Below are 72,089 nucleotides of genomic sequence, written 5' to 3'. Positions count from 1 at the left end.
AAATACCTAAATACCTAGTATTGATTTCCAGAAAAGTGCCCCCAAATAGCCTCTTTGGAATAAAAGAATATTCTTTCAAGTTGTCAGGCCACAGGGTAAAAAGAAATCAGAATGCTTTTTTCTCTCTCTTTGATATGTACAATTGAAGGTATTTCTTACTGCAAACTAATATTCCATCCATCATGTGGCATTAAAGCATTTTTCATATTAGGCTTAGTAATAAAGGGTCACACTCCATAGCCTTAGGCATTTCAGAGGAAAAAAAAAACTTAAAGTGTTGAGCATTGTAGAAAATGTCTGAATATTCAGAATGTTTGATTTTAAGAATTCAGGTTTATTTTCTATTAGCATGGAAATGACTTTGAGACATCTCTTCAGGATGCCATGTGTGGAAGTACCCATTTGGGAAGGCATGGAGCAGAGACATTTTCTTCAGAAAGTGTGTGACGAGAACCATGTCTTATTGGTCTCTGTATCTCTGTGCTTGACAAAGAACACATGCTTCTTTAAGGGTTGCTGAGTGGCTTAACAGTCTTTGTTCTATGGCTTACCTCTGTCTAAAGTGCCCTCTTTCCGGGATAATCCCGCAGATTCAACCAGGGGCCTTGTTCTTAGGGGCTGACTGGGTCTGGTGTCCGTCCAGGGATGACTGAATCAGAAAGAGCAAGAGGGCAGCTCCAGCCGGGATGGCCTCTCGCTTGTCATTTTATACTTCCGGGTTGTAAGACCGGTTGGCTAGAATCATAGTGATGAAAATTTAGAGGAATCATAATATTATTGAAAGTGAGAATTATAGAATCATAGCACATTTTCTAAGGTTAGCATCAGTTATCCCAATTCCCTCATCCCATGGATGGGGAATTGGAGCCTAGAGAGGGCATGTGGTTTATCCAGATGACCAGAGAGAACACAAGATGCAGGGCCTGGAGAACTGGAATCTCGGTCCTCCCTCACAGTGTAGCACAAGTTATTTGGCTTGTCTGAGCCTCGATTCCCTGACTTGTCAGTGGGAATGGTAAATGGTGCCCACCTCCTGGGTTTGCTGTGCGTCTTGTATCTCTGCTGGGCATCTTACCTCTGCGCATCCAGATCCACTCTCTGCCCTTCTCGACCCCCTCTCTATCTTGGGAGGCGGTGTCCTGTGGATTGTATCAAGGGGCCCCCAGGACCTCCATTGGGTTTGGCGGCTGGGGAGCCCTAAGGAGAGTTGGGGGGAGGAGAGTGGGGGTGGGGTGCTTCATCTCCCGGCTCCCTCCCTGCTAGTCATCGAGGACTGGCTCAGTCTCTTGGTAGAGGTCACCGCTCTTCCCAAGATGGCCTTGTCCTCATGATAAGTGATCTTTCCAGGTTTGGGTGGCCACTCCCTCTTCCCGTGTCTTTAGGTCTGAGGTGACAGCGGCTGGGCTGCTGCGAGCTCTGCGCTACCGCCCTCTCCCTGACGGTCTCCCTGTGCCCAGCTCCTTGTCTCTCTGGGCGTCCGGTTTCCTGCGCTCCGACTGGTCCTGGATGCTTGGACAGAGCCTGTACGTGGTCGGGTCTGGGTGTAGGAATCTGCTCCTAGCAGTAGGCGTGTTAAGTGGAAGGGAGCTTGCGGTGGAGGTGAAGGCTCTGGTATTGTCCAAAGCCACGTGGCGAATCCTGGCAAAGTGTGTGGGAAGTACCCCTCCCATCGTCCTCACACAGCTCTTTCCTGTCTTTTGTGCTTGGACTCGAGAATGGATGGCTGACCCCTAACACCTGCCCTTTGTGGCCAGAGTGAAGCAGACGCTCAAGCAGATTCCATCCTGTGTCTGGTGCCCTGTGGAGTGTTTAAACCTGCCTTCTATAGTTAAAACATACAAGACGGTGAAGGAAATCATTGCAAAAGTAGTTGAGGGTTATTATTATAATGACACGAGTGTCACTTTATATCACCACTTGTACAGTGGCCCGGAAAACAAGAACTGAAGAAGGAAGTAGGCGCCCCTGGTTGTGGGCTTGGATGTGTCTCTGACGTGCAGTGTGACATGGGAGAGTCACCTTGAGTGTGCTCCTCAGCCTGGCAGGAGGAAGAATATTCTTGAAAACTGAACATGTCGGAAATGGAAAATTTCAGTAAAAACGAACTCAGTGCACGCTGAGGACCTTTAACTTTTTCTCATTCATTTTGGTGGAAAATGTAAAAGAGAATCACTAAAGATATCGATGAGAGTTGCTTTATAAAGTCAATTGCAACATTTTAATACAAAATATGCACTGAATGTGTTCCTAATACTTTGATAAATTTGCATTGAGTAGCAGCAGACCCTTCAAGACATTTTTGGTAAACAAATACATTTATTTATTTATTTGTTTATTTAATTGAAGTATAATTGCTGTATAAGATTATATAAGTTACAGGTGTACAGTATAGTGATTCACAATTTTTAAAGGTTATACTCCATTTATAGTTATTATAAAATATTGGCTATGTTCCCTGTGGTGTGCAACATATCCTTGTAGCTTATTTTATACGTAATAGTTAGTACCTCTTTCTCGCCTACCCCTATATTGCCCCTCCCCCCTTCTGTCTCCCCACTGGTAACCACTAGTTTGTCCTCTGTATTTGTGAGTCTGCTTCTTTTTTCTTATATTTACAAGTTTGTTGTATTTTTTAGATTTCACATATAAGTGATATCATGCAGTATTTGTCTTTCTCTGTCTGACTTATTTCACTTAGCATAATGCCCTCCAGGTCCATCCATGTGGCCACAAATGGCAAAATTTCATTTTTTTTTTTATGGCTGAGTGATATTCCATTGTGTGTTTGTGTGTGTGTGTGTGTGTGTCTGTATATATATATATATATATATATATACACACACACACACCACATCTTCTTCATCCATTCATCTGTTGATGGACACTTAGGTTGCTTTCATATCTTGGCAATTGTAAGTAATGCTGCTATGAACATTAGGTGCATGTATCTTTTCAAATTAGTGTTTTTGTTTTTTTCAGATATATACCCAGGAGTGGAATTGCTGGGTCATATGGTAGTTCTATTTTTAGTTTTATATGAAACCTCCACACTGTTTTCCACAGTGGCTGCACAAATTTACATTCCTACCAACAGTGTACCGGGGTTCCCTTTTCTCCACATCCTCACCAGCATTTGTTATTTGTGTTCTTTTTGATGATAGCCATTCTGGCAGGTGTGAGGTTAAGATATCAGGAAGAAATAGAAAATACGAACAGACGAACTATTAGTAATGAAATTGAATCAGTAACTTAAAGACTCCCAACCAATAAAAGTCCAGGTAAACAAATTTAGAAAACAATCATATAAAGGAAGGGAAGTCTGCTATTTATAGCAATTTAAATCATTTTTTGACTTGTCCTATTTGATACAGTCTGCTGACTTTTTTTTCTAACATCATCACATGAAAGATATTCTCACTACTCATTGCAGACAGGAGTCCAAAAAAAAAAAAACTCCTAGAAATTAGCTCATGAGCATTTAATAAATGAAAGTAATGACCAAAAGACACCATCTGGGATTCACTAAGAAAAATGTAGGTATGCCTTAGTAACAGGATAAGCATACCTCAATAACAGCATTAGATGTACCTTTGTAACAGCATTAGGCAGACCTTAGTAACAACATTCTCTCTGTTTACGAGTGTTTAGACTGTGGTCATGGGAATGCTATAAATTTGTTGCATCTGGAAGTCAGCAGGGCATCGTGATAGGCCTTTCTTGATGTTCTGGTGTATGAGATGAAGATGTGTGAGCTGGACAAACGCTGAGCCAAGAATCAGGGCTCTAGTCTAGTTTTTGTCTCATTATTAAGTTGTGGGAATTCCTGTTGGAGGACTCTAGAGGCATACTGCTTCTACCCTTGTCTCCCTCCTTTCTTTTAATTTTTTAACTTTTATTTTGAAATAATTATAGATTCGAAAGAAATTTCAAGGTTATTTACAGGGGCATCCTGTGGACCTCAGGCCTACCACTGGCTGGTTAGCCAGACATTAGGGATAACGACTAGTTCAGGACTGAGCCCTGAAGATCAGTTTCCTTCCTTAACACTTTATCTCAGGGTCAAGGAGTGAAAGGACTTGGTATTTCTTGGAGGGTGCGTGGGGTGGGAGTGGGGTGAATGGAAGAGTTGTAATGTGTGTGTGGTGGCAATTACACACTCCCAACAAAAAGGCAACAGACACAACATAATTGCCTTCAGGCCACCTACCTCACAGTGGTGTGCGTTGTAACCCACCCTAGGCTATAAGCAACCGAAGCCCTGAAAAGGACCAAAAACTCATTCTACTCAAAGTAACCAACAGCACCCGCACACACTAAAATAATGTGTTTGGAAACCACAAGTTCAACACTGATTAGTGCACTTTCTTCTTAGCAGTGGCCTGACAAAGGTGGGGCAATGGAAGTGGTCTACCACGTCCCCCAAACCACAGGCAATAAACGGGAGCATTGTCTACAGAGAATTTTAATAAAAGAATAAAACCGAGTAAAAACTGGTCTTCATGTTATCACCTCCATGCTTCTGTATGTCTAAGCCAATCAGTGATTAAGTATTCTTCTCCTGGTAAAAAAATCTGTTTTTGTGTGTGGCAGGGGGGATGGTGGAGTAATTTCGACATCAAATCTAGAGGCTTGAGTTAATCACATTCCTAGAGTTAATTGTTCAGGGCCCTCTCCTGTTTATTTACTCATTTGTTCCTCTTCTTTCTACCCCCCAATCCCATTGGCCTTCTCATAGGCAATCATTCTAAAACATTTGATGCATATATACTTGTTTTTTCATGAGTGTTAATAAAATGTATATTATTGTTTGTGGGCATTTGTTTTCAATTTATGTATCTGTTGTTAATATTACACATCATTTCCTAATGTGTCACTGAGCCCCATTTTGAAGATCCATCTATGTTCCTTAGGCGTGTGTCTAGTCTGTTGTTCCCTTTAAATGGATATGTCAGATACATTATTTTTTATTTGTAAGTTTTAGAAAGGTATTTGCACTTTTAATATTTGTACCTACCCCTTGGTACATGTTTTGTTTGATTTATACCTCAAAGTTTCATTTTCTTTGAAGTGACAGTAAACAGTATCGTGTGTTTAATTTTGGTTTCCACATATTCTGTGTTAGTATATAGAAGTGTGATTGATTTTTAAAATTAAGCTTTTCATTTTGAGATAATTATTTAATATTGTGACCAGGAAATTGACATTAATGCAATCCATCTACCTTATTCAGATTTCACCAGTTTTGTACCTGCTCATTTGTGTGTGTGTGTAATTATGCAGTTTTATCACATGTGGGGATTCCTGTGAGGACCACCACAGTAAAGATATAGAAGAGTTCCATCAACAGAAGGATCTCTCCCATTGCCCTTTAATAGCCACACCCACTTCCCCCTAGAGGAAAGAAAGAAACCAAGGTGATGATAGAACTTGAAACTGTGTGATAGAACAAGTGATGAAGGATCTGTATCAGGCAGGGTCCTGATGGGAAACAGATTATACACTCAAACAGGATAATGAGCATTGATTGCGAAGGAATGGGAGAGTGTAGGGAAACCATAAGAAATAGTGACGTAACCTGGGGCTGGAAACAGGAGGGAAACCACTCCGAACCCTAAGCTGGACGGGGAGAAGGAGGAGATAGTTACTGGAACATGGAAAGAACTGTCAGAAAAAAATGTGATGATCTAGGTAAAAGAATAAAACAAGACCACACAAACCTTGCAAGGAGGGAGCCAGGTGAATGAGTACTCTGACTGCATTCTCATCCTTCCCTCCAATAATCTGGAGGGGCTTCCCACTGATCAAAAATAAACAAGAGAGCCCATGAATATAGTCCATGGTTCACACGAGTCAGAGCACAGGGTAGGGTGGAGAAGAGGGGAAAATGGGTCTGGTGATGCAGACGGACGATATACTAACATTGAACTCAGAGAAGCCAACACCTCAGGAGCGGTCACAGTATCTTTCTTTAGCTCTCTGATGTACGGTCATGTGGAAGCAGATTGGACTTGGACTTGTTGAGTGTCATAACTCTGATTAGTAGTATCACAGTAAGAAACTTACAGGAAAGTGACATAAACTCCATCAGGCAGTTGATCTGGTTGAGTTCACCCTGGAAAGCTATTTACAAAATGTTCCGTTGTCATTTAAGGACATTTTGCTCTTTCCTGTGGGCATGAATGTCTCACCATGCCTATCACTCTCTACATCAAAAAGTCCAACACTTGCAACTATATTTCCCCTGGCAAAAAAGCAGAAAGTTGTGGTTTTTTAAGCTTGATAGCACTTAAAAAAGAAAAGTGTTACTAAATGTAGAAATCTGAACAGTGGCAATGATGTGGGGTGGCCTGACCACTGATTCCCAGTAGGTCAGGACTCAGTCTTGTTTGCTGAGGCATCATCAGGACTTAAAATGGAGCCTGACACACAGTAGGCAACCAGTAGATATTTGCTGAATGATTGCACAGCCATGGGAAGTGAAGGGTAGCAGGGTAAAGGAGAAAAAGATAGTGACTCATGTTACATGTGGTTCTAGTCCCAGCTCTGGCTATAGCAAAATATATCATCTTTGGCTAGTTATATAAATGACCTTGAAGATGATTTCCAGATATCTAATTCTTTGAGTCTAGATTCAGTCATTACAAGTTTGAGTTTTCAGCTCCTTCTATGCAGCATATTGATCTGGGATCAGAAATATCCAAGATATCCAAGATAATGGATGAGTCTCTCCAGCTGAGGTTTCAATAGAATGCAGAGGCTGGTCTCTACCCAAAGAAAGGGTAGACAGTAGATATACTTATTTTAATTTATATTACTATTTTTGTATTAAACCAGCTTAATAGTAAAAAGACCCTGAATAATTATGTTGTTTTAGTAAACTGCAAACCAGTGCACATTAAAGCTAAGAATAATTCCTTTGGATTGAAATGCTTCTCTAACAGTGAATACCACTAATACCAATACTATCTAACATTTTAAAATAATTATGTCTGTATATCCAGCATTTACTTAGCACTTATTAAATATCAAGTACTTCACATGCATAATGTAATTTCCCTCTCACAACCAACTAATGAGCCTGATACTTTTACTATCACCATCCTTAGGGAATGAGAAACAGAGGCCACATAGGAAGTGATGAAGTGGGGATTCAAATTCAGGCAGCCTTACGTAAAGAGTATGAACTCTTATCTACTCATTTTAAAGGTTATCATCTCTTGACTTTTCATCAGAGCGATAAGGGCAAATATGCATATTTGCTGTAATATAAATTCAAAGATGTTATGATTGCATACTTAGTTTTACAGACTGCATTCTGGAATTTTCCCTTTTGGGGCACCGACACCTAAACACACTTGAGTTCCTGCATTTCAGGTATTGCTTAGAAAAATATATACGCATTTGGAAAATTTCTTTGCAGAATGCTGCAGCTGGGGTAATTGAGAACAATTACCGTGAACCAATGGAGATGACCTTAAACTACTTCAGCACCAGATCGCAGCTCTGTCAACTAACAATGTGCACCTGGGCGAATTGCAGCATGCTCTCTAATCTGTGACGTCCTACACGGTGCTTAATTCATTGCAGGGATTGTCTGTCTTCCAGTCTGTGTGTCCTCACACACGGGACTTATCTCCTCCTGATTGTTGCTCTGAAGAGGGGATTTTTCTTTCTTTAAGGAATCTCTTACTTTTCCCATGCATTTTGAAATTTTGGAGTTTTGGAGAACCCACTTTTAGTGAGGCCTTTGCTCTATTTCATATTATTTTGTTTTTGCTTTTCACAATCCTAGTAACCAGCTAGGCAAAGGAAAACAAAGTAGTGAATTCAGTCAGCACTCTTAAAACTTGAAGGATTAGCATTAAGTCAAATATTTCTTAATTTATAATAATAATAATGGTAGTAAATTTTCATGGTCTATTTTTAATGACCTGTGATAACATTTTAGGGCCCAAATGTATTACCTCTACATAAACTTAATAGAAAACACAAAGCAGACCAAATTAGACATAGGAGGCTGGCTATCTAGTCTTTGGATCTCAGACATATAGAGAGGAAAGGATACTGAAAAATCATAGAACATTTCCTTCTCAAAGTTTCTTTGGTCCTGCAATATTCCCTAGTAAGTAAAAATATTTTTTGCATAGTATATTACATATAGTATGGTACAATATATACTAAGTAAAATTTTGGAGCCTGACATACCTGGGGTCAAGACTTTGGGCAAATGATTTCGCCTCTATGAGACTTAGTGTTCTTTTCTATAAAATGGGGCTACTACATCTTATTATCCCCCTCCCACCTGCTGACCCTGAGAATTAAATGAGAAAATTCCTGTCAGTCTCTTAGATTAATGCCTGACAGTTGGTATGCCAGGGATGGCTAGAAGGGTCTTTCTTGCATGTCAGTTTTGCAAAGAGGAATCAAAGTTGTTTGGGGTCCAATTAAAAATTATTGTAAGCAAAGGACACTTTAGGGAATGGTAACTGAGGGAATCAGGGAATCACCTTCAGAGTAGCTGTATGACTGCTATAGATTTAAAGACCCCCAAATGACTCATGGTTAGAGAGGGGAGCTACCTCTCCCTAGTCAACTTTCCTGACATAATCAAGATTTTCATAGCAGTCAGAGTTACCCATCCACAAGACCAAAAGAGCAGGAAAAAATGGCCATAAAAATAGGCATTCCTTCCCCAGGGTAGGAAAGCCTAAACTGTAGTAGATGATTTGCTGGAGGCTCAGTGTGAACAAGTATGAGAGTAAAAAATGACTCCAGTGACACACAGTCTTGAGGGGGCCTCTCTACTGTGAGTTCTACCTCTAGGAGCTCCACCAGGTTCTCACAGTGAAGACTGGAGAAAAATCTCCTGCTTTGGTCAGGGAAGGGGAGAAGCAGCCATTCTGAAATATGCCCAGAGCATTCCGTTCTTAACAAGGCCTTCCCTCAAAAGAAATTATTTTACCTGAGTCTAACATACTTGAGTTTCATGAGAGCATAACTGACCTGGGGGATGGGAAATATACTTCTCCATTCCTCTCCAGTCTTTTTTGGTTTCCCCTAAAGGATGTGGGACTGAGAAGCATTTGTAAAGGTCACAGCCTATGGGTAGGCTTATTAAAAGACTGAGACCTAAGCATAGAAATATAGAATACTTGCTTCTCCCCATCAGTAAAAGTCTATTTGCCACAGGTCTTTTTACCCAATACATTATGTCCAGCTTTCACCGAAAAAAATTACAAGGCATACAAAAGGAAAATTAACAAAATACAGTTTGAAGGGACAGAGCAAGCATCAGAACCAGACTCATGGTGGCAATGCTAGAATTATTAGACCAGGAATTTAAAACTATGATTAATATGCTAAGAGCTCTAGTGGAAAAATAGACAACATGCAAGAATAGAGGGGTAATGTAATCAGGGAGATAGACATTCTAAGAAAGAATAAAGAAGAAATGCTAGGAATTAGAAACACTGTAACACAAATGGAGAAAGCCTTTGATGGACTCCTTAGTAGACTAGACATGTCTTGAGGAAAGAATCAGTGAGCTTGAGAATATATCAATAGAAACTTACAAAAGTGAAAAACAAAGAGAAAAAAGGATGCAAAAACACTAAATGGAATATCTAAGAACTGTGGGGCAACTACAAAAGGTGTGCCTTATGGATAATGGGAATGCCAGAAGCTGAAGAAAGAAAGGAACAGAAGAAATACTTGAAGTAATAATGACTGAGAATTTCCCCAAATTAATGTCAGACACACCAAACCGCACATCCAAGAAGCTCAAAGAACACCAAAAGATTCTAAAAAAGAGTGGATATATATAAGTGTGTGTGTGTGTGTGTGTATATATATATATATGTATAACTGATTCAGTTTGCTGTACACCTTTAACACAACATTGTAAATCAACTATACTCCAATGAAAATTTAAAAAAAAGAACACCAAAGAGGATACACACTTTAAAACAAGCAGACAGACAGACAAAAGCTACATTTAGCCGTATCAAATTAAAACTGCACAAAATCAAAGGTAAAGAAAAAATCTTGAAAGAAGCTAGAGAAAAAAACAGCTTACCTGTTTTTTAGAGGAGCAAAGATAAGAATTACATTTGACTTTTCTTCAGAAACCATATAAACAAGAAGAGAGTGAAGTGAAATATTTAGCATTGATCGAAAACCCCACTAGCCTAGACTCCTGTATCCATTGAAATTATCCTTCAAAAGTGAAGGAGAAAGACTTTCTTAGATAAACACAACTTGAGGGAATTTGCTGTTAATAGATCTACCTTGCAAGAAATGTTGAAAGAAGTTCTTCAGAGAGAAGGAAAATTATATAGGTCAGAAACTTGTACCCACATAAAGATAGGAAGAGCATTAGAAAAAGGAATAAGTGAAGATAAAATAACTTTTACTTGTATTATTCTTAATTGAGCTAACAGATAGCAGTTTGTTTAAAATAATAATAGCAACAGTAGATTCCATGGTTATAGTTTATGGGTAAGTGAAGTGAATGACGGCAATGATACAAGGGATGGGAAGGATGAATTAGGAATACTTTGTTTAAGGTAATTGCTCTACTCAGGAGGAAGTATAGTTATTTGAAAATGGGTTTGGATTGGGTTTATGAACGTATGTTGCAGAGTCTAGGGCAACCACTAAAAAAAAGTTAAAAAAGAAGTGTAATTGATAGGTTAAACGGCATCACATAAGATGTTCAACTAAAACCACAGAAAGCATAAATACAGAAGACAAAATAGAAACAAAACACAAGTGCAATGAATAGAAAATAGTAGCAAATATGGTAGATATTAATCTAATTATGTCAATAACCACTTAAACCTTAATTGTCTAAAGACACCAGTTAAAAGACAGACTGTCAGAAGGGATCAAAAAACAAGACCCAATTATATGTTGTCAACCAGAAACCCACTTTAAATATGGAAACACATATAGATTAAAACGAAACTTCTGAAGAAACATATACCATGCTAACAGTAGTTAAAAGAAAAGCTGGAGTAGCTATATTAATTTCAGACAAAGTTGACTTCAGAACAAGGGTAATTATCAGGGATAAAGAGGGGTATTATGTAATGATAATGGAGTCAGTTATCTAAGAAGACATAGCAATCCTGAATAGATAAATCCATAGAAACAGAAAGCAGATTAGTGGTTGCCGGGGGCTGGGGTGGGGGTGGGGAGGGGAGTGACTGTTTAATGCCTTTGAGGTTTCCTTTTGGGGTGGTGAAATGTCTTGGAATTAGGTAGAGGTTGAACATTGTGAATGTATTTAATTATATTCAATTGTATACTTTAAAAAGGTTAGCATTTCATTTTATGGTATGGGAATTTTACCTCAATAATAAAAAGCATAAAGATGAAACAAAATTGTGTATTTTCAAAATACTATCTATTGAATAATTATTGCTAGACGAGTAATTGCTTGGCATGTGTTCTTTCTCAGCCCATCTCTTGTCCAAGGTACACAATAATTGACTGATTGTAGGATATTTCCTCCCCCAAGCACTGATTTTGCCTCAGGGTCCTTCTCAGTACATACTCCAGGAAGTCACTATCCAAAAAATAAATAAAAAATTCCGACTTTGGGCCAGGACGACCTTTCCCAATTCACCCTCAATCCCACTTCCTCTGCTAGCTAATACATGACATTCCACAATCAAGGCTTCACTCTTTTTGGTCTTTGACCTTTGTTAAATATTCCACTGGGGATGTGCGGCAGGTTGGGTTCCCAGGAATCAGACTCAAAGACAAAGATTTGTGTATAGGTGGTCTAATGGGAATGACCTGGAACGGAGGAGAGAAGTGGGATTGGACAGAGGGATAAGCTGACCTATGATGCACTTGCATTGGAGGCTGCAGCTGAGCCCACAGAGCACTCTGGAGCTGGGATGATACCTTGGAGCTACCCTGAAATGAGGCAAAGACCTTGTATCCTCCCATGAAACAGTCACAGGAGGCACTGGGTTGCCTCTAGGCAAGAATTGTGACCTTGAACTTGGATAGGTAATTCACACAGATGGACTGTGCTGGGCTGGCAATTGGGGAAGTAAATGTATTGGTTCTAAAAGGAAGATCTGGGTGGCAAGCTACCACAGAGATGCACCAATTTTAGTTGTCAGCTAAATTTATGCATCAGTATGAATGAATTTAACCTCATTACGGAAGCAGGGAAAGCAAGCGAGCACACCAAGGGCCCAGGAGTGGGATGGAGGGTTACGGAGAAATCCTAAGGATGCCGAGGAGAATTTGAACGTTGCTCTAACATGAGGTAGCAATGTTCTCCAAATTCATTTTCAACTCTTTTGTCCTAATAAAAACAATCCGTATAATACTGCTTTGGGATGGATCATGAGAGTGAACTTTGAGATTGTTATTTGTAGGAGAATCTGAATCTAATTTTATACTTGTGGGGCTTCACTTGCCTGTTAGTTTCAAAAGTTTGCCCCTCTGGAAAATGGTCTTCCCAAGAGTCAAGAAGGCCAATTGCCAGTTTTCGCAGCCAATCTATAGCCAGCTCGTGTGCTGGTGAAAAGAGCTCCTCCCAGTAGGCAGGGTGTACTTAAAGGAGGATCATCAAGGAGTTGGAGAGTTTTCCACTGCAATCTACTTTAACTTCTTGTTGCAGTTACTGTATAACAAACTCAGTGGTGAAAAACAACCATTTATTATATTCACAGTATCTGTGGTTTGGGTATACAGACAGGGCCCAGTGGGTATAGCTTGTCTCTGCTCTGTGATGTTTGGAGCCTTGCTTAGCTGGAAGGCTCAAACAGATTGAGACTGGAGCCACCTGAAAGCTTGCTCCCCCTCATGTCTGGCAATTGATGCTGCACGTAGGCTTAGACCTTTGCAGGACTTGTTGCCAGAACACCTACATGTGCTTTCTTCATGTAGCCCATGTAGCTTTCTTCATGTGGCTGGGATCCAAAGGTGCGGGTCCTCAAAGAGAGAGCCAAGTAGGAGCTTCATGCATATTACACCTAGTGTCCAAAGTTCTGGCATCACTTCGGCCATGAAATAGCTTGGGCAGTCACAGGCTCCTGCCCTGATGCAAGGGGAGGGAGTACAGACCCCACCTCAGTGGGAGGAATGTCATTCCCACTGTAAGATGTGGATGAGATAAATATATTGGTGTAGCCATCTTTGAAAAAGTCTGTCACTCTCCCTTTTTCCTATAGACTCATTCTTTCAGTTTCCACAGAGGAAGACATTTGGTCTAATATTCACTTCCAGAGAAATGTAATTTGAGATTGGAGCCCCTGGGATGATAGGGGGATAACACACTTATTTCTGTAACCTAGAATCTTATTCTGGTGACTCTCATATATTTTTTCTTTTTTTTTATAGCTGCCCTGGAAATGCAAATCCTAGATTCTCCTGAGAAAAATTATTTCACCTTCATATTTATTTTGACTTTCAAAATTGCTGATCTTAAGTGTGACCAAACAGAAAGCTGGGATATTCTTCTTAACGCTTTCTCAAAAGTTAGGAAGATCACCAGGAAGATGAGTGTCTAAAATGCCTTCACCACACTATTGGTTATGAACTCCAGATGGCCTGGATACAACACTTTTCTATTTGGACAGGGTATACATGTCTCTTGGGGGTGCCACACTGAAGACATTCATTAAGTAATAGTCAATAACATACATTCATTTTTGAGGTTCTGGAAAATTTAGCTTCTGAAGGTAAGAGTGTATGCGTTGTTTAATTGGACAGTATAGACTATGAAAACCAAGGTGATGACATTTATACCTTCCTTGGCAGAAAAACTAGAGCTAACATCAGTATTCACTTGTAATTATCTTGTTTCAGGTACGTGTATCGTCAATCCTTTCTTCTCTCATAAGATTATATTCTCTTCTTTTTTAAAAAAATTTAGTCTTTAATTGTCCTATTTTCAATATGTTGAATCTTGAAAGCTACATTCTGTCCATTTAGAATTAAGTAGTGGTATCAATCTTGATGACTGCATAGTTTCCTTGATGCATTTCAGCTAAGGTGTGGAATAATATCAATAACACTAGCACTTACTGGACATCTCCTACAGTCTAGGTATTGTGCTAAGCACTTCACATTATTTCATTTAATCTTCACAACAATCCTGAGTTCTGCATTATTACTCTTTGCACTTTACAGATGAGAATGTTGAAGTTGACAAAAGGGAAGTAACCTGTCCTGGTGAAGCTGTTTCAACTTAGGTTGAATCCAGAGCTTTCACTTTTTACCATTATACTATAGAATGAATAAAAAAATAATTTGGTTTTGAACTTTTTTCATGACCAAAGAGATTCTGTTAGTTATGTGACGAGCTATTTGTGTGTGGGGGGGGGGGGGTGGGGGGGGGAATGTCATTGCCATGTCATCTTTTTTCTTTTTTTAAAAATTTTTATTGCAGTATAGTTGACTTACAAGGTTGTGTTAGTTTCTGCTGTACAGCAAAGTGAATCAGTTACACACATATATATATATCCACTCTTTTTTAGATTCTTTTCCCATATAGGTCATTACCGAGTATTTTTTTAATATATTTTTAATTTTTTATTGAAGTGTAGTTGATTTACAATGTTGTATTAGTTTCTGGTGTACAGCAAAGTGATTCACTTATATATATATTTTTTCAGATTCTTTTCCATTATACTTTACTACAAGATATTGAATATAGTTCCTTGTGCTATACAGTCGGACCTTTTGTTTATTTTATATACAGTAGTTTGTATCTTCTAATCCCAAACTCTTAATTTATCCCTTCCCCCGCCTTTCCCCTTTGGTAACCATAAGTTTGTTTTCTATGTCTGTGAATCTGTTTCCATTTTATAAATCATTACAGAGTATTGAGTAGAGTTCCCTGTGCTATACAGCAGGTTATTATTAGTTACCTATTTTATATATAGTAGTGTGTATATGTCAATCCCAAACTCCCAATTTATCCCTCCCCCCATCCCCTGGTAACCATAAGTTTGTTTTCTACATCCGTGACTCTACTTCCATTTTGTAAATAAGTTCATTTGTACCCTTTTTTTTTAGATTCCACATATAAGCGATATCATATGATATTTGTCTTTCTGTGTCTGACTTAATTCACTCAGTATGACAATCTCTAAGTCCATCCATGTTGCTGCAGACGGCATTATTTTGTTCTTTTTTATGGCTGAGTAATATTCCATTCCAATATATATGTACCACATCTTCTTTATCCGTTCCTCTGTTGGTGGCATTTAGGTGTTTCCATGTCCTGGCTATTGTAAATAGTGCTGCAATGAACATTGGGGTGCATGTATATTTTCAAATTATGATTTTCTCTGGGTATATGGCTGGGAGTGGGATTGCTGGGTCATACGGTAGTTCTATTTTTAGTTTTTTAAGGAACCTCCATACTGTTCTCCATAGTGGTTGCACCAATTTACATTCCCACCAACAGTGTAGGAGGGTTCCATTTTCTCCACACCCTCTCCAGCATTTATTGTTTGTAGATTTTTTGATGGTGGCCATTCTGACCGGTATGAGATGATATCTCATTGTAGTTTTGATTTGCATTTCTCTAATGATTAATGATGTTGAGCATTCTTTCATGTGTTTGTTGGCAATCTGTATAGCTTCTTTGGAGAAATGTCTAGGTCATCTGCCCATTTTTGGATTGGGTTGTTTGTTTTTTTTGATATTGAGCTGCATGAGCTGCTTGTAAATTTTGGAGATTAATCCTTTGTCAGTTGCTTCATTTGCAAATACTTTCTCCCATTCTGAGGGTTGTCTTTTAGTCTTGTTTATGGTTTCCTTTGCTGTGCAAAAGCTTTTAAATTTCATTAGGTCCAATTTGTTTATTTTTGTTTTTATTTCCATTTCTCTAGCAGGTGGGTCAAAAAGGATCTTGCTGTGATTTATGTCATAGAGTGTTCTGCCTATGTTTTCCTCTAAGAGTTTTAGAGTGTCTGGCCTTACATTTAGGTCTTTAATCCATTTTGAGTTTATTTTTGTGTCTGGTGTTAGGGAGTGTTCTAATTTCATTCTTTTACATGTAGCTGTCCAGTTTTCCCAGCACCACTTATTGAAGAGGCTGTCTTTTCTCCACTGTATATTCTTGCCTCCTTTATCAAAGATAAGGTGACCATATGTGCGTGGGTTTATCTCTGGGCTTTCTATCCTGTTCCATTGATCTATATTTCTGTTTTTGTGCCAGTACCATACTGACTTGATTACTGTAGCTTTGTAGTATAGTCTGAAGTCAGGGAGCCTGATTCCTTCAGCTCCGTTTTTCTTTCTCAAGATTGCTTTGGCTATTTGGGGTCTTTTGTGTCTCCATACAAATTGTGAAATTTTTTGTTCTAGTTCTGTGAAAAATGCCAGTGGTAGTTTGATAGGGATTGCATTGAATCTGTAGATTGCTTTGGGTAGTAGAGTCATTTTCACAATGTTGATTCTTCCAATCCAAGAACATGGTATATGTCTCCATCTATTTGTATCATCTTTAATTTCTTTCATCAGTGTTTTATAATTTTCTGCATACAGGTCTTTTGTCTCCTTCGGTAGGTTTATTCCTAGATATTTTATTCTTTTTGTTGCAATGGTAAATGAGAGTGTTTTCTTAATTTCACTTTCAGATTTTTCATCATTAGTGTATAGGAATGCAAGAGATTTCTGTGCATTAATTTTGTATCCTGCTACTTTACCAACTTCATTGATTAGCTCTAGTAGTTTTCTGGTAGCATCTTTAGGATTCTCTATGTATAGTATCATGTCATCTGCAAACAGTGACGGCTTTACTTCTTTCCCGATTTGGATTCCTTTTATTTTTTTTTCTTCTCTGACTGCTGTGGCTAAAACTTCCAAAACTATGTTGAATAATAGTGGTGAGAGTGGGCAACCTTGTCTTGTTCCTGATCTTAGTGGAAATGGTTTCAGTTTTTCACCATTGAGGACGATGTTGCCTGTGGGTTTGTCGTATATGGCCTTTGTTATGTTGAGGAAAGTTCCATCTATGCCTACCTTCTGGAGGGTTTTTATCATAAATGGGTGTTGAATTTTCTCGAAAGCTTTCTCTGCATCTATTGAGATGATCATATGGTTTTTCTCCTTCAGTTTGTTAATATGGTGTATCACATTGATTGCTTTGTATATATTGAGGAATCCTTGCATTCCTGGGATAAACCCCACTTGTTCATGGTATATGATCCTTTTAATGTGCTGTTGGATTCTGTTTGCTAGTATTTTGTTGAGGATTTTTGCATCTATGTTCATCAGTGATATTGGCCTGTAGTTTTCTTTCTTTGTGACATCTTTTTCTGATTTTGGTATCAGGGTGATGGTGGCCTCATAGAATGAGTTTGGGAGTGTTCCTCCCTCTGCTATATTTTGGAAGAGTTTGAGAAGGATAGATGTTAGCTCTTCTCTAAATGTTTGATAGAATTCGCCTGTGACGCCCAGATTATTTTCTTAAAGATTGTGCCGCAGATTTGTACTGCCATCATTAGAGTATGGATGTATTGTGTTACCACTTTTGTTTTGTTTTTAAAAAAATTTTTTTTTTGATGCGGACCATATATTTTAAAGTCTTTATTGAATTTATTACAATATTACTTCTGTTTGATGTTTTGGTTTTTTGGCCGTGAGGCATGTGGGATCTTAGCTCCCCGGCCAGGGATGGAACCCGCACCCCCTGCAGTGGAAGGTGAAGTCTTAACCACTGGACTGCCAGGGAAGTGCCCTGTTACCACTTTTGAATATGATCATTATATTTTAAATATGGTTGGCAGTATACTGCTTTCATAAGACACTGCCAGGAACAGTTTTGAAGCTTTGTTTTGGATATTTTCAGAACAGTTTGGGACTTTACCACTATTTTGGGGAACTCAATGAAAATGCTCCATCTTTCTTGAGGCAGGATGGTTGGGGTTGATGGAGAGGCCTAGGACTGAGGTTCTGAACTCTGAAAGCTTATACAAATAGGTAAAGTCAAATAAGGGTCTCCAGATCTTAGGTACCTAAAAATGGTTACAGGACTTAGGAGAAGCAGACTGGATGACTGTCTGAAGTGTCTTCCATTTTAAGGCAGATGTCTTGTATTCACTAGAGTCATTTAGGACATTTAAAGTATTTGCATAGCTGACAAAGTGAGAGCATGACTGACTGATGTAAAAACTTCCAGTCAGCTCAGTCAGAAATCACGTTTCCTTCAATGTTGATTGAACTGACTTCATATTCCAATATCAGGTGGTCAGAGACAGCAATACATTTATAGATGTAAACAATAATTTTTAATGTTTACTGAGTACTCAGTATACGTCAAGCATGATTCTACATACTTTGTATCCATTTAGCTTATTTAATTCTCACAATAGCCTTATGAGTTGGGCACTATTATCATTCTCATTTTAGAGAAAATGAGGCACACTGAGCATAAGTAATCTGTTTAAGGTCACACAACTAGTGGAGGATAAGGCCTTTGAATTTAGACAGTAGGAATCAGGAGCTTTTGTTCTTAGAAAGCACTTTCTACCATTTAGATTAAGAATAGAGATAAGGCTGATGATGAGGAGGAGGAGGGTGAGGAGGATAAGAATTTTTATGATGAAAATTTTTGTCATTAGCTACTATTGTTGACTACTTATCTTTTCCAGACACAATACTTGAAGATTTACCTATATTTATTTTTTTCTTGTGTAATCCTTATATAAACTCTGTGAGATAGATAAATGTTTTCATTTTAGAGGTGAGAGATCTGAGTTAATTGACCTTTCCAGTTCACACAGGTAAGATGTGGGTGAGTTGGAATTCACTAAGAGTACATAGATGGAGGGCTACTTACTCCAGAGCTCATGCTGCTGCCTTAAGTAAGATGACCCTCCCTCTCTGAAACACCACCTGAAGCTGAAGCTTTAAACATATGTGCTTCTTATAAATCCTTGTAAAAATTATAATAATGATATTGATACTCAATCACACTCTGATTGTACTGAGGACAGAGATTTGCATGTAGGAACCAAATTCACTAAATGGATTGTCTGTCAAAGAGAAAATCTTAGATCTTGAAATTAAAACTTCAGGTTATGTCTCTGAAGATTTAATGTAATGATGAAGACCGAAAGTGTGTACCAAGTGTCTTGGGATCGTCACTTATTCTATTTCTATAATGCACTTAGAATCCTAGATTGCCAGAGCTGGGAAGATATTAGAGGTCATCCGGTTCAACTTTCTCATTTTATAGATTAAAAATCAAACAACTAAGCAAACCTATAATGACTTTAGAGCTTAAATGCTTCTTTTAAGATTCTTCTTTGTTTCTTCTAAGATTCTTTTAAAATTCTTATTTAGAAAAATAAATTTACTCTACGTTGAGCCTGGTTACATAAAATATATATTCATTCATATGATAAAATTAGATTATGAGTGACTACTTCCAGTTCCACCAAGATGGAGTAGCCTTATTCCTGCTGGTCTTGCCTCTTACAACTAAAAATCCCTAACATAACACAACGATCAAGCGTAGGCAGATTCTGAAAGGTGGAAAGGAGGCAGATTGCATGGGGATCTGGGGACTTGAGGAACAGCATGGCGGTGAGTACTCTGGATTTCTTTATTGTCTCCTGCATATCTTGGAGAGGGTGGTACAGAGAACTCTAACCAAGAACAGACAATAGGCACAATAAAAAAAAAAAGCTCCATGAAGATCCTGTTTCCCATAGTGAAAGGACTGTAAAAACAGTGGCCTAACACAATGGAAAACTTTGACAGTACCCACCCTACTCTAGTCAAACACCAATGGAAAAACCTACCCCTTATGGTTTCAATGGAGCTGAGTAGGGAGCTGATATTCTCCTCAACTGTCTTCTTCGCTGAAGTGGGTGGTGCATTCCCATTCCTCTGCTGTGCAGTGTCATCTGGGACAAACAGGATGCTGATCTTTCATTTCTCTCACAGCAGACATAGGTGGCCTTGCTTTGATTCCGCTGCAGAGTAGTGTCAGCAGTACTTATCAAGGAGCTAATTTTCCATACCCCACCCAGCGGAGGCAGTTGGAGCTCTGATTCTCCTACCAGCACAGCATTAGTAGGGGTTAGCCGAGCTGAGCCTCCAGCCTCACCAGCATCAGAAAGACTTAATGAGGCAGTGTGAAATGGAACTAGATACCACTAGGCTTCAGTCCCACTGGTGTCGGTAGGGGTTCAGTGGGAAGATACCTGGTATCAGCAAGACTGAACAAGGTGAGGCAAGCCAGGGCTAGTCAACACTCCACTTTCCTGCCACTTCTGATGTCAGCTGAGCCCAGTTGGAATCTGAATCTCCACACCCAACATTAATGCGGTTGAATGATGTGATGGGAGGTGAGACTGATTGGTATTCTGTTTCCCTCTCTCAACCTGCCGTGCCATCGATGTGGCCCAGTGAAAGCTGAGCTTCACTCTCTACCCTGAAGCCAACAAAACTATGTGACTCATCCTTTATCAAGGAGCTAAACTTACATCCCCACTAAAAAGCAATGAGATTGTGTAAATTTGTTCCCCACTTTCTTTTGAGAAGGTGTCGGAGTTGCTGAAGGGGAAACTGAACTTACATCTAAAAAGCAATCAGAAGCAAGGAAATAATAAAAATAAGAACAAAAACCAATGAAATTGAAAGCAGGAAGCAATAGAGAAAATCAATAAATTAAATAATGATTTTTAAAAAAAAATCTGTAAAAATGGTAAACCTCTAGCAAGACTGACAAAATTAAAAAGAGACAATACGCACATCACCAATATCAGGAATGAAATAGAGAATATCACTACAGATCTTGTGGCCATTAGAAAATAATAAGGGAATATGATGAAAAACTGTACACAGATAAATGCAGACTTAGAAGAAATGGACCACATCTTCAAAAACCAGAAATGATCAAAACTCGACCAACATGAAACAGATATCGTGAGTAGTCCTATGACTACTAAAGAAAATGAATTTGTGATTAAAACCTCCAAAAAAAGAAATCTCCAGGCCCAGATGGTTTCACTGGAAAATTCTACTATAGCATTGGAAGTTCTTACCAGAGCAATAAAGAAAAAGAATGGAAGGAAGGAAGAAAGGAAGGAACTAAATAAAGGCATAAAGATGGAAATGGGGAAAAAAGCCTGACCCTTTGTGCAGATGATATGATTGTCTACCTACAAAATTGCAAGTTATATACACAAAAACTTCTGGAACTAATAAATGAATTCAGAAAAGTTGCAGGATACACACAAAATATCAACACACAAAAATTAAATATATTTCCGTATGCCAACAATGAACACGTGGAAAAAAATTAAAAACACACAATTTACCATAGCTCCAAAGAAAATGAAGTATGTAGGTTTAACTGAATGAAATATGTACAGGATCTGGTGCTGAAAATTACAAAATGATAATAAAGGAAATCAAAGACCTAAATAAATGGAGAGGTATACCATATTCGTACATTGGAATCTTCAGCATACTAAGAATATCAATTCTCCCCAAATTTCTATAAAAATCTCAGCAAGCTTTCTTTGTGGATACAAACATTCTAAAATTTATATGGAAAGGAACAGACCTCAGAATAGCTAAAACAATCCTGACAAGAATAAAGTTGGAGGAATTACTCTAGTCGATATGAAGGCTTACTACATAGCTACAGTGATAAAGACAGTGTGGTATTGCCTGAAGGATAGGCACAAAGATGGACAGAACAGAATGGAGAACCTAGAAACAGAAATACAAAAATATGCCCCAATGATTTTTGACAAAGATGCACAAGCAATTCTGTGGAGGTAAGAGAGTCTTTTCAACGAATGGTCCTAGAGTAATGGGACATCCACATGCCAAAAAAGGAAAGAAAAAAAAAAAAAAAGAAACATCAACCCAAACCTCACACCTTGTTAAAAATTAACTCAAAATGAATAATGGACTTAAATGATAAATACAAATATCAGAACTATAAAATTTTTAGAAAATGAAAGAGAAAATATTCAGAACCTTGAACTACGCAAAGAGATCTTAGATTTAACAACAAAAGCATGGTCCATAAATGAAAAAAAAGTTATAGTCTGGACTTCATCAAAATTAGAACTTTTGCTGTACAAAAAAAATACCCTTGTATGACCTTGAAATGACAAGGTAGAGGCTGGGAGATATTTGCAAACATACTGGACAAATGATTATTATCTAGAAAATATAATGAAATCTCAAAACTCAATAGCAAAAAACAAATAATCTCACTTCTGGTTCTGGCCCAGCATTTACGGAGCTTAGAAGTTGCCCCTTCATCTTGACAAATGACAAGATGAACAAACTGAAATCCTTCAGGGAGTGAGGTCACAGGGCAAAATGCAACATCCAAAGTTGTAAAGACAGACAGGAAGATACAGACCATCATATCATACAGAAGCAGAAACTCACAGGCAGAAACCTCTGCAGGAACCAGTCCAGAGGTAGGAAAATCTGAACTGCAACTGACAAATTGCTGGAGACTCAGTGTGGAGAAATTTGAGAGTTAAAATTTCCAGGCGGACCCAGTCAATGAGGAGCCCCCAAGCTTTTGTCAGTTTTACCTCCGGGAGCTCTACCAAGTCTTCACAGTGAATGTCAGATAAAAATCCCCTCCTGCTTCCAGAAAAGGAACCATTTAGAAATATAGCAGAGCGTTCTGTTCTTCTTAACAAGGCTGCCCTCAGGAGAAGCTATTAACCAGAGCTTAATCTGGTGGAATTTTATCAGAGACTAACCTATCTGAGGGAAGGGAAATAAATACCTAACTCTAGTCAGCTCTAGCCTTTCATGTGGGGGAAGGGAAATGCTCAACTCCAGCCCCCTCTAGTCACCACGTCCCACCTAAGGGGGCAGGGGAAACTGAGAAGTGCTGTGAAGTTCACAGCCCAGACGCGCAGGCTCACTAAAAGACTGAGACCTAATTACAGGACTGTGGAACCCATCCCCTCCCCCAGAGGCCTTTTTACCCAGTATGTTCTGCCTGCCTTTCAACCAAAAATGACAAGGCACCCTAAAAGGCAAAAGCAAAGTTTGAAGAGACTTAAAAAGCGTCAGAACCAGAGTCAGATATGGCAGTAATGTTGGAATTATCAGACTAGGAATTAAAAAAATAAAAAGAAGCTATGATTAATATGTTATGGGATTTAATGGAAAAAGACATTTAAGAACAGATGGATAGTGTAAGCAGAGAGGTGGAAATTCTAAAAAGAGTCAAAAAGAAAGGCTAGAGATCAAAAATACTTTAACAGAGGTGAAGAATGCCTTTGATGGGCTTATTAGTAGACTGGACATGGCTGAGGAAAGAATATCTGAGCTTAAGAACATGACAGTAAACACTTCTAAAACTGAAAAGCAAAGAGAAAACAAACAAAAAAAGCAGACTATTCAAGAGCTGTGAGACAACTACAAAAGATGCAAAAATGCGTAATAGGAATATCAGAAGAAGAAAGGAACAGAAGAGATATTTGAAGCATGCTGTAAGACTGAATGTTTATGTTCTCCTCACATTCATATGTTGAAATCCTAACCCACAATATTATGCTGTTTGGAGGTAGGGACTGTGGTATACTGTTAATAGTTCTTTCAGCCTTCCTCAAAGGGACCTACAGCCTTTTACCAAGGTCACAGTACACTGGGGGAAAAAAATCAAGCCTTTCAGGAACTGCTGGACACAGGCTCTGAGCCAACATTGATTCCAGGAGATCCAAATCATCACTCTGGCTCACTAGCCATAGAAGGGGCTTATGGAGGTCAGGTGATCAATGGAGTTTTAGCTGGGTCAATCTCACAGTGGATCCAGTGGGTCCTTGAACCCACTCTGTGGTTGTTTTCCAGCTCCAAAATGCATAATTGGAATAGGCATACTTAACATTTGGTAGAATCCCCACAATGTTCCCTGACGTGTGGAATGAGGACTATTATGATAGGAAAGGCCAAGTGAAAGCAATTACAATTGCCTCTATCTAGGAAAATACTAAATCAAAAGCAGTACTGCATCCCTGAAGGGCTTGCAGGGATTAGTGCCATCATTAAGGACTTGAAAGGTGTAGGGGTAGTGATTTTCACCACATCCCAATTCGAGTCTCCTACTTGGCCTGTGCAGAAGACAGATCTTGGTGAATGACAGTGGATTATCATAAGCTTAACCAGGGGATGACTAACTGCAGCTGCTGTACCAGATGTTGCTTCATTGCTTGAGCAAATTAACACATCCCCTGGTACATGGTATGCAGCTGCTGATCTGGCAAGTGCCTTTTCTCCATCCTTGTCCCTAAGACCCACCAGGACATCATATGACATTAGGGAATTGCAAATTAAAACAACAGTGAGATACCACTACACATCTATTAGAATGGCCAAAATCCCAGACACTGACAATGCCAAGTGCTGGTGAGAATGTGGAGTAACAGGACCTCTCATTCTTTGCTGGGAGTGCAAAATGGTACAGACACATTGGAAGACAGTTTGGTGGTTTCTTACAAAACTGAGCATACTCTTACCATATGATCCAGCAATCACACTCCTTGGTATTTACCCAAAGGAGCTGAAAACTTATGTCCACACATAAACCTACACATGGATGTTTACAGCAACTTTATTCATAATTTCCAAAACTTGTTAGCAACCAAGATATTCTTCAGTAGGTGAATGAATAAATAAACTGTGGTGCATCCAGACAATGTAATGTTATCCAGAGCTAAAAAGAAATAGCTATTAAGGCATGAAAAAACATGAATGAAACTTGAATGCACATTAGTGAAAGAAGTCAATCTGGCAAGGCTACTTTGTAATTTCAACTACATGGCATTCTGGAAATGGTGAAACTATGGAGACTGTAAAAAGATCAGTGTTTGCTAGGGATTGGGTGAGGGGGATGAATAGGCAGAGCACAGAGAATTTTTAGGGCAGTGAAACTATTCTACATGATACTACAATGGTGGACACATGTCGTCATGCATTTGTTGAAACCTATAACATGTACAACACCAAGAATGAACCCTAATGTAAACTATGGACTTTGGTGATAATGATATGTCAATGTAGGTTCACTGATTTTTAATAGATGTACCATTGTGGTGGGACATGTTGGTAGTGGGGAAAGGAGTGCACATACAGGGCATAAGTACGTGAGAACTCTCTGTATTTTTTGCTCAATTTTGCTGTGAACCTAAAACTTCTCTAAAAAATAAAGTATATTAAAGAAACCCGAACAACTAATTAGATAGTGGACAAAATGCATGAACAGATGTTCCACCAACAGGATATACAAATGACGTGTAAGCACATGAAAATTGTACAACATTAACCATTAGGGAAATAAAAATTAAAAACCACAATGAGATTTCAGAATGGCTGAAATAAAAAATTGTGACAACAGCAAATACTGATGAGGATGTGAATAAACTAAACCACTCATACATAGGTGGTGGGATAGACCACTCATAGATAGCTGGTGGGAATGTATAATGGTAAAGTTGCTTTAGAAAACAATTTGGCAGTTTCTTTAAAAAAACTAAACATGCAACACAATCATAAGAACACATCAGTGACATTTCTGGGCATTTATCCTCAAGAAAGGAAAGTGTACTTTCACACAAAAACCTGTACACAAATGTTTAAAGCAGCTTTCTTCATAACAGCCCCAAACTGGAAACAACCTAAATGTCCTTCAATGAGTCAAAAGTTAAACAAACTATGCTGCATCCATACTTTGGAATACTACTTAGCAACAAAAAAGGAATAATATATTGATACATACAGCAATCTAGATAGATCACCAGAGTGAAAAAAGCCATTCTCAAAGGTTACAAATCATATTATTATATAAAATTTTTGAAATGGCAAAATTATAGAAAAGGAGAAAAGATTAGTGGTTTTCAGGGGTTCATGAAAGGGTGGTAACAGGAGAAAGGTCGATGTGGCTATCTAGGGCAACATGAGATATTGTTGTGGTGATGAACTGTTCTGTATTTTGATTGTATCAGTCTCAATGTCCTGGTTGTGATAGTGTAGAATAGATTTGCAAGATGTTACCACTGGAGGAACTGGGTATAGGATATAAAGGAATTTCTCTGTATTTATTAAAACTGCATGTGAATAGAATATTATATCAAAATAAAACATTTAACTAAAAACATGGTATGTAACAGTATTATTCACAATTGCCAAAAGGTGGAAGCAACTCAAAGTCTCATCAAGCAATGAATGGATAAACCCAATGTGGTATATTCACAGAGTGGGATATTGTTCAGTCATCAAAAGAAATGAAGTACTGATACCTGCTACAACGTGGATGAACTTTGAAAACATTATGCTAAATGAAAGAAGCCAGACACAAAAGACCAAATACTATATGACTGTGCATTTATATGAAATATCCAGACTAGGCAAATCCATAGAGACAGAAGGAGGATTAGTGGTTGCCAGGGAGTTGGGGGAATGATGCTTAAAGAGTTTGAAATTTCCTTTTGCAGTGATGAAAAGGTTCTGGAACTACATGATGGTGATGGTCACACAACACTGTGAATAATACTTAATGTCACTGAACTGTTCACTTTAAAATGGTATGTTTTATGTGTATTTTATACCACAGTAACAAGAAAAATTTGGTAGAAAGTGAGATATCAATATATTAAAATATTTAGGGGTGAGTGAATTATAAAGAATTTTTATGTTCTACTTTTTATGCTTGTACTCGATGAATCTTTTAAATGAGCATGTATTAATTTTGTTAGCATAAAAACTTAAAGAAATAAATAGCAATTCATGTACTCTAATACTTAAACTTAGCATTCAAGGAAAGTTGGAGTTAGTGGAGTGGAAAGAAGAGAAGGGGATTTAAAACATACTTTTTATTATGGAAAGTGACGAAAGCAAAAATCACATAGAATAGTATAATGAACCTCCACTTACCCATTGTCCAGCTTCAGTATTCATCAACTCATGAACAATAGTAATTTTATCTGTACCCCTCCTACTCAGAAAGGATTAGTAACAATTGCTGTGGGGCGGGTGAAAAGAGCATGGGCTCTGAAGTGAGACATCTCTGTATTTTAATCTCAACTCTGGGAGTTCGGGCACTTGGGTTAGAATCCTAGTTCTCTTGACTGATCATAAGGGGCCTTGGGCTGGTTACGTAACCTTAGTTTCCTCATCCGTCAAAAATGATAATCAAATGTGAGTCATAAATAAAATGACGTGAAAAAAGAAACAAATATATGATACAGGTTACTGAGTTTATTGTATTGGCTATCTACTTTTTTTTTTTTTTTGTATTCAACTCTTTATTTTAGTAAAATCAGAAAAAACACAGCACATGCAGTGCTAGCATCTAAAACTAATACTTTAAGCAATTACTAAACTTACAGTGACTTGAGGTTCGATGTTTACATTCAGCAAATTTAATTCTATTCTTATTTACTGAAAATATTGCTGGCTGACAAAACTGAATGTAAAAGTCACTTATTATGGCAATACACAAAGATAACCACATGTTTGAGAACTACAATTTGCCAGACACTGAAAACCAAACAAAACAAAGTATGTACTAAATAAAACTGAGAACCTTTGAAAATGTGGACACTTCATATGTGTTTAGAAGTGTTTCGTTAATATTTTAAGACAAATGTATCAAAACCTTGGCATGTTGTAATTTCAGGTTGCCAATTTTGCCTTAAATTTTGTCAGAAAGTTACAGCTACCTACATTGCCAATGCTGGGTCTGCTTAATTTGACTCAAGTTTAATAGGACTTAACATTAAAAGCTCACACTACCCTGAAATATTTTACTTCACATACGGTGACATTCAACATTCAAGTGCCAGTGTTTTTGTACTTTTGGTCAAGTTTCTTTAAACTTCCAAAGAATCACTTTTAGGCTTACAAAAATAAATATATGTCAAAATGTTCAATAAATATTACACAAACTAGCAGCAAAAAGTATCTACAATCTGTCGTGTGCAAATAGTTTCTTCTCAACTATCATTCCATGGTCCCAAATAAAATTTTAGAATCTAGTTCCTACCACGCTGCGTTCAACAATTTCCCAGAGACAAAGATTGGAAATTTAAGGACACGCACACAAAACATATATATAAAATTCTCTGAACGTGCAATAAAATAAGTATTTTGTAAAAATTTATGGGCAAAAGGTACAAGAGTCTAAATCTATACTAGTTGAAATAGCACCGTAACAAATGACCTCAATACTGTCAAGTGCACCTACAATAAAGTTTTAGAACAAGGCACAATACGCTTGAAAATCTATTGCACTTTAAGAAATTTTTGCCTTCTGAAGCCATTGTAAAGATTAGCCTATAAAGATCACTATATTCCAACCACAAAATCGGCACAGAATTCCAAGTGGCAGAGGCATTTTTAGTTGGGGAACAATCATCTTTGGCCAAATTTAGCAGAAAGTGACTATAAATACAATGGAAACCTATGCAACTAAAATACATTAAAACTGCACTATATAGAAATAACACCTTGTGCAGTTTAGTACATATTTCCAACCTGTGTGATCTCAAGGATTTCAGAGTTTGTTGCTACTCTGATTTACAAACTCTACAAGTGTAAGTCATTTTTTTTTAAACATCTTTATTGAAGTATAATTGCTTCACAATGGTGTGTTAGTTTCTGCTTTATAACAAAGTGAATCAGCTACACATATACACACGTACCCATATCTCCTTCCTCCCGCATCTCCCTCCCTCCCACCCTCCCCATCCCACCCCCCAAGGAGGTCACAAAGCACCGAGCTGATCTCCCTGTGCTATGCGGCTGCTTCCCACTAGCTATCTATTTTACATTTGGTAGTGTATATATGTTCATGACACTCTCTCACCCTGTCACATCTCACCCCACCCCCTCCGCATATCCTCAAGTCCATTCTCTAGTAGGTCTGTGTCTTTATTCCCATCTTGCCACTAGGTTCTTCATGACCTTTTTTTTTTTTTCCTTAGATTCCATATATATGTGTTAGCATACTGTATTTGTTTTTCTCTTTCTGACTTACTTCACTCTGTATGACAGACTCTAACTCCATCCACCTCATTACAAATACCTCCATTTCATTTCTTTTTATGGCTGAGTAATATTCCATTGTATATATGTGCCACATCTTCTTTATCCATTCATCCGATGATGGACACTTTGGTTGCTTCCATGTCCTGGCTATTGTAAATAGAGCTGCAATGAACATTTTGGTACATGACTCTTTTTGAATTATGGTTTTCTCAGGGTATATGCCCAGTAGTGGGATTGCTGGGTCGTATGGTACTTCTATTTTTAGTTTTTGAAGGAACCTCCATACTGTTCTCCATAGCGGCTGTATCAATTTACATTCCCACCAACAGTGCAAGAGGGTTCCCTTTTCTCCACACCCTCTCCAGCATTTATTGTTTGTAGATTTTTTGATGATGGCCATTCTGACCGGTGTGAGATGATACCTCATTGTAGTTTTGATTTGCATTTCTCTAATGATTAATGATGTTGAGCATTCTTTCATGTGTCTGTTGGCCATCTGTATATCTTCTTTGGAGAAATGTCTATTTAGGTCTTCTGCCCATTTTTGGATTGGGTTGTTTGTTTTTTTGTTATTGAGCTGCATGAGCTGCTTGTAAATCTTGGAGATTAATCCTTTGTCAGTTGCTTCATTTGCAAATATTTTCTCCCATTCTGAGGGTTGTCTTTTGGTCTTGTTTATGGTTTCCTTTGCTGTGCAAAAGCTTTTAAGTTTCATTAGGTCCCATTTGTTTATTTGTGTTTTTATTTCCATTTCTCTAGGAGCTGGGTCAAAAAGGATCTTGCTGTGATTTATGTCATAGAGTGTTCTGCCTATGTTTTCCTCTAAGAGTTTGATAGTGTCTGGCTTTACACTTAGGTCTTTAATCCATTTTGAGTTTATTTTTGTGTATGGTGTCAGGGAGTGTTCTAATTTCATACTTTTACATGTACCTGTCCAATTTTCCCAGCACCACTTATTGAAGAGGCTGTCTTTTCTCCACTGTCTATGCTTGCCTCCTTTATCAAAGATAAGGTGACCATATGTGCGTGGGTTTATCTCTGGGCTTTCTATCCTGTTCCATTGATCTATATTTCTGTTTTTGTGCCAGTACCAAACTGTCTTGATTACTGTAGCTTTGTAATATAGTCTGAAGTCAGGGAGCCTGATTCCTCCAGCTCCAGTTTTCGTTCTCAAGATTGCTTTGGCTATTCAGGGTCTTTTGTGTCTCCATACAAATTGTGAAATTTTTTGTTCTAGTTCTGTGAAAAATGCCAGTGGTAGTTTGATAGGGATTGCATTGAATCTGTAGATTGCTTTGGGTAGTAGAGTCATTTTCACAATGTTGATTCTTCCAATCCAAGAACATGGTATATGTCTCCATCTATTTGTATCATCTTTAATTTCTTTCATCAGTGTCCTATAATTTTCTGCATACAGGTCTTTTGTTTCCTTAGGTAGGTTTATTCCTAGATATTTTCTTCTTTTTGTTGCAATGGTAAACGGGAGTGTTTTCTTAATTTCACTTTCAGATTTTTCATCATTAGTGTATAGGAATGCAAGAGATTTCTGTGCATTAATTTTGTATCCTGCTACTTTACCAACTTCATTGATTAGCTCTAGTAGTTTTCTGCTAGCATCTTTAGGATTCTCTATGTATAGTATCATGTCATCTGCAAACAGTGACAGCTTTACTTCTTCTTTTCCGATTTGGATTCCTTTTATTTCTTTTTCTTCTCTGACTGCTGTGGCTAACACTTCCAAAACTATGTTGAATAATAGTGGTGAGAGTGGGCAACCTTGTCTTGTTCCTGATCTTAGTGGAAATGGTTTCAGTTTTTCACCATTGAGGACAATGTAGGCTGTGGGTTTGTCATATATGGCCTTTATTATGTTGAGGAAAGTTCCCTCTATGCCTACTTTCTGCAGGGCTTTTATCATAAATGGGTGTTGAATTTTGTCGAAAGCTTTCTCTGCATCTATTGAGATGATCATATGGTTTTTCTCCTTAAATTTGTTAATATGATGTATCACGTTGATTGATTTGCGTATATTGAAGAATCCTTGCATTCCTGGGATAAACCCCACTTGATCATGGTGTATGATCCTTTTAATGTGCTGTTGGATTCTGTTTGCTAGTATTTTGTTGAGGATTTTTGCATCTATGTTCATCAGTGATATTGGCCTGTAGTTTTCTTTCTTTGTGACATCTTTGTCTGGTTTTGGTATCAGGGTGATGGTGGCCTCGTAGAATGAGTTGGGGAGTGTTCCTCCCTCTGCAATATTTTGGAAGAGTTTGAGAAGGATAGGTGTTAGCTCTTCTCTAAATGTTTGATAGAATTCGCCCGTGAAGCTATCTGGTCCTGGGCTTTTGTTTGTTGGAAGATTTTTAATCACTGTTTCAATTTCAGTGCTTGTGATTGGTCTGTTCATATTTTCTATTTCTTCCTGGTTCAGTCTCGGTAGGTTGTGCATTTCTAAGAATCTGTCCATTTCTTCCAGGTTGTCCATTTTATTGGCATATAGTTGCTTGTAGTAATCTCTCATGATCGTTTGTATTTCTGCAGTGTCAGTGGTTACTTCTCCTTTTTCATTTCTAATTCTATTGATTTGAGTCTTCTCCCTTTTTCTCTTGATGAGTCTGGCTAATGGTTTATCAATTTTGTTTATCTTCTCGAAGAACCAGCTTTTAGTTTCAATGATTTTTGCTATTGTTTCCTTCATTTCTTTTTCATTTATTTCTGATCTGATCTTTATGATTTCTTTCCTTCTGCTAGCTTTGGGGTTTTTTTGCTCTTCTTTCTCTAATTGCTTTAGGTGCAAGGTTAGGTTGTTTATTCGAGAGGTTTCCTGTTTCTTGATGTAGGCTTGTATTGCTATAAACTTCCCTCTTAGAACTGCTTTTGCTGCATCCCATAGGTTTTGGGTCGTCGTGTCTCCATTGTCATTTGTTTCTAGGTATTTTTTGATTTCCCCTTTGATTTCTTCAGTGATCACTTCGTTATTAAGTAGTGTATTGTGTAGCCTCCATGTGTTTGTATTTTTTACAGATCTTTTCCTGTAATTGATATCTAGTCTCATAGCGTTGTGGTCGGAAAAGATACTTGATACGATTTCAATTTTCTTAAATTTACCAAGGCTTGATTTGTGACCCAAGATATGATCTATCCTGGAGAATGTTCCGTGAGCACTTGAGAAAAATGTGTATTCTGTTGTTTTTGGGTGGAATGTCCTATAAATATCAATTAAGTCCATCTTGTTTAATGTATCATTTAAAGCTTGTGTTTCCTTATTTATTTTCATTTTGGATGATCTGTCCATTGGTGAAAGTGGGGTGTTAAAGTCCCCTACTATGATTGTGTTACTGTCGATTTCCCCTTTTATGGCTGTTAGTATTTGCCTTATGTATTGAGGTGCTCCTATGTTGGGTCCATAAATATTTACAATTGTTATACCTTCCTCTTGGATCGATCCCTTGATCATTATATAGTGTCCTTCTTTGTCTCTTGTAACAGTCTTTATTTTAAAGTCTATTTTGTCTGATATGAGAATTGCTACTCCAGCTTTCTTTTGATTTCCATTTGCATGGAATATCTTTTTCCATCCCCTCACTTTCAGTCTGTATGTGTCTCTAGGTCTGAAGTGGGTCTCTTGTAGACAGCATATATATGGGTCTTGCTTTTGTATCCATTCAGCCAGCCTGTGTCTTTTGGTGGGAGCATTTAATCCATTTACATTTAAGGTAATTATCGATATGTATGTTCCTATTACCATTTTCTTAATTGTTTTGGGTTTGTTATTGTAGGTCTTTTCCTTCTCTTGTGTTTCTTGCCTAGAGAAGTTCCTTTAGCATTTGTTGTAAAGCTGGTTTGGTGGTGCTGAACTCTCTCAGCTTTTGCTTGTCTGTAAAGGTTTTAATTTCTCCGTCAAATCTGAATGAAATCCTTGCTGGGTAGAGTAACCTTGGTTGTAGGTTTTTCTCCTTCATGACTTTAAGTATATCCTGCCACTCCCTTCTGGCTTGCAGAGTTTCTGCTGAAAGATCAGCTGTTAACCTTATGGGGATTCCCTTGTGTGTTATTTGTTGTTTTTCCCTTGCTGCTTTTAATATGTTTTCTTTACATTTAATTTTTGATAGTTTGATTAATATGTGTCTTGGCGTGTTTCTCCTTGGATTTATCCTGTATGGGACCCTCTGTGCTTCCTGGACTTGATTAACTATTTCCTTTCCCATATTAGGGAAGTTTTCAACTATAATCTCTTCAAATATTTTCTCAGTCCCTTTCTTTTTCTCTTCTTCTTCTGGGACCCCTATAATTCGGATGTTGGTGCATTTAATGTTGTCCCAGAGGTCTCTGAGACTGTCCTCAGTTCTTTTCATTCTTTTTTCTTTATTCTGCTCTGCAGTAGTTATTTCCACTATTTTATCTTCCAGGTCACTTATCCGTTCTTCTGCCTCAGTCATTCTGCTATTGATCCCGTCTAGAGTATTTTTAATTTCATTTATTGTGTTTTTCATCGTTGCTTGGTTTCTCTTCAGTTCTTCTACATCCTTGTTAAATGTTTCTTGCATTTTGTCTATTCTATTTCCAAGATTTTGGATCATCTTTACTATCATTATTCTGAATTCTTTTTCAGGTAGACTGCCTATTTCCTCTTCATTTGTTAGGTCTGGTGTGTTTTGACCCTGCTCCTTCACCTGCTGTGTGGTTTTTTGTCTTCTCATTTTGCTTATCTTACTGTGTTTGGGGTCTCCTTTTCACAGGCTGCAGGTTCGTAGTTCCCGTTGTTTTTGGTATCTGTCCCCAGTGGCTAAGGTTGGTTCAGTGGGTTGTGTAGGCTTCCTGGTGGAGGGGACTAGTGCCTGTGTTCTGGTGGATGAGGTTGGATCTTGTCTTTCTGGTGGGCACGTCCGGTGGTGTGTTTTGGGGTGTCTGTGGCCTTATTATGATTTTAGGCAGCCTCTCTGCTAATGGATGGGGCTGTGTTCCTGTCTTGCTAGTTGTTTGGCATAGGGTGTCCAGCACTGTAGCTTGCTGGTCGTTGAGTGAAGCTGGGTCTTGATGTTGAGATGGAGATCTCTGAGAGATTTTCGTCGTTTGGTATTACGTGGAACTGGGAGGTCTCTTGTGGACCAGTGTCCTGAAGTTGGCTCTCCCACCTCAGAGGCACAGCCCTGATGCCTGGCTGGAGCACCAAGAGCCTGTCATCCACACGGCTCAGAATAAAAGGGAGAAAAAAATAGAAAGAAAGGAAGAGGATAAAATAAAATAAAGCTACTATAATAAAAAGTAAGAAAAAAATTATTAAGAGTAAATGTATTCAGAAAAAATTTTTTTTAAATTTTTTAAAATAGATTTATTAATTTTTTATAGTAAAAAATAAGAAAAAAAATTATTAAGAAAAAAATTTATTAAGAAAAAATTTTTTTAAAATTTTTTAAAATAAAAAATATGAAAAAACGTATTAAAAAAATTTTTTTTAATTTCTAAAAATAGAAAATAAGGAAAAAATTATTAAGAAAACATTTATTAGGAAAAAAATTTTTTTAAGTAAAAAAACAAAAACAAAAAAACAAAACACGGACGGAAAAGGGGAAAAAGTAATATATCCTGCTCCCAAAGTCCACCTCTTGAATTTGGGATGATTCATTGTGTATTTAGGTATTCAACAGATGCAGGCACATCAGGTTGTTTGTGGAGCTTTAATCCGCTGCTTCTGAGGCTGCTGGGAGAGATTTCCCTTTCTCTTCTTTGTTCGTACAGCTCCCGGGGTTCAGCTTTGGATTGGACCCGCCTCTGCGTGTAGGTCGCCTGAGGGCGTCTGCTCCCCGCCCAGACAGGACGGGGTTAAAGGAGCAGCTGCTTCGGGGGCTCTCGCTCACTCAGGCCGGGGGGGGGGGGGGGGAGGGAGGGGCACGGATGCGGGACGAGCCTGCGGCTGCAGAGGGGCGTGACGTTGCAGCAGCCTGAGGCGCGCCGGGCGTTCTCCCGGCGAAATTGTCCCTGGATCACGGGACCCTGGCAGTGGCGAGCTGCACAGGCTCCCGGGAGGGGCAGTGTGGAGAGTGACCTGTGCTCGCACACAGGCCCCTTGGTGGCGGCAGCAGCAGCCCCAGCGTCCCCCGCCCGTCTGTGGGGTCCGCGCTGATAGCCACGGCTCGCGCCCGTCTCTGGAGTTTGTTTAGGCGGCACTCTGAATCCCCTCTCCTTGCGCGCCGCGAAACAAAGAGGCAAGAAATAGTCTCTTGTCTCTTTGGAAGCTGCAGACTTTTTCCCGGACTCCCTCCCGGCTAGCACCGAAGCCCGAGCCTCAGCTCCCAGTCCCCGCCCACCCCGGCGGGTGAGCAGACAAGCCTCTCGGGCTGGTGAGTGCTACTCGGCACCGATCCTCCGTGCAGGAATCTCTCCGCTTTGCCCTCCGCACCCCTGTGGCTGCGCTCTCCTCCGTGGCTCCGAAGCTTCCCCCCTCTGCCACCCGCAGTCTCTGCCCACGAAGGGGCTTCCTAGACTAGTGTGGAAACCTTTCCTCCTTCACAGCTCCCTCCCACTGGTGCAGGTCCCGTCCCTATTCTTTTGTCTCTGTTATTTCTTTTTTCTTTTGCCCTACCCAAGTACGTGGGGATTTTCTTGCCTTTTGGGAGGTCTGACGTCTTCTGCCAGCGTTCAATGGGTGTTCTGTAGGAGCAGTTCCACGTGTAGATGTATTTCTACTGTATCTGTGGGAAGGAAGGTGATCTCCGCGTCTTACTCTTCCGCCATCTTGCGCCTCCCCCCCCAGTGTAAGTCATTTTAACATTTCAACGCAGCCTAAACAGAATAAAGAGAATCTTCATTAAAATAAAAGCCTGCTGGGCTTCCCTGGTGGCGCAGTGGTTGAGAATCTGCCTGCCAATGCAGGGGACATGAGTTCGAGCCCTGGTCTGGGAAGATCCCACATGCTGTGGGGCAACTAGGCCCGTGAGCCACAACTACTGAGCCTGCGCACCTGGAGCCTGTACTCTGCAACGAGAGGCCGCGATAGTGAGAGGCCCGCGCACCGCGATGAAGAGTGGCCCCCGCTTGCCACAACTAGAGAAAGCCCTTGCACAGAAACGAAGACCCAACACAGCCACAACTAAATAAATAAATAAATAAATTTATTAAAAAAATAAATAAATAAATAAAAATTAAAAAAAAAATAAATAAAAGCCTGCTGCACAATCCCTCCTGCTCATATCCTCTTGACCAAAAAACATCAACACTAGCATGCATTGAAGACCAAAATCCAAGCAGGTCCTTAAAAGGACTGGTCACTGGCATGGTCAGCCATTTTACCATCTCAATTTCATTTATGGCAGGCATTAAAAACATCTAATTAGATAAAATTTCCCCTAAACACTTCTGTTATCAAAACTTTTAAACTCTTCCTATAATATGCCCGCATTTGCCTAGCTTAGAATAACCTAAACATTAATAGAGGAACTGTTATATTTACTTGCATTAACTTCGAAGAGTGCTTTGAAAAACATATGGATGTATTCATACATGCTACCTCATCATGACTGGAATGGCTTATTTAAAGATTACAAGTGCCTATCCAGGATAGAGTGAGCAAGTCAGAACTTCAACTTAGTACAGGCTGCCACATTAGAAACTAATTCTGCTGTAAGATGTTTTCCTCCCCACTCTGCAAGTTATCAAAAAGTCCTAATGCAGGATACCATCCAAGATTTTTTCTTTATAATATCTACGGATGAATTGATGATTCCTGTTAAGTTGCATCACACCTGTGCACCAAGGTTTGATTTTAGCCCAAGTTCAGTGGATTTATTTTGTCAAAACAATTGAAAACTAGAACATTACTGAGCCAACAGGACATCAGAATAGTAAGTTGCCTAAAGTTAAAGTCACAGTACATTAACAAATGATCCTCAGTCACAAAATTATAAATGCAGTTTGGGATGGAAATAAGCAGGAGGGGAGTTAATCCAAACTACAGCAATTAAGTTTTAAAAGCAACTTCTTAATAGGGTTGTTGATTGTTCCTTTCTTTTCTTCCTTTGGCTTTGAGCTCCCTTGAATTTTCAGGAGAATCACAGTTGGTAATGTACTGCTAGTTCTTGAAGCTATATGGTTTAGTCTGGTTAAGTTACATGTGGTTTCCATATTAGCTTTTTCAGAAGGGTGACTTTGCTGTGAAGTGGATTCAGTTGCCCCACCAGTCAACCCCCTGAGAGTTGCAATTTCCTCCGTATCCATCACTAGTGTAGAAGCCTCCATAGCCACCTCCACCAAATCCTCTGGGGCTGCCATGACCACCTCCAGCACTGCGGCTGCTGCTTGCATGACTACTACTAAAGCTAGAACTGCCAGAACTGCTACTTTGTCGGTAGTCTCGGGCACCAAATCCTCCACTGAATCTCTTAGAACGCCCACGACTGCTACCCTTATAGTGGTGATCATAAGCCATATTTTCTAACCAAGATGGCACTTCTTGTTTAGCTTCAACAAGAAGATCCAACAAATCCTTTGTGATATTTATATTTCTTTCATTGAAAAATGAGGTGGCAAGACCAAGGTTTCCTACATGTCCTGTACGGCCAATCCGATGTACATACTCCTCAATATCACTTGGCAAATTAAAATTGATAACATGTTTCACATTTGAAATGTCTAGTCCTCTTGCTGCCACACCAGTAGCCACTAGAATCGGGCTTTTTCCTGAGTGAAACTGGTGAAGGGCTTCCTCTCTATCTCTCCGTGATCGGTCTCCATGAATACTGGTATAAGCATATCCTTCATGGTATAAGAAATCCTCCAGAGAGTCAGCACCCTTTTTGGTCTCCACAAAAACTAAAGTCAGTGAATTCCTTCCTGTTGCATTTAAGAGGTCAAGCAGAAATGACCGTTTATCTGCCTCTTCTACCCAAACTACTTTCTGTGTGATGTTCTCAGAGGTAGAACCAACTCTACCTACGGCCAGAAATATATATTCATCCAAGAAATCACGAGCAAGCATCTGAATTTCCTTAGGAAAAGTAGCACTAAACATCATGGTGTGGCAGACACCCCTTGGTGGCATAGTATCTTGTTCAACTATACGACATATTTGAGGTTTGAACCCCATATCCAGCATCCTATCAGCTTCATCCAACACTAAGTATTTGCAGAACTCTAACCCAATCTTTCCTCTTTCCATCATATCCACCAGGTGTCCTGGAGTGGCGACTAACAAGTGACATCCACGTTCTAAGTCTCGAATCTGCTGACCAATATCAGCACCACCATATACCACACAAGGATGAACTCGAGACCAGTATGAAAATTTTCTGGCTTCCTCATAGATCTGTACAGCCAATTCTCTTGTTGGGGCTAAAACCAAGGAGATTGGATATTGTTTGCGGCGTCCATACCTTCCATTTTCCTTCACAGCCTTCAAAGCCGCGCCTGGACCATCTGTATAAATTTGACTCAAGATGGGCAAAAGAAATGGTGCAGTTTTTCCAGACCCTGTTTGGGCACAAGCCATTAAGTCTCTTTTTCCTTTAATAATAGGAATGGCATGTTTCTGCACTGGAGTAGGATGAGTGTAACGAGTAAGCGCAATGTTACCCATGATAATTTCTCCCATCTCAACATCACTGAAACTTTCAATATGTGGAGGACAGTTATTGCCAGTTGCCTCTACTGGTATATTATCGTATTTCTCAAAGTTAATCCCAGTGTTTCCTCCAGAAAAGAGTTCCTGCTCCAAGCGTTCACTTGGTGGAAGTGGTTTTGACCAATCGTCTTCTTCATCTGACCTGTCACACCAACGACTGTGTCCACTACGTTCAAAGTTGCCAAAGCCAGTTCTGTCACCACGACTGCCAAAACCATCATAGTCATTCCGTCCACGATCATCAAACCTTCCCCTTGATCCACCTCCTCAATCACTTAAATAACTGGACTTTCCTCTTGAATCTCGAGACCCGAAACTGCTGTAGGCACCCTTGTCTTTACTACAACTCCACCCTGAACTGTTCTTATCATAACATCCTGTTTTCCTTCTGGACATGTCTTTAGATGCTTTCCTGTTCCTTAAGTGAGGAGGTATATAGCGCCCTTTGCTTGCTGTACTTCCTCCTCCACTCGGATTATCAGAGGAGTTCAGGTCTAGACCAGAAAACTGCTGGTCCAGCCCGAGCTCGTTTCCTGCCGCATGACTCATGCCTGAAGAGAAGCGGGAACTCCCGGTCTCCTACTGGCTATCTACTTTTTTAAAACAACCTGTATGTAACATATATATGTTTCCAGACAACCAGAAATCTGGATTTTTAAGCCGAATTTATCTACATACGAGCTTATCAACATACGTTTGAACAGAAACCCCATGTCTCAGATGGCCCGAGACAGTCTCCGTTTGCCCCTATGGTGAGTCCAAATAATTGCTAGAGCGTCCTTCCACTCTCAGAGGGTTCCAGTTTGAATAACACATTTCATAGTCAGCGTTATATATAGGAAATATTGAAGCTTAAGAAAATGATATTCAAGGAATTAAAAACAAATTGCAATAAAGAAATCTAATGAGTATTATGTGCTCTTTAAAAGTGTGGGCTTTTCAATGTTGATGAATAAGTTTTAAAAAATAAGCATTTTTGTATGTTAACGAAATTTCTCTGATACTCAGACTTAATTTCATTTTGTTTTAGAATAGGTTTTATGTTTCTGCGTCATTCCTAGATGATTCTGGTTTGGTGTAAATGTAAGGCTTTACAGGCCTTAACTCTTAAGCAGTGCTGTGATTTCATCTGTAATACCTCTGTCTTCCTATTCTGCAAAGGCAGGCAGGTTAATTCCCTCAAAAGGAAAGGGCTGTTAGAGCCACATGAAGGAGCCCTTGTGGACAAATCAGATCACTGAATTAACCACAGTGCTAATGGCTTCTCCATTCAAATAAAAATCCAACTGCCACCAGGCATGGCCCTGGTGCCCAACAATTGTAAAGTGTTGTACAATCACTTTTAACAAGCCTGTCTCACATCAACCCAGGGGGCACAAGCTGAACTAGCTAAGCTTTCTTTCTAATAGTAAAATAGATTCATTCATTCAGCATTTTTTGAGTACCTTACATGTCCCACGTTCTATGTGAGGCATTAGAGATACAAGGATGTGTAAGGCAGTCAGTGGTCTAGTTGGTCGCAACGTTACATGAGGAGTGCAGTTGAACTTACAGATTCTGAGATTTAATTTATTTATTTTTTATTTATTTTTATGGCTGTGTTGGGTCTTCATTTCTGTGTGAGGGCTTTCTCTAGCTGTGGCAAGCAGGGGCCACTCTTCATCGCGGTGCGCGGGCCTCTCACTATCGCGGCCTCTCTTGCTGCGGAGCACAGGCTCCAGACGCACAGGCTCAGTAGTTGTGGCTCACGGGCCCAGTTGCTCCGCGGCACGTGGGATCCTCCCAGACCAGGGCTCGAACCCATGTCCCCTGCATTGGCAGGCAGATTCTCAACCACTGCGCCACCAGGGAAGCCGTGGACTTTATTTTAAAAGTATGCTTGGAAGCCACTGGATGGTTTTGAGCAGAAAAGTGATATTATCTGCTTTTGGTTTTTGAGGGATCATCCTGGATGCTTGGTTAATGATTGTAGGCAGACCAGTTAGGAGGTTTATGCAATAATTGAGTCAAGAGATTGATGGTGGCTTATTTGGTTTCTGGACTCAATTCCAATGTGTGGTTTGGAGGTTTCCTCCCCCACCAATGAGCAACGCCCAGGACACCAGCTGAGTGTCCTACAATTCAACTCAATTCTGACACTATCCACCAGAGACAGCATCAGATTCCACAGGTTAAGGGCTCAGTTCTCCAAGACTGCCCTTCACTTTAGGTTCCAAGAGCAGGCACAGGTGACAACCTGTGCTTCTGACCGACTGGCTATACATCAGAGGTCCACAGGACCCTTTCCTTGGGTTCGATTAATTTGCTAGAGTGGCTCACAAAACTCAGAAAACCTGTTTACTCACTAGATTACCGGTTTATTATGAAAGACATTAAAGGATGCTAGTCAACAACCAGATGAAGAGATACATAGGGCGAGGTCCTGAACAAAGGAGCTTCTGTCCTTGTGGAGTTTGGGGCCTGGCATGGTGGCACAAGGAAATGTTCTGGTTCCTCAGCCCAAACCCTCTCTGAACCCTTTCCTTTTGGATTTTTTTGGAAGCTTTATGACATAGACATGCTTGATTAAATCATTGGCCATTGGTGATTGATTCAAATTCCTCTCCCCTCCCCAGAAATCAGGATGAGGGACTGAAAGTTCCACCCTCTATACATGGTTGGTTCCCTGGCACCCAGCCCCCATCCTCAGATGCTTTCCAAAAGTCACCTCATTAACACAAAGCCAGTAGTGGTGGAAAGGGGCTTGTTAGGAATAACAAGACACCCATTCCACCTTTATGGCTCTGATGCATTTTCAGGAGCTGAGGACAAGAGACCAGATATTATAACAAAAGATGATCCCATTGCTCTTATCGGTCAGGACATTCCAGGGGTTTTGGGAGCTGTGAGCCAGGAACCATGGAAGAAGACCAAATTTATATGAGAACTATATTTTGGTCATCTGAATGACCAAATGCATATTTCTTATAAATCACAATATTGCAAGCTTCAACTAGGATGGTAGCAGTGCAGCTGGTGAAAAATGGTTGAATTAGGGGAAAGAATCTGAAAGTAGAGACAATAGGACTTGCTTGACAGATTGGACATTGTTATAAAACACCTTTTTTGCCTTGAGCTATTGGAAAAATGAAGTTGCCACTTACTAAGATGGGAAAGACCATAAGGATGGAAGGTTAAGAAATAAAAATCAAGAGTTAGACATTAGTTATATTAGGTTTGTGTTTAGACGTCTCATTGGAAGTGCAGAGTAGGCAGTTGACTATATGAATCTAGAGTTAAGGTGAGTGATCTGGGCTAAACATAAAGATTTTAGAATTGTTAATTTACAGGTGGCATTTAAAGTCATGAGACCAGATATTCAGCAAAGGAGTGAGAGCAGAACCTTGGGAGACTGAAAAAGCATAGCCAGTAAGTGTAGGAGAGAAGCCAGGAGAGAATAGCATCTTAGATGTTAAGTAAAAAAGCTATTTAGGTTGGAAGGAGTGATTAGCTATATCAAATACCACTTCATGTTTCCATTAATCATTTACGGAGGGCTCACTCTTTTCTAAACACTGTGCTAGGTGCTTGTGATCCAAAGCTGTACAAAATAAGGTTCTTGCCCTGGAGGAGTTTATAGTCCAGTGGAGGAAATGGCCAAGTAAGCAGACTATGGTGATATAGAGTGGTCAGTGCTGAAAGAGTCATGCACAGGGTACCATGGGAACATGTGCCTTCCCTATTAATGTGTCTTTCCTCTCAAACCTTTAGAGGCAAGTGATTGGCGTGAATAGATGTTTTTTGTTAGCATAGTTCATTGACAGATCATTGCCAGAGATGTAGTGAATGACATTCCAGGTTTTATTTCCTAAGAGTTAAGTATAAGCCAAGTCTCTTGGGAGATATTTTTTGGAATAGGCAAGGTATTGTTACAGTTGGGAAAGAGATTGGTATTCATACTCTTCTACTTCTTATTCAGACTAGAATTATACATTGAGAAAAAGTGTAAAAATATATACTGGTCTAAATATATGGAAGCATCAGACAAATGTTCTTTATCTAAAGCAATTGGGGTTCCTTAAGGACACTTTTCTGAGGACATAGGAATGGACCAGCATAATTAGCAATGCACACAGCTTCTAAGGGCAGCTGCCTATTTCCTTACGCAACTTGACCAGTTTGATTCAGTTCACTCAAATTATCAATTCAGTTAAAAATAATCATTTGCTTGACTTTGTTTACTTGTCTGTAAACAAAAACAACCACATCATTGACTTAGTGGATTTGTTCATTTTAATGCCCCTTTTCCCGACCTTCAGGTCACAGTGCATACTTCTTAGTGTGACACAGGAAACCTTTCGTAGATGATGTAGGGCAGAGGAGTTCAGATCATTTACTATAGAGTCAGTTTGCCTCTGTTTGAATCCTGGATCCACTCTTCACTAGCTGGGTGACTTTGGGCAAGTTACTTGGCTTCTCTGGTCATTAGTGTCCTCATCTGTAAAGTGAGGGTAATACTAGTATGTGACTCAGGGTTATTGTGAGTATTAAATGTTATTCTGTGCAAGGGACGTAGAAAGTGGTCTAGAGCATAGTGATTGCAATGTAAGTGTTTGCTCTTATCATCTGGCTCAACTCCGCTGGTCTGGCCTCACTAGCTGCCATTTGCAGACATGCCACCTCCCTCCAGACAACCAGAACTGCTCAAAGAGGAGCGTAGGGAGGGAGAAAACAGCCAGAAGGCTGTTGCAGTGATCCAAGCCAGAGCTGAGGGTGCCAGAGGAGACAGAGAGAACTAGACTGACTCAGATTATCTAGTTTGAAAGTTGAGCTGACAGTATTTCCTAATGGATCACATGTGTATGGAGGGTCAGGGAAAGAAAAGTAAAAAAAAAATGACTCCTTCCCTTTGCTGTACAGAAGAAATTAACACAACATTGTAAATCAACTATACTTCAAAAAAAAAAAGAAAAAAAGACTCCTAGCTTTTCATCTAGAGCAATTGGAGAGAAACAGCTTGGGAGAGGGGCAGGTATTCTGATTAGGACATGTTATGGACTTTGAACATCTCCAAGTGGAGATGTCAAGTAGGCAGTTGGATAATGCACCTGGAATTCAGGGGAGAGGTTAAAGCTACAGATATAAATTTGAGAATTATCCGTATAGAGATAATAATGAAAATGCAAAGCCCTGGGATTAGTGGTAGTTACCTAGGGGCTAATAATAGCATGTACCTTTTAAGACTGTTATGAAGATTCTATGAAAAAACCATGTAAAGTACTTGACACCATTCCCGGCACATAATACGTGTGCAGTAAATGATAACTCGTGTTATTGTTATAATTATTATTAAGAATAATCTATTGCTAATGGGAATTTTGGTAAACCTCCATTATTCCTTACAGATGTGCCTCCAAACCTTTCCCTTATCACAGGCACGCATAGAAAATGATAACATTTGCACAGCATTCTAGGATAAACTTCACTGTCAGAGGCTCTGATTCAGTTCTTGACCAGCTGCCCCAAGGGATGTGGATATCAACTCGGAGTACAATACTGCAACATACCGGCTGGGAAGTTCTAGCCTATAGCCTTAATACTTAAAGCGTGGTGTGTGGACCAGAAGCCTGGGCCTCAACTGGGAGCTTGTTTTCTAATGCAGAATCTCTGGCCCACTGAATCTGAAGCTGCATTTTTACAAGCTTCCCAGATGATTCTTGTATACCTTAAAGTTTGAGAAACACTGATTTATAGGATTTTTGTGCAACTCAAACAATGTTCATTAAAACTGATTACATTAATTGCCAAATTTGAGATGATTATTTCTTCTTTTCTCCTTGCTTTCCACACAATGTATATGTTGTGTCTATGATGCAGTGTGCACATGGAGAAATTTGCAGTAGGTTTGTTTTGGCATTGGAGGACTTCTCTGTAATATGGGAAAAGCTCTAGGATTCATTGTTTGCTTAATTGTTTTCCATTTTACAGGGGCACTCTATACCCACACTGTAGCCATGTCTATACATGATGACTGGCCTGGGACCATCGCTTACCCTACAGCTGTGACACTTTATGTCAGTGTTGGAGTACGTGGTGGGAAACTTGACACCTCACTTGGAGCTACATTAATGGCTGCTGCTGAATTGAGCAAGTTTCATCTGGCCTGGGAGAATGAGTCTGAAGCATAGTGAAGAAACAAGGCACTCTCTCTCACTCACTCATGGGTCTGGCCTGAATCACAATAGTGCATATTGAGCCAAGGAAATTTGGCCATAAGACATTGCAGAACCAAAAGAGGCAGGTCAGGAATCAAAGAGAAAGATCAAAGGAAATGTTAGGCCAGAAAGAGAGGCAGAAGCTGAATGGAAGTTTCCTTTCGTATCTTCAACTGAAAACACCCTGAGAGGCAAGTAGGAAAGGTGTGTCTTTGTCTGGGGTGGGGCAGATCCTGTACACATCCTTATGCATTCAATCTTAGAAGAAAAGGGCTTATTATGGTACCCATAGCCTTGCCCATAAGTGGTCAAGTAGTTTTCAGAGGGCAGAGAAGTTGTTTACCTAAGGTAGGATTAGAGCATCTTTGATTTCAGTCACCGTGAGGTCCACAAAGTCTTCTGGCTGTCTGCCCCGCTTGGGTCAATATGGCTTTTGAAAGGTTTTCCACAGGCTGCATGGGAAGGAAACAAGGAATCATATGTTTGGTCCTTGTCATGTTGGTATGTGATATATTCACGTGGGACTGCAGAGGCAAAACTTCCCCAGTGGCAAAAGTTGATGAAGGAGGCTCACTGAGCAAAGGAGTTCCAGCCAAAGAGGGCTCTGGACATGGGGGAAGCCAGCCATCAGTTTACTGTGTGACTGTGGACAAGGTCCTTCCTCTCCTGGAGGCTCAGTTGGGCTGTTTGTCAAACAGTTTGGACTAAATGAACTCAAAGGGCTCTATTGACTCTGATATTTTGTAATCCTAGGCAAGCCGGCAATGTCAATCTGAATTTCAGGAAGTGACATGTCCAAGATTCCTAAAAATAGCCCTAAAACTAAAACCTCAACTGGTATTATCCTCAAAATGTTTCTGTTTTAACAACCACTTATAGGGAAAGAAATCCATGGTACCAAGGTAATAGAACTCTGAATTGGGGAACTTTTTGGAGGAGAAACCAAATGAAGTCCTTGGTTCCGTGCTCCGTCCATCCCAAAGCACTCCAGGATGTAACCTAGAGAATGCTTGTGGCCCAGGGCAATGTATGGAAGAGAGATGATTCTTTTTTCTTTTTTTAATTTTTATTTTATATTGGAGTATAGTAGATTTACAATGTTGTGTTAGTTTCAGGTGTACTGCAAAGTGATTTGGCTATACATATACATATATCTATTCTTTTTCAGATTCTTTTCCCATATAGGTTATTACAGAGTATTGAGTAGAGTTCCCTGTGCTATACGGAAGGTCCTTGTTGATTATCTGTTTTATATATGGTAGTGTACGATATATATGTTAATCCCAACCTCCTAATTTATCTCTCTCCCCCCCTTTCCCCTTAGGTAACCATAAGTTTGTTTTCTAAGTCTGTGAGTCTGTTTTTGTTTTGTAAATAAGTTCATTTGTATCATTTTTTTTTTTAGATTCCACATATAAGTGATATCATCTGATATTTGTCTTTCTTTGACTTCCTTCACTTAGTATGATAATCTCTAGGTCCATACATGTTGCTTCAAATGGCATTATTTCATTCTTTTTTTATGGCTGAGTAGTATTCCATTGTATATATGTACCACATCTTCTTTATCCATTCATCTGTCGATGGGCATTTAAGTTGCTTCCGTGTCTTGGCTATTGTGAATAGTGCTGCTATGAACATTGGGGTGCGTGTATCTTTTTGAATTATGGTTTGGAAGAGAGGATTCTTGATGCTCACTTTACAGTGCTGTGTAGACAAACTTCAGTTGCCATGGCCAATCAGAAACAAGCAGTAGTCAGAATCATCAGGAGGAAAAAAACAAGCATTTTGTATGTTGAAAATATACAGGGTGAAATAAAAGCACATTTTAAATCACCTGCAGGAATTTCAAGAGAGCAGATATGCTCTTTAATGGGTGATCTTTGTTCACTCTGCATTTTCAGAGAACACAATGGCATGGCAGTAATTTTCACTTTTGTAGAAAGATTGTTTTTCAGGACATATCACCCTAATTAGACTTTTCCCCAAATACTTAAAAATACATGTGTTTAAATCACTGAGTACCTTTCCCATTTTGATTAATATTCATGCAAGTGAGAAATCATAAAACTACAGTGTGAAATTGAGTAACAATAAAATGACTAAGATCTACTAAAATGAAATGTAAATATTGAACATGCTTCAGTTTTTCATTTCAAATAGTTATAAACCACACTAACTCATAATTATGGTACAAACTATGGAAATCCATCAGTCAAACACCAGGCAAAATTTGAAGTAAATCACACCTGCTTATACAATCTCAGTTTACAAAAGGTTTTTGGAACTCAAGGAAGAGCTGCACCATCAGCAATTTTTATATCACTCTTCTCGAAGTCCTTTACTGTTAGGTGGGTGAGATGGATAGACGGACTTTTTGGCTTGAATTTGGAGGATCTGTGTTTGTATACCTGCTTTGCCACTACTCTCGGCTGTGTGGCCTCTGGGAAAATCACTTAACTTCTCAGATCTTCCATTTCCTCAGCCATAAAAGAGATGGTAATGTCTATTTTCATGAGACATTTGTGTCAAATAAGATACAATAAGATATAATAAAAGATCTTTCCATCCGGTAAAGCACAATAAAACCATGGCATAGTGAATCTATTATCTAAAACTACATAACAAACCACTGCTAAGCTTAGTGACTGAAAATAATAACCATTTTACTATTTCTCATTGTTTCTGAACTTCTGGAATTTGGGAAGGGCTTTGCTAGGCCATTCTGGCTTGGGGCTTATCACATAGTCTTAGGGCCCCTCCATATGTTCTCTCCACATGGGCTAGTTTGGGCTTCCTCACAGCATGGAAGCCTCAGGGCAGTTCCACTGTTTACATGGTGGCTGGCATCCCCCAGAGTTGTCCCCCACAAATTACGCAGAAGTGCATGGCATTTTCATGATTTAGCTTTGGAAGTCATATAGCATCTCTAGTGATCAAGGTAGTTACAAAGACCCAAGTTCAAGGGGAAGGGACATATACTCCACCTCTACATTCAGAATATGTCAAAGTCTTAGAGTAAGGCGAGCATGTGGCCTAGGGCTATTGCTGTGATCATCCTGGAAAAATGCAGTCTACACATATAGTATTAAAACCGAAATTTTATATCGTTAATGCTGGTCTCATTTAAAAGATACCTTGAAGGCCTCATTCTTCAACAAATCCACTCCCTCAAGGCCACTATCCCATTGATTAGTTTGGAATAATGTTTATACCTCCCACAATCCCCTTTTAATTTGCAAAGAATAATATTTGATACAACATGAAGCATCTGTTCTGCATCATATAATATTATAGACGTTTTACATATGATATTAGCAATCCTTATCTGACTTGGGAAAGTAGAGACTATTCCCATTTTACTAAGGAGTCTGAGATTCAGAGAAATTAGGTATCTTGCCCAGGTCACAGAAATCAAATTTGGATCTGTCACTTCTTTTTCTATATTGTATGACCTCTCTCTTTAATAGCAAATACTTAAATAACACTAGGTTCCAGGCACTCTGATACACACACACACACACACACACACACACACACAGAGAATCTTCACTCAACACTGTGAATTAAGTACTATTAATAACTTCATTCTATAGATGAGAAAGAGGAAGCAAAGAGAAATTATGTAACTTGTCCAAAGCCAGACAGCTAGTAAGTGGTGGAGCCTGACTTTGCACTAAGATCTGAATCCAAACCTACTATGGAATCATTAAGATTTTAACAACTTAGCATAAATTAGCATTTCAACTTATTTTTCTTTTTTGAGTGAAGGAATGGGTCCACATTGGGCATTTGGCAGGGGAGGAGGTCATGAGCAGGTCAAAGGGACTTTTTAAAGAAGCCTGTTGTTGCCTGGGAGTGCTGTGTCATGGAAGGCCAGGCAACACACAAAAGCCAAGGTCTGCCTACTCCCCAGTTTCTCCAGGGTGGGGCTTAATAAGATGCTGACTACCTAAACTCACCTTAAATCATTGTATTAGCGAAACACATTTTGTGTGGTGTAGGGAAAAATGCAGATCTCAATCGGACATGCTGCTGTTACTGTCTGTCAGATGGCAGTCAGGCTTTTTTAGTTGTTTACCATGCATTGTTATTATGCAGGTATTTATAAATCAAGCTCCAAATCTTTTTGCTTTATCTGTACAAAAGCAATATCATACAGCAGGTGTACATTCTTTGCCCTTAACCTTTGTAATGCAGGGTGAGAAAAAGTCACTATTTGCATACTGTCATTAATACAAGAAACTTGAAATTCAAGTAGAAAGTGAGCAATTCTTTTAATGACAGATCCAAATGGAACACTGCTATTTTGCATATTCAAAGTGACTTCTGCACTTGTGACACTGCAACTGTAGTTGCTTCTTCTAGAATCGGGTTTCAGTGAGGGAATCACGCATGAGCTGTGTGATAGGTCACACACATAACTTGTCTGAGTTTCAATTTACTTGACCGCAAAGTAGAGTTATCACTTTCTCTAGCCTTGTTATAGGAACTGTGAGCTGAAAATGGTTAAACTGTAAAGTGCATGTAGAGTGCATGAAAGCTTTGTTATTATATTAATTCATAATAGAAGCCATATCTCTATTTGGTAAGTGTACACAGATATTTTTGTTCATTTAAAAGTACATATTTATTGGTGTCAACTATGTGCCAGGTGTAGTTCTAGGTGTCAGGCATAAGTCAGTGAACAAAACACAAAGAAACCTCAACTATACTTTGATTAAAAACACACACACATACAACAAAACAGTTCTACTCTCCTTGAATTTTCATTCTAGCGGGGAAAGTAATTACCCACCATGTCAGATGTTGGTGATAGTTGCTATGGAGAATAAAGGATAGAGAGGGGGTGAGGAAAGCTGTGGTGGTGGAGTTAGGTCCCTGCTTTGGATGAAGGAAGGGATACTCTTTTATACAGGATAATCTGAGACAACCTCTCTCAAGTACCATTTGAAAGAAGGTAAATTTCAGGATTCTATATCATGGCATTAAGATGATCCACAGTAATGAAAACAATTATTTTTACATTACTGCATTATAAATTAAAACTCGAAAAAGAAACTTTTATTTTTATTTATTTTTACTTTTTAAAAATTGAAGTATAATTGTTTTACAATGTTGTGTTAATTTCTGCTGTACCGCAAAGTGATTCAGTTATACATATATGTATACATTCTTTTTTTCATATTCTTTTCCATTATGGTTTATCATAGGGTATTGAATATAGTTCCCTGTGCTGTACAGTAGGACCTTGTTGTTAGGAAACTTTGAAAAACTGCATGCAATATTGGTTTGAAAAAAAGTGCAAGTTCATCAAAGGGGTAGTAATCGTTTATCAGTTTTATTTAAATAATGAGAACTTTTCTAAATCAAGGATTTTTCCCATTTTGTTTATGTAGAACAGGCACAGGGTTTCCCTTCCTCTTAATAGCTCTGATTTATTGGGTGTCTTATATGTGCCATTTTACATCTATTAGCTTATCTTTCAATCCAACAAGGATGCTGAAAGGTAGGTACTGTTGTACTCATTATGGGTGTTCAAGGAAACTATGTTTAGTTACCTAATTGAATCCTTACAATAATCTGTGACTCAAGTATTTCTAACTGAATTTTAAATGAAAGGAAATACTTGCAGAAATAATGTGCTGCAAGGTCACACCCCCACTCCATGGCAGAACCAAGATTTTCACTTAGCTTTGCCTGAATCCCCTGCCAGTCACCATCGCATTCCTACTGCCGAGCACGAGGCTCAGCACATAGCAGATGCTCTGTCACCAGTTCTGGAATGAATGAAAATACTTTTTTTTCCTTACAAGGTATGCATTCGCCATGTCTGTCAACCTGGTGGTCACGCTGGGCACTGCCTTCCTGACAGCTGAGAAAAATGTAGAAAAGAACAAATTGAACAATTTGTGGAAAGGTATAAGGCAGGTGCAAATATCTGGATCAAGACACCTTTAAAAATCCCAATTTTGTCCATTAAATATTTCTTCAAGACATTTTCTAGGTAGCACTCTACTCCATCTTTGGAAAGATGTGCTTAGGTCAGGTTGCGTCTGGAGGGGTATTTTTATACATGGTTCAAATTAGATTTGAGAGGGTGCTGCCAAATATTATTGGAAACTGGTCAGTCTTTTTCCCCACCTTAGATAACTTAACCCGTGTACTCAGTCTATTGCCAGCAGTCTTACCTCTAGGATTTGTCCAGGGCACCTTCCTTTGCCAGTCATGACTCGCTGTCTCTTGCTCTAATCTTCGTGGGCTATCTAAAACCTTTGGCTCCATGCTGTGGTTCTGACTTTGGCTTCCAGCCTTCCTTGTCCTCATGACCCATTAGAGACATACTCTTCTGTGGTTGCCTGGGAAGGCTCTCCTGGAGGCTGTTTGGCCACTGCCTTCTGGCTCCACACACGACAGCTGTGGGCAACACTGTGCCCTGCTCGTGGCAGCCTGGCCCTTTGGACCAGCTCTACTGAGCCCAGTAGTTCTACCCTGGGAAGGGGGATGGATAGACAGCTCTTTACAGCCTTCACGGTTCTGCCTAACTGAACTCATGATTGTGAAGATAAAAATGGTCTTGATTGAACAGTGCATCTGATGATATAATCACCAAATCAGAATGATTAGCCCAGTCAATGTAATGTTATTTAATGAAATAGTTCACACCTACTCTTCAATTTATTTGGAAATTGACTTAAATTAACCAGAGATAAGAACTGCCACTGAATGTCCTTACAATTTGACTTGTAAAAATAGCTAAGATTTCCGAGAGTGTGGCTCCAAGAGTGTCTCTGGCTTTAAGGGTCTTATTCAGTACCCCAAATTTATCACTTTTCCTATGTGCCTGGAACCCATGTGTACCAATATCTCAAGCTCCTCTTTCACCACGTCCTAGATCATTCTCCAGGGAGCTGTCATGGTCCCAGATCCAGCTTGTGCACCTATTCTTGAAATGGGCCACTTTCATCCATTGCACTTGTGATCCTTTGGGGAGAGATTCCTTAGGTCAGAAATATACTATGGAATCTACTGGAAGATGGATCACATCTAGGACATCTACTCCTTGTTGCCATCTTCAACCTTAAGATGATTTCTTCAGCAATCTAAGGGATATTCTGACAGCAAACCTGTGGCATGGCATTTCATTTTAATGGTTCAGCATCCATCCCTAGACTTCTGGGAACACAAATTGGAATTTCCTTTGGGCCATCAGTTTCCCCTTCTAAGAGTTCATGTGCACATGCCAGCTTAGACATGTCCAGTCAGAATACTGCAGTCTTCTGGCAAATGGTTTTTGGTTTAGGGATGGTTGCATAATTCACGCTGAGCAAATGAAATGTACTCTTTAGACTTTTGCTTCTACGGTTGAGAGAGGCACGCTCTCACTTCTCCTGAGTTTGGACCTATGCGGATATAAACAGGGAGGTATAGAGAGCCTTGCAACTAGGAAGGGAAAGCCTGAATGAGAACAGAGCCAATGCAAAAGAAAGCAGAACCAGGAGATGGAAAATCTGGGTGCAGATAACTAGGATCAAGCTAGGTTTACCCCTAGACTTTTCATTTATGGAAACCAATACTGTCCCTTCATTTGCTTAAGCTAGTCTGGGGTGATTTTCTTTCACCTAGAATTGCAAGAATTCTGACTAAATCAAAACTATTTCTTTGAATCCCTCCAATGCATCTTAAAGTGTGTTCTCTGAGTAAGAGTCCATGTTAGGTTATCCACCATGAAAGTGGATACCAGCATTCACCCATGCATACACCAAACCTATTATGAGGCACCTATCCCCAATCTCGTTGACTTACTAGCTTCGTAAGTTTGTTGCAAATCTCAAATGCCCAACATTTTATTATGAAAGTTTTCAAGCATACACCCAAGAGTTGCAAGTATTTACAGTGAACAGTCATGAACCTGCCACCTACATCCTATCCTCAACACTTGGTTTATCACATTTATCCCTCCATCAATCTCTCAATCCATCTTATTTTAAACTAAGTTACAGACGTCATTACACTTCTTGTTAAGTACTTCACATACAGCTCTGTTCTTAACTTGAAACTTTTGGCAACTCATCATCCCTGGGCCTTGGTTTCCTCATATAAAAAAATGAGGGAGTTGTTTTAGATGACCTCCAAGTGTACTTTCCAGTTCTGAAATTCTACAGTTATCTGATATTTGCCTTTTTAGTTGATTGACATGCTTTTGCAAAATGCTCTCCGGTTGGATTCAAAAAGGATTAACATGGAAAATATATTTTGTTTATCTATGGGATATTGACCTAAGTAAAGGGAGTTTGGTTTAGAATACCCTGCTAACCAGTCCATTGTGATTTGGAGCCAAAGCAGATGTTTTTGAGGGTCTAGGGAAAAACAAAATAAGGTATCAGGTGAATATTTTCAAAATCATGGGAGGAGTAGGGTCTTATCCAGGAAAAGAGCATGCAAGAGAAAATGAATTCTCATGAAAATTAAACTCTGCCCATCCTGAGGAGGAGGAAAATCAAAAGTATGATGGGCAGACAGTAGAACAGCAGAAATCTGAAGTCTGAGGCCACTGAACCCGACAGCATTATCCCTTGTTTAGTTCATGTTGAGGCATCTCTGTCAGATAGTCTTTAACATTCATGGTCTTTAGGAGCTAAGAAAATGATTTAAACAAACCAAAAAAGAAAAAAGAAAAAGGGTATCATGAAAGCCAGTCTTGCAGAGAAGTGGCTATTTCTAGGAACAGGGGGCAAAAGGGAGAGTACTAATACATAACTTATTGCAGAAAACAACCAAACCAGATGGAGACCCAACCCTGCCTCATTGTGGACAGCCCGCTTGACTCCAGGTGTACTGAAGCGGTCTCAACTTCTGATTTCCTTGGGGTCCCTGAAATGGCTTCTTCAGCAGGGATGCAAATCAGTCACAGTGGCTCTGGGGCGGAGCTCTTGGCATCTCATGTGCAGCAGACTGAGCCCCCTCCCAGATTCCATTCTTTTGACTGCAGAGACTCTTCTGGATTATTTTGAATAATTCAAGTTAGAACAAGAATATCACTGAAGTTCTTCATAACCGTCATCAGCTTCCATGAAAAGGCCTCTTTCACTTAACTTTCAGTATTTACCTACACGTATGAAATAAGAGGGCCACAGCGCTTCTTGGAATGGCCTTTATGCATGCCAGATGATCAGTCCCATTAAATATAGACAATTATTACAATTCTTATGTGTATCAGGGATCAAGGAATGTGAATAAAAAGTGATGTCTGGTTATTTGGTCACAGGACATCAGTTTCAGATCTAAACTAGGAAGAAGTAGTCATTCACATGCCATTTGCATTAGGGAAATAATACTGTGGAAAATCTAAAAATAATCAGGAAGACTGCATCTCAAATAGTATTTTTCTTTTTCCATTTTAACACTCTATTGTTGATGATGATGGCTCATTAGGCACTGTCAAACACTTCAGATCCTAATTCTCAAGTTTATTTGAAAATGGCTACATTAATTGGCATTCAAGTACCCAGTTACTGTAGGCATGCCTACATTTGTTATCCTTGTATAGACTTTGATTAGACAGCCATTCCTTTTTGATAATCCATATTGGTCCAAGGCTGTATCTGTGTGTTTATTCCATTTTTGCCTTAACAATATTGCTGGAAAGTGGAGACAGAAATGGAAGATTGTGTGAAGCCACCGTGATATGGGATTTTGGAATAGAGCTGAAATATGCCATATAGATTATGGAAATTAGCAGCTGTGTGGTCTCTTCATTTGATTGTTTCTTATTAGCAACATGCTTGATTAGCTCTCTACCCTTTTAAATGGAATCACAAAATAACTATGTGTTCTGCCTCCAAAGCCCTTTATTGAGGATAACAATAAAGTGCCCAATGTTCAAATCAATGTATGATACATTTATATGATTATTAAATGCTGATAAATTGCCAGTTAACACTGCATATGTTTACTACCTAGTAAAACAAGTGTTGACCCATCAACTTAAACAACTGGGGAGCATTCATCTTGGCTTAAGTCATTGTTTCATTTTGGGAAAACTCTGCTAACGTGCCAGCCAGCCAGCATATCATCTTTCGTCTGCATTTATTAACAGCTTAGAATGTCCATCTGTTGTCCTTAGTAAATGGAACACTAAGAAAAAAAAAAAAGCATCCATTGAGTCTATCTATATATAACTGTCCTCTTTATGGAGAAAAGCTCCTTGGAATGTTCTTCATAAATCAGAAACAAGGGACAAGTGTTGGTCAGAGAGAAATCATCCAAGTTGCTGAACTTTTAAATGACACGTAGCAGATTCCTCTCATCCTGGGAGAAGATGACTATATTAGTTTCAGATAAAATGGAAACCATCAAGAGAACGTTTTTCCAAAATGTCTCAAATCACATTTCTTTAGATTTTGGTGACGGCTTGATGGGTGGTATAAAATACAAGAGAAAAAATTAACACATCTTTCATGTGTATTTGTGTTTACGTAGCCTCATGCACTGATTCAATTTTGTCTGTGGTCGGAGTTCATTTGAAATTGAGGAAAACTATGAGGGCATCAGTGCTCTATAGTTTCTATTCCAAAAATTTTAGCAGATTTGCTTGTGGCCCTGCCAAAGTAAAACTGCATTCGGAGTGGGACCATTTGATGATATTCTAGTGAAGAGAACTGAGGGAAAGTATGAGGTCTCCAAGCACATACAAGTGCATCAAAGTGGGTTAACTTTGGATGAAAGTAGTATAATAACACATTCAGAGGAAAATTTAACTTCTGTTGGAGTTAAATAACTCTATGTGAAATTAGGGTTAAGAATTAGGGTTAGTAGAATGGTACAAGTTTACTTGAGCGTATTCTTTTGATGTACAGTATATAGGAAGAAGAAAACTATAAAAGTCATTGCTTGGAAGCCATAATTACATCACCTCAGTCTGATGCCATGGAGTCTAGCAGCAATATAATTAGTGTAATCACATTGATCATGGTGGTGATATTAAGGGCCAGATTGCTGGGAATGTAAACTGTTGACATGCAATGCAATATATAAACAGAAAAATAGCATCTAGATGTAGATAATATGAAAAAAGAACTGTATTAGGTAAAAATACATCATTTCTAGTAGAAAAGAGGCAAACGATTTGGAGACATCAGTTACAAATGTACAATAATAAGATTCTCGGTTCACACTAAGTACAATAATTAAGTCTGAAGTATCCTTGACAAATTAGCCGTGCCTCTTTCTGGTTGCTTATTTCACTTGAAAAGAGAATTTGATAAGTGTGAGCTTTTAATATCAATGATCAAGGCTTGATGTCTGCGACTTGCCTACGAGTTGTCTTCATCTGTTTAATTTCTTTCAAGTCTACCTCCATTCATTTCCTCCTCTGAGAGGTGAATAGAAGGGGAAAATAGGTCAAAATAAAGAGGGTATTTTACTTCACTTTAAGTCAGCTTTGCAAAATCTTCCAGTTTTAGATAGACATTTTTTTCCCTGACAGTGGCTTTACAATTGATAGTAAATAACGATGAAAATGCAAATCAGGATTCATCTTCCTGTGATAAAGAATTGAGGCTCTTTATTTACATCTAATTTGAGGACATTTAAATCACAATCTTGGTAAATATTTATTTACACTTCTGTAATCACTGTGAACCCTTTTCTTCCCTGAACTATATATCATTGCGTGTGTGGAAAGAAGAAATGACTTAATAGTAATTTCATTTGCCTTAATCTCTCATCTTCCCTGCAGGATAACATTCATTACCCCTGGCAGACTTAGCTAACATAGAAGAAAATGGAATTAAGTTTATGTGTCAGCTCTTCATAGTCATCTTTTAATAAATGTCTACAGGCATCTTATAGATAGTATAAAGGTTCTTCTTTAGTGAACTATGAATAACGGGAGTAATGGGATGGATTTGTGTTCTCACTTTATCCTTGTTCATCTTGTTCTCATTGACTTTGCTTTTGAAATCTGTATGTTCATCTTTGCCACAATGTGGCCATATAGCAGAAACGATTATTATGCATCCAGTTGTACCGGAAGTCAGGCTTTGTTTTCTGAAGTTTGTTTTCTGGAGTATCTTGGGTTATTTTTCCATATAGTCCATGACTCACTATGCAGCGCCTAATTTTCGCTCAGAAAATAATGAATATATTGAAATTCAGGGAAGGAATTTGTGTTTTTCAGCCAGCTTCTTCTTCTGTATTTTTAATATAAACCTAGATACTCATGGCAAGAAAGTCTGAGAGTCAGTCATCCTTGACTCTGTTTTGCCCCGCCCTCTGCATCCTTCTCCCACTCCCAACCAATCGCTAAGCTCTGTTGGTTAAGCTTCTTAAACACCTCTGGAAGCTGCCCTCTCCTTTCCATCGGGACCACCCATCTTAGCTCAGGCCCCCTCCTTGCTCAGGTTTAAGACTGCCATGGTTTCTGAACTGGTCTCCCTATCTTTGATCTTGCCTCTTTCCAGTTCATACTCAATGTTGCCACCAGTGTCGTCGATCTTTAAAAAATGCTCATGACACTTCCCATTTGAAACATTTCAAGGGACTTTACATGACCTACAGAAAAAGGAACAATACCAAATGTCTACAGGGGTTAACAGGCAATAGAAATGAATGCAGCTGCTCCCAGGAGGAGAAGGTGTCTAAATGGAGGGTCCACAGCCCATCAAAAGGAGGCAAGCACCACTCAGCTCTCGCCCACTGTTGTCATGCAGAATTATGGGCCACTTTTGCCTAATTTCCTTTTTTTTAACCTCCTCAAAAGAAATTAGAAATCCAGATTTTTACGTTAAATCTCTTGATTTTTAAATGTTTGCAACTAATTCTTTTTCTTAATCCCTTGGGGGTGGGGAAAATGACACAGGTCTACTGGCTACTGGGTTTGTGAATCACCAGGCCTCAACTTCTATCCTCTAGGATAAAGTCTGAGCCCCTTAATGTGGGATACAAAGCTCTCTTAGGCCTACATCTTGAGCCTCATTTCTCACAGCTCCTGTCAGTTGTACCTTCAAAAATAGCTCTCAAAATCCTTCTATTTCTCTCCATCTCCAGTGCCACTCCCCGATTTCAGGCCATCATAATCTCTCCCCTGGATTACTACAATAGCCTCTTAACTGGTCTCTCTGTTCCAAATCTCTCCTTGTTCCAAACCATTTTTCAAACTGTGATTTTCATAAATGTAACAGTGTGATTTACTGACCATTTCATGTAGCACGATGACCTATTGAGAAGTTACCTAGTGCTTTGTTTTCCTCTTCTGCAACTCATCAGGAAGAGACGAAAGGCATTTTCCCATTTGTCAGGAGAAGCATCTAGCGCTGTGCGTTCTAAAGAGAAATGCTATGGAGCGGCTGTCAGCAGATTGTCTCTGCTGCCCTGGCTAGGGAGCTGGCGTAGGGGACTCCACACAGCTCCGGGACTCTCTTACCTCATGGAGTGTAGCAGTGGAAGGCTAGCGGGGAGCCATTGCTGCAGAGCAGAGTTGGACATCTGTGAACTGCATTAGGCTGGCAATTGCTTTGTAATCATCTTTGTACCTAGATTTGGGTATGGTGCCTAGGATTCAATAGCTACTCAGTAAATGTTGTTGGGCTTCACGTGGGATTGAGCCAAAAACCTTATCTGGCTCTTTGGGAAGTGTAGGCCTTCTCCTTAGAAATTTAGAAATTTTAACATAGTTTTGAAGCATTTCTGGACTATACCTCCAAAATCGATAGACGCATTGTGGGCTTAGCTTTCATCCACAGAGTTACCTCTTAAACCTCACAAATCCCTGTACAAAAGTAGGGGCATGTACTTCTTGGTGACAAGCCATTTTTCAATGTCCAAAATACACAAAACCTAGAAAGAGACCAGACTCCCCAAACAGAAAGTACTCACATGCTTTGTGCAAGAAGACAAGGACTTAAGAACAAGTGTTACTTAAAAGAAAGAATCCAATTCTCTTTCTTCTTAAGGTGTTATTTCAGTTCGATCTCCATAAATAAGGACAAGTTACCTAAAAACTCTGGAATAAAACATTGTAACTTAGAAACATGTGCCTTGCTTATGTCAACTTTCAGTGTTTTGTAAGGGAGTGGAATTAGTTTCGTCTGACACGCTAACTCTGAGGAGAGAGCTCTGTACTTGGTAGTCCTATATATAATATCTAAATAAATCAACAGTAGCTCTTACTTGGAGAGCTACAATCCTTCTTACGTTTAGAAGGATTTTGAGGTTAAGTCCAGAGTCAGTGGGAAATTTTTCATGGTCACAGTAGACTTTTGGCCATGGACTTGGGACTGGGTTGGCTGGTGGCACTAGGGCCCCATCTTCCCCCATGTTATCTTGATTAAGGATTCGTGCCTCTTCAGTTTATTTCCTCCCCAAGTGTCTGGGAAGCAGGTACCATTCTATTTGATCTTTAGTAAACTTACCTCAATTTACAGACAAAATCAAAAACCTACTTGAGACATGAGGAACTTGCTATTTATTTAAGGACTGTAGATTACGGGCAAGCCCACTCATTAATTCTAAGTGAGCCTGAGATAGTATAGTCTAGTAGCTAATTGGTGGGTTCTAGAATCTTCTAGAATAAGATTTAGGTCTATTTGCCACTTGCTGGTAGAGTGACTTTTGGCTAAAGTACCTTACTTTAAACATCCTGCTTTTTATCTGGAAAATGTGGACAGTAGTCCATGCCTAGCAAGTTGTTTACTGTCTTAGAAAGGTACCTGGCACATAGTAAGTACTCTATTAACAGACATAATTATAATAACGACTTTAGCCTAAAAGATATAGGGGAAACAGAGCATAATTTGTACTGCAACTTTTCTCTAACGAGATTATCAAATTTCTCAAACAAATCAGAGATTTAATAGACTCAATAGTGTACTGCTTTCCAAAGTGAATGTTGAAAATAATTTTAAACAATAAAAACTTATTAAAAAAACATATTGTATCTTCATTTTTCATGTAACTGCTTAACTAAGTAAAATCTGCTTTTACTTCATTATGAAGATATTATTTTCACCATTTATTCTAAGAAGTCAGCCAGATCTTGGATTTGTTTAAAAAACATAGAGGCATTTTAGATAGGTCATTTTGGATGAATTCATGGCTGCCTCGCTGAAATGAGTGACTTTCCTTTCTTGTTTTTCAACACTTAGGAGACTAATGAATTTCATGTATGTTCTCTAATTTCGACGTTACAGCTGCCCTGTGAGGTGGGTGTCAGTAGCCTCATTTACAGATGAGGAGAGCAGGTCTGTCCCTATTCTTTACATTCTCTCCATCGACAACAAGCTCAGCAAATCCTTAGTGCTGAGGGAGGGTGTTGGGTACACCAGAGCTGTGAGCGTGCAGGCAGCTCAGTGGTCTGGAGAAGGCGACTGTAAGCCTGCCAAGGAGGACATTTCATCCATTCTCTGGTCTTTGGTTGGGGCCCTACTTCAATCTGTACCAAATGAGGAGAATCTCTGCTGCTTTGGGAAACTACAAGAGAAGATATTTTTTTTACCATTTCCTTTAATAAGGCCTCCAAAAATATAATGGCTTTTAAGGTTAGGAACAGCATCTGGTGTAAGGAGAGAGGAAAAGAGCAGTTTTTCTATAAAAAGCAAAAATAAATATAAATTTACTGTTAGTCATGGAGAATGTCTAATCACCTGTTTTGAAGCTGTCCTGGCTCCACAGGCTCGTGGATGGATTTAAATAATGTACATGAAAGGCGTTCAGCATGTAGTTCTTTATAACATGATAAGAACGCAGTCAATGGTAATGTACCTTTCTTGACATCTCCTTTGGCAAAGTCAAGGTGGCAAATGGATCTTAGGGAGAAAAAAAATCAAAGAAAAATCACATTCAGTGATGGGGAAAATTTAAATCCACGAACATTTTCTAAGTAGTTTAACCTAAAAACCTAAAAACCTAAAGACACAATCGAGCAGAAAACAAAGATGAATAGCCAAATGACATGTATTTGAAATAAAACTGTATCCTTAATAAACAGTATCCGTTATTGACAGTCAGCAAGGCCTTCAAAGCCTTGCTCCTCCCAGTTCTCTGATGGAATTGATCAGTGTAAATTGCACAACTACTGCATTTCAGTTGGATTTGGAATGTAAACAGTATTAAAATGAGCATGCACAGACATACAGGGGCACAGACACACACACACATATCCAGCTGTTAGGAACTACTCAGTTAACTCAGATAGACTGTAAATATTTAATTTGCAAATTCAAGTCTTTCCCATAGACCCTTCCATGATCATACGTTACAGTAGAAGGGCTTTCATGATACTCAGTCTTTTGGCAGCAGCTACTTCCAGTCTTTAGAGGCTGCCGGATCCCTGGCAGTATGAGAAGAGTTCTGGCCTCCTATACAAGAAATACAAGGTCTTCATTATACCAGAGTTTAATACTCACAGCCAGAAGGCTTTATATACAATGTACACACAGAATCTCTGTCTTGCCTTCAGACTGAACAACTGTTTTTTTTCTGTGGTTTGTTGCAAAACTGCCGTAATTACATGGACAGCTACAGAGACTCACACTCAAAATCAAAACAGACAAACCAATTAAATACATTTCACAAACAACTTTCAAAATGAGTCTAATCTACCTTTTGCCTTACTAATTGACTCAGATACCTACATGGTGACATTGATACTTTTGCTAATTAAGAGAGCCTGCCTTTCTGTGTTAGTTTAGTTGAAACAGAGAAATTTTGCTTTAAGGAAATGTAGTGTAAACATTCAGATTTATAGCTCAGAAAAATGGGATGTTGGTGTTTTGAGTATTTTTTTTTTATTACGAAAATATCCTTTACATAAATTCACCCCGGAAGTCTGTTGATAAGGATACAGAGGGTGGTTACTAATTATCTTTAAGCACTTTAGGATTTCTAAAGCACCTTGATCAGACCTCATTTGATTCTTATAAGGAGGAAGTAAGGTGGGATGTATAATCTTTTTTTCTATGCATGAGGCTCAGGTAGGGCCCTGGGTCATTGGTTTCATAAATGACTAAGCCAGGACAAGGAGAGCCCTAGTTAAGTGTCATGCTTCCTTGGCCAGTGTGTTTGGCAAGGATTCAGCTGAAAAAAATGTAAAGCCTATTGATTTTTACAGGAATCCCTACAGGCATAAAATCAAATATCCCTGAACTGCCTGGGTCCTGCCAGCCCTCACAGGATGGAGAGAGATGAGGAACATCATTTTATCCATTTGGTATGCAAGGTACGGAACCTAGCACCTATGTGTTTTGCATGTGACTATGAAAATGGTTGAGACTTGGAAAAAATATTGGTTCCAGAGTAGGAAAAAAATCAAAACATTGAAATGAATAAATGTGTAATTGAATGACTACTTAACATTAGGTCACCTAGTCACTTGCAAGTGAACTCAACTCCTATACATAGAGACAAAGATATTATCTGGATACATTTTATTATGTTTGGTATGACATGAGATGAAATTTTCAAAAGTAAACATGCCTAGAGCATACCAGGTCTCAAAGTGGTCTTATTAAAAGGGGTAGGGGAAGACTCAGTGGTAAGTGAAGGGTATCTTGGGAAAATGTTAATTTCTTTTTGCCTGGGAGATGCCCGTGGCTAGCTTTTACATGTGTCTCAGCAGCTTAATATATAGTAGGTCAGGCTACTCAAAGGGCAAAGATGAGGATGGGAGTGATATTGAATTAATTAATTATCAGCCCATTTTCCCTGGAGTCTAGGGTTGCTAGATTTAGCAAATTAAAGTACAGAATGCCCAGTTGAATTTGAATTTCAGATAAGTGAGTAATTTTTAGTTTAAGTACTTCAGCATAAATATATGCATTTTCAGTTCAAGTTTATCCCATGCAATATTTGAGATATATTTATGCTGAAAATATTCATTGTTTATTACAATTTCACATTTTACGAGGTGTCCTGTATTTTATCTGACAACTTGACTGGAGGCAGTCTGATTCACTTATGCTTTAGACCTTTGGGTTGAGAGTCCTGCAGTATGGATTCTTCACTTTATTTCTCACGTATTTGTAAATACTATATATTTAAGCGGCTTGATTTATGAGGACTATTCCCCCAAGTGTTTAATTGTTTTCCTACCCACTGTCCCTTTGCCCCCATACACTGCCTCACCTGAGCCTAAGGAACTCTAAGCCTTCAAATCTGTGAGGAAGGTAGGTGCACTCATAATGTGCAGACTGGCCTGTGTTGCCAAGGGTTGGCCTGACAGACGCCTGGTAGTCCTTGGCACGTAAGAGGTATTTATAAAGATCTGCTGGACCATAAGCTTCTCAAAGCCAGGCTTATTTCTTATTCATCTTTATATACTCAAAGCCGTGCAAAGTGCCCAGAGTTCTGAGAACATGGACTTTGAAATCACACAGACCTGGATTTGAATCCTGGTTTCTGTTTCCTAGCTGCATCACCTTTGTGGGTAATTTTGTTTCTCTGCACCTTCATTTCCTTATGTGGAAAATGGTGATACGAATTCCTATAAAGCAGGCAGAATTTTGTCAGGGTTAAATGAAATGAATGAATATAAATATAAATGTAAATGTAAATATAAATATATGTATGGCACCTGATAAATTCTAATCAGTCAGTAAATGGCTGTGACGAAATGGTAGCATTCATTAGGCCCCTAATGAACGGGTATTTCCCTTTAAACATTTATTGGCAAAAGCCAGCCTGATGGTAAATATAACAGGGAAACGGTCATTGAATTAATTTCCTATAAGTTCATGCATCAGTTGTGGAGAATTGTTCAATCATATTGTAAGAAATCTGATTCCATATCCCTTTTGCACGTGGGAGGCAGCTTGAGAAATTCAGAGGCAGCATTTGTCTGCCCAGGTTGTAAGTGCAAGGACCATCCAGACTTGAGTCTGCTTCTGAAATGGAGAGATTAGGGGAGTCTGGAAAACAGCCTGGTGCCATCCCTGCCCTTCTGTACTGATGGTGGGTCAGGAAGCGTGTAGACCACTTTTCCCACATAAACAAGTTAGATACAGAGGAGGTAAACGTTATTCTGCGAAGGGTTCAGGATCAGTTATTCGAAACATAATTGGTTAGCTGAGAAAATCACCCAGTGTTAATATCAGTATTAAAATACAAAGGACTGGGACTTCCCTGGTGGCTCAGTGGTTAAGAATCTGCCTGCAGATGCAGGGGACACGGGTTCGATCCCTGGTCTGGGAAGATCCCACGTGCTGCGGAGCAACTAAGCCCGTGTGCCACAACTACTGAGCCTGCGCTCTAGAGCCCACATGCCACAACTACTGAGCCCACGCACCACAGCTACTGAAGCCTGCGTGCCACAGCTGCTGAAGCCCACATGCCTGGAGCCTGTGCTCCACTAGAGAAGACACCACAATGAGCAGCCTGCACACCACAGTGAAGGGTAGCCCCGGCTCACCGCAACTAGAGGAAGCCTGCATGCAGCAACGAAGACCGAATGCAACCAAAAATAAATAAATAAAATAAAATAAATAAATTAAAAAAAATACAAAGGACTGAGGCCCTTGTATTGGGAAGTCCTTATAGCGAAGATTCAGAATCCTCACTCAAAAATTCAAAATATATAAACAGCAAGGATTGACTGTATAGCACAGGGAACTATATTCAATATCTTGTAATAAGCTATAATGGAAAAGAATAAAAAAAGAATATGGATATATATATATATATTATATATATATATAGGTATAACCGAATCACTTTGCTGTATACCTGAAACTAACACAATATTGTAAAGCAACGTACTTCAGTAAAAAATTCAAAATAAATCTGAAAACAGCTCTGGCTTATATTTCTTAAAAAGTCCTCAGTGCCTTTAACAGGTCAGTTGGTCTCCATAGCTTTCTGTCAGGGGTTTGCTGGAACTCATTTAAACACAGTCTCAGGAGAACTGATGGTTGAATTCTCAGCAATTTTGCAAGCCAGTTGTGAAAGCTTTGATGGCTTAAAATCTGCTCTGGTGGTAGTATTTACATTCACCAAGGAAATCCACACAGGCCACAAAAGAGCCCCTTCCCTCCCACCCCCCATCTCTTTAATGATATGCGGCTTCTTTCTGCATCCTCAGTTGTGAAGAAAATTGTCCTGGGAGTCTTCCTCATTTGAGGACCTTCTATAAGTTTATCAGAGAAAACAAGCTCATCTCATTCTCCAGCTGGGGAGGAAAATGTGTCAGGACAAGAGGAAACGAGACAAAAGTACTTCCTGTAGGTTTGAATGGATAAAGAAAACGTATGTGTATGTATGTATATATATATATACACACATACATGTATATAAAATATTACTTGCCATAAAAAAAGAATAAAATCTTGCCATATGAAACAACATGGATGGACCTAGAGCGTATTATGCTAAGTTAAATAAGTCAGAGAAAGACAAATACAATATTATTTCACTTACATGTGGAATCTAAACAACAAGGGAACAAACATAACAAAACAGAAACAGACTCATAGATACAAAGAACAAACTGGTGGTTGCCAGAGTGGGATGAGGAGATGGAAGAAATAGGTGAAGGGGATGTAGAGATACAAACATCCATTTAAAAATAAGTAAGTCATGGGGATGTAATGTACAGCATATAGAATATAGTTTCACTAATATTGTAATAACTTTGTATGGTGATAGATGGTAACTAGACTTATTGTGATTATTTTGTAATGTATAAAAATATCAAATCACTATGTTTGTACACCTGAAACTAATGTAATATTTTAAGTCAATTAAGCTTCAATTAAAAAATTAGTTTACATTTTATAGAAACCTTAATAAATGAAATAATACAAAAAAAAGTAATTCCTCTATACAGGAAGCCTAAGAGTACACAGCTTGTTGGTGTATTCCAACATTTCTATTAGTACTAATAATAATGAGTGACCTTTTTTTTTTTGCATTCTTAAAACATGCCAGGTCTTGTTCTAAGCAGTATGCAGTATGTCATGTTATCCTCACAATTACAGGAGGTAATTATTATTATCTTCATTTATAGATAAAAGTAAATGAGGCTCAGAAAAGTTGGGAACTTGCAAATGGTCACACAACCAGTAAGAAGTAGATTTGAATGCTAATCTCTCTGTCTCTACCAGGGCTGTGTTTTTCTGACTGTACTAGGTATTGATATGCTTGTCAGTGTCTAATGCAGTGCTTTGCATATTGTAGAATCTCAACATATATTGGTAAAATTGAATCATAAGTTGTAATGCCTATGTTATTTAACCTCACACTTAATTTAGTTTCTGTGAGGTCCTAGTACCAGTGTTGATCTTATTTCCATAACCTTAACACCTGGCAGAATCCTGGGCACAGAGTTGGTGCTCAACAAGCGTTTGTTGAATGGAAATGAGCTTGTCAGTTTCCATACCAAGCAGGCTGACTTACAAAAAGAGCTGGAGCTGGTCTCTGGACTGAGCTTAGCTAGCGTGTAAGCTTTCATGGGATTTCTGAAACTTTGTCCTTCTAAACCTGGCTTAAAAGAGCAGTAGCTGGGAAGGGGCATAATGGTGAATGCAGTTCCTTTGGTGATACTAGACTGTTTTTTCTATTTCAAATCTTCTATAAGAGAAGCAAGAGAGTAAGGAAATGTATTTATTGATGACCAGTCATTTCGTTAGGAGATTTCACACGTTTAAGTGCACGCAAAGCAACCCTAAGAGGTCAGCACTCTGTGTTTTATAGATGAGGAAATTTAGGCTTAGGGATTCAACACAACTGGTATTCAAAGCAGCAGATTCGGGAGTCAAACTCAAGACTCTTCAACTCAGACTCTGCCTATGACAATACCAGCTTTCTTTACTGTTGACCAGTTTTTTTCCTAACACGTTTTAAATTAACCAAGAATTTAGTTCTGTTTAATCTGAATGTTCTCTGCCAGCTGCCATCCTTTTTTTTTTTAACATCTTTATTGGAGTATAATTGCTTTACAATGGTGTGTTAGTTTCTGCTTTATAACAAAGTGAATCAGCTATACATATACATACATCCTCTTTTTTTTTTTTAAACCTATTTAGCAATTTCCCTACTGAACACATAGGTTGTTTTTTGTTTGTTTTTTAAAGATTTTTTTGATGTGGACCTTTTTTTTTTTTTTTTTTAAGTCTTTATTGAATTTGTTACAATATTGTTTCTGTTCTGTGTTTTGGTTTTTGGCCGCGAGGCACGTGGGATCTTAGCTCCCTGACCAGGGATGGAACCTGCACCCCCTGCATTGGAAGGCGAAGTCTTAACCACTGGACCACCAGGGAAGTCCCCCATACATCCTCTTTAATTCAAGAGACTGAGTGAGGGGGGGGGGGGTGGTCTGTGTTACCTAATGAAAAGGTCTCCATCTAGTGGTTACAAATCAAACTGTGTTCATATACCCCAAGGGTGCTTCAGGATGAAGTTAGGGATTCAAATTTATACTGACTGGTGCAGGGCTGGCACTAGGGTGAAGTGCATGAGGCAGCTGCTTCTGGTGCAAAATTTAAGGGAGTGCCAAAAAACTCAGGCATCGAGACAAATAATATTTTAATCCAATGTTTTCAAAAATCAAAATTAAAGCAAAAAATCCGCTATGAACAAAACATCAAAATTTTAAATAAAGACAGGATCAGTATTACTGGTTTTTCCTTTTGCCTCAGGCTTTAATATGGCGCTACGTGGCACTGGACCGGTGTGAAAATATGAAATGTTCATAAAAACTTGCTTGCAATGTAACCATTCTGAGTCCAAATCTTAATGTCTTTGCTGAAATGTAATATAAGACTACAGCAATCACATGCCAGAGGAAAATCTCGTTTACTACAGATTTCAGACATTATTGAAAATTAAGATGGCAGTGACTAAGAGGCATCGTACTCAGTGACTTAACTGGTCATAGTGGAAGTGACTAACCTGATTATTTGTGAAGGCACAACTTTAAAATGACCATTTGATTTGACTGTTTTGCTGCTGTGACAGCATAAACAAAATATCTTTTCCATTATGTTCAATTAAACCAACTGTTGTAGTTTGCGAATTATTATAAAATTGTAAGTGTTTTAGTACAAACGTGTCAACAGTAAATAACTCAAAAAAGGTTTGATTAGCATTTGAGCAGTTTAATTAAATTTGGACTAGCAGTGATTCAGTGGATTCTAGTTAACTGGTTATTAGGACAGCAAAGTCAGTATTTTTAAAAGAAGAAATAAAAAGTACTCTTGCTGGAACTTGATTGGTGAGTTACAGAATTGGTGAGCATCTATTCAAATGATCAGTTTATACACTGCCCCACATCAGGGAAAAAAAAGTAGGAAAATTCAGCCACATCTAGATGTTTGTTTCCTTCAGCTCTCAGCTCTCAGCTATCCTATTTGGAAAGAGCCAGTGTGTCTAGGCTCTAAATATTTTCTGACAGTCTCAGAATACTACTAAATGTAACTGTCTATTCACTGAGCACAGTTTTAAGCCAGTTTATAAATAATGCAAACTTACAACTTTTTGCTCTGCAATTTCAAAAAGTTAAATGAACTTTGTCAACACTGGCATTTATTTACTCAGTCTGAACAATGAGTAATGTGATTTATTTTAGGGAAATAATTAGGCAGTTGATCATTCGAAGCTAATGGTTTACTATTAATGAGCTTGTCTAATTGTGGATTCCACAGAGCTAAGTGACCCAGGTAGTGCTATCGCAGACTTAATGGAAACCTGGAGATATTCTCACAGACGAAATGCAGGGGAGGGTTGCCATGGTAACAGCAACAGGCAGGCCCTGGCATCTTTATGTAGGCTTTAAGGAAGAGATGAGGGAGTGAGGAGAAACTGCAGCAGCTTGGTAAAGATTGGGCTTCCATTCAGATTGAGTTTGAAGGAAGAAAAGGTAAAGGCGAGTTCTGTTGCTACTTGTCACTGGGCGGAAGGTCTTTCTACTGAGCATCTCTGAGAGCCAATAGTAGGGGTAATTTTCCTCGAAGGCCAAAGACAAGTAAATTCTATGGGATGATTAGGTACCTGAGACCATTAAATTCTTGTAGAATTCAGGACACAAGGGAATATTGCTCCCTAGAACAGAGTTGGGAGAGACATTTTAGTATATAGGCATTTAACTTAAATTGCTTAGGTGGGGTTCATCATTTCCCCTTAGTTTTAGTAATATAAATAAAATGATGTGCAGCAAATATATATCCCCACACATTATACATATATATGCCACTGTACATATGCATATCATGTATACATACATATGCATACAATATATACACATAAATGCATATCATGTATATGCATATGCATACAATATATACACCTATATATCATTTCTGTGTGTGTGTGTGTGTGTGTATTGTATACATACATACTACCCACAGCTACACATCTTTACACAGAAGCAGGCCATACATATATGAGATGCTCCCACCTTACCAGGTCGTGAGCAATTCAAGGGCAAGGATCACGTCTTCTTTGATTTACTTTCTCGAGCTCTCACACAGAGAGTGCTCCGTACTGTTTCCTGCAGGAACAATTCCATCGTGTAAACACTGTTTTCATATCATCTGTATACTTACATAGTTTAATTTGCTTCTTTCCTTTTGAAAACTCCAAGATAAGACCGAAATAGCTTCCTTCTTGAAGTTGGAGGGTCCCATTTAGATTATACACAATTATCATTCATTGTTGTTGTTATGTTATTTTAAACTGGAGTGGGTACCAGGGTTTAACTACCCTGTAGTCCACAGACCAGTGGACGACCTTCCCTTTTGGTGTTTTGTGAGTGGAGAAGGCAACAGCGTTCCACCATATAGACAAAACAGGGTCCGAAAAGGGCTAGGGTGACAAGGCAGCTGAGACATTGATTTCCATATGCTACATTTTGCAGATGAGGAGAATGGGGCCCAAACACATTCTCAGAGCCACCCAGATAGTGTTCTTTCTGGATCTGGCCTCGTGGCAGGTTTTTCGAGACTACTTTGAGTACTATTTCAGTTCAGTAGCACAATTCTGGCTGAGGTTAATATAAAATACTGGCATCCTTTATGTTTGTTAATGTAACCTGTGAAGCATGGAGGTTAAGAGAATGGACTATCTTGACAGACACACTTGGGTTTTAGTCTCAGCTCTGTCATTTGCAATTTGTGTGATCTTGACTGAGTTGGTAACTCTCTAGACTTCAGTTTTCTCTTGCGTGGTAAAGGAATAATAAAGGAATAATAATACTACCACCGTACAGAGGTGTTCGGTGATTTAAACGAAATAATCTTTGTAAAGTTTTTCTTCCTTTATTCCCTTCCTTCTTTTCTTTCCCCCCTCCCTCCTCCTTTTCCCTCCCTCCCTCCCTCCATTACCTTCCCTTCCCTTCCCCTTCCACTCCCTTCCTCCCTTCCTCCCTCCCTCCCTCCCTTCCTTTCTTCCTTCCTTCCTTCCTTCCTTCCTTCCGCAAGAATTTACCAAGCACCTACTCTGTGCCTGGTACTGTTCTAGGTACTGGGGATACAGCAGTAAACAAAACAAAATCTCTACCCTCATGAACCTTACATTCTAGTGGAGAAGAGAACACTAAAGAGACAAGTAAAATATGTAGTATGTCAGATTATGATGCATTCTATGTAGACCAATAAGTCAGAGAAGAGGTATAGATCGAAAGTACTGGGTGCTGGGGGGGATGGCTCTTTTTCATATGGAGTGGTCAGGGAAGGCTGCTTTGAGACTGTGACAATTGGGTAGAGATCTTAGAGAAATGAAGGGGCAAACCATGTGCACTGGGTAGAGCAGACCAGGCAGAGAAAAGGGTGAGTGTAAAGACCCTGAGGCAAGAAGTTCTTTAAAGTTTCTGGAAGTTCAGGGAGGCCACCGTGGCTGAAGCTGACTGACCTTGACACAGGGGAGAAGGCAGGAGGTAAGGCCAGGGAAGATAATGGGATCTTGTCATAAAGGGCCTATAGTCCCTGTACAAACTTTGACTTTTACTCTGAGATAGGCAGTCACTGAAGGGTTTTGGAGAAGAGGAATGACATTATCTGACATGTTTTAAAACAGGTCACAGAATCACACCCTGGATACTCATTGAGATTAGATGGTTTTGTGGCAAGGGTAGAAGCAGGGGGCCAGTTGGAAGGTCATTTCAGTAGTTTAGTTGAGAAGCTACTCAAATAGTAGATGATGAAGAAGGTGATGATGGTTGGCAGTAAATGCCGGCTACTTTTACACAGTAATGATAGATGGTTATAATATACTGGCTACAGTTAATTACCTTTTATAAAGGAAAGAGACAAGTTAAAAATGGTATGTAAAAGATTAAGAATTAATTTTTGTTAGAATGAAGAGTATCTGATGGTACACAGCAGCTCCTTCCTCTTTGGGTACATTATAGTTATGTCTGCATGGCACCAAAATAGCTGGTGGAAAGTTTAAATTTTAGTCATCAGATAAAAAAATAACATAATAGAATACATTTGTTCAGCCATTTGAATACACTTGTTAAACCATTTGTGGCTTTTAATTGAAGTCAAACTGAATTGAATGTCAAACTGAAGGAAAGAAGAAAAGAAGTACTTGGGGAAGAAGGAGGAGGAAGAAGAGGAAGAGGAAGAGGAGGAGGATGAACTTGTTCCATTTATTTGGTTGTTAGAAGAGAAAGAAAGCAGTTTTCCAAAAGTATATTTGAAAGTGATGTTTAAATAAGATTTTTTTTCCTATTCTATAGGAATATATACACATTACAGAAAAATTGGGAATAGGATAAAATTAGAATGTTGAGAAGAAAAAATGTATCACCCATAGTCTACCACCCAAAGTCAACCTTGGCTTACATGGTATATTTCATACTGGTCTGTTGTTATTATTATTATTTTATGTGTTTTACATGTAATGCTGATAGACATATAGATTTATATTTTTCACTTAATACAAAATAAAATGTATTTTCCTATGTTCTCAAATTCTTTATAAATATCACTTAAAATAGTCATGCAATATATTCAGCATATGTGTCATGATTTACTTTACTAATTCTATAGTCAAAGACAATTTTTTAAAAAAATTTTTTATTTATTATTTATTTATTATTTTTATTTTTGGCTGTGTTGGGTCTTCGTTTCTATGTGAGGGCTTTCTCCAGTTGCGGCGAGTGGGGGCCACTCTTCATCGCGGCGCGCAGGCCTCTCACTATCGCGGCCTCTCTTGTTGCGGAGCAGAGGCTCCAGACGCTCAGGCTCAGTAGTTGTGGCTCACGGGCCCAGTTGCTCCGCGGCATGTGGGATCTTCCCAGACCAGGGCTCGAACCCGTGTCC

At 39.1% G+C, this 72,089-nt stretch overlaps 1 protein-coding gene across 1 annotated transcript; it reads right to left on the bottom strand.

The window, feature by feature from the left end:
- Window positions 1–37,186: 37,186 nt before the first annotated feature.
- LOC132357240 (ATP-dependent RNA helicase DDX3X-like) lies at window positions 37,187–39,190 on the bottom strand. Its single transcript, XM_059910518.1, is given in 2 exon segments — window positions 37,187–37,482; window positions 37,555–39,190. Coding segments are annotated over 2 exon segments (1,932 nt in total).
- Window positions 39,191–72,089: the final 32,899 nt, after the last annotated feature.

Source organism: Balaenoptera ricei, chromosome X (genome assembly GCF_028023285.1).
Source record: "Balaenoptera ricei isolate mBalRic1 chromosome X, mBalRic1.hap2, whole genome shotgun sequence".
Lineage (NCBI taxonomy): Eukaryota > Metazoa > Chordata > Mammalia > Artiodactyla > Balaenopteridae > Balaenoptera > Balaenoptera ricei.
Note: the sequence above shows the minus strand (reverse complement) of the source record. Positions and strands in the feature narration are given on the sequence as shown.